The following is a 66989-nucleotide window of genomic DNA, read 5'->3' as shown; positions in this document are numbered from 1 at the left end:
CCATAACGTTATGGTCTCTCTGACATCTTTAATATTTTTCCTGCATGTAATAAACACTTATTTCTGAAAAGTAGACTACTCTCAGAAATGTAGATTTGTTTATTTTAATACAATTAATTTTTTATTTGTCCTGTATAAAATATATTAAAATTCACATAATATTTTGTGACCTAATTGTTCTATTTTCAAAGAAATGGGCATTATTGTAGTCTACCTTTTTCACAAATGGATGTTAAATCAGTGTACAAAATTTCAGAATTCTATCTCTAATGGTTGTGGAGTTATGAAATAATGTGTGAAAATGTTCAACTTTTGTAAAATTTAATTTAAAGTAAAAAGTGAATTTCTTAAAAATATTATTAGTAACCTTTTTATACTTTTATCAGATATTTAAGTTCTAACAAGTCTTGTTGTGTTACCTTGTAATTTTTGTCTAATTGTGAGTTCATTTCCTTATAAAATTTTAGGAAGTTAGAGCTTGCCTTTTATGATAATATTTGCGGTCGTTCACATACATATACCCTTAAAGGGACCAGCATGTGCGTCGAGCTACAGCCCTTTAAACTGACATCCAGCTGTCATTCTGACAGACTTTGATCTTCATTCTAACTAATTTTACTTTTCATTCAGTTCATATTTCGCGCTCTTTTGTAGGAGAAAAATGTGTGGTAGATCTCTGTAGGAAAGAAGAACATTGATTGTATATATCATGCACGCTGTACTTCGATACTAATTTTCTCGATTTTCCAATTTTCAACATTTTGTAAGATTCAAAATGCTCTAACCAATGCAGTTTTTCTCCAGTCTCAGTGACATATTACACACAAGTCCACAAAAGCATGTGAAGTAAACTGACACATGTGTTTTCTTCTGCTATTGAAAGTATTCAAATCACCATGTGTTGAAGATGTAAGTTTAAAAAAATCGACAAATTAATAACTAAAAGGGTAAATATTTTTTTCTCAAAGTGTAACTGGAAAAATATGAAAAACATGTGTCATATTTTATATACATCTGCCAGGAATAAATTGAATATAAATTTAAAGAAGAATTATGTAAACTTTGAAAATTGGGACAATTATAATTAAAAAAAAAAACAACAACAAAAATTAATTATAAGTAATTGGAATATCAAACTGAAAATTTGTGTATTGTATGTCCACATTGTAAGAAATATGTGGTAAAAGTTTCAGCTGAATTGATGTAAAAGTGTAGAAGTTAGAAATTTCACAGATCCATAGCCTTAAATCACTGTATGTTTTGTATTATCTGTAATGTTAAGTTCATTACATTTCAAAGGCATGTTTACACTACCAGATGTGTGCAGAACACAGATTTAATGAAACATTTCTGGATCTAATGAGATATTTTATGCTCTTTCTGGACGTAAAACGTGATTTCTTGCTTTGAAAGAGGAGTGAAGATTGAAATCTAGGTTGCAACAGACAGATGTATGAGTGAGAAAACCAGAATGAGTAGTTTACATAATTTAATGTTTTGTATTATTTTCTTTACAAAATGAGGACTCTTAGCCCTTTTAGTGCCAGCCATATTTGTATAGGATGCGCTAGATGCCATGCACAATTTGCTAAAATTGCAGACATTTCTTTATAAAATTGTACTCACACAGTTTTGGTGATAAAACTGTTGCTGAAGGATATATCCGTATGATAAAATTGGTACACATTTTTTATATTTTTCATTTCACTGTTATTCAAAAAGAAATCTTGTTTCAGATGCTAATATTTTTCAAAATTTAATTTTCAAATTTGTCATTTTTTCTACTTCACTCAAGTCTTGTAAATACTGTCCATACAGGACATACATTAAAGGGAATCTATTTGTGAAGAATTTTACAAATTTGTATAATGTTTCCTCAGTAATGTGGCAATTACGTAAATTTTACAAAAACATTACTCTGTCTCTTTAATGACACTTAGCACAGGAAAAAATCGTTATAAAATCTGTAGTTGATCGATAGTATTGTCCACACCTGTGGAGTAACGGTTAGCACGTCTAGCCGCGAAACCAGGTGGCCCGGGTTCGATTCCCGGTTGGGGCAAGTTACCTGGTTGAGGTTTTTTTCCGGCGTTTTCCCTCAACCCAATATGAGCAAATGCTGGGTAACTTTCGGTGTTGGACCCTGGACTCATTTCACCGGCATTATCACCATCTCATTCAGACGCTAAATAACCTAAGCTGTTGATAAAGCGTCGTAAAATAACCTACCAAAAAAAATCGATATTATTGAATATCAATTTCTAACAGAAGAAAAGATTTCCTTTCATAAGTTGGTATGACTTGTGCTGGCATCACATGATTGAAACAGAAATTATGAGTACATAAAATCTCGGCCAATAAATCAGTTGGTAATAAAGGATCTTCCAATAAGAATTTTTAACATATAACAGCTGCCGTGTTTATGAAGCTATAGCAGTCATATTTTTTCATTGCTTACAGTTGTTGTCAAATAATCGTGGAATGTTACACTATTTCACAATGCTTAGAAATCATTAAAATTTATTATTAAAAAAGTCATCCGTTTGCCAAGCTTTATGTGAAGTGTACGGTGTGTGTAAGATACCGGGCTATAATAAGGGATTATTTTTGGCCTCAGTTGGAAGATATGGATCTCAGAAACGTCTCGTTTCAGCAAGATGGTGCCACGTTTCATACTGCTCACGAAACAATCGACCTTTTGAGGGAGAAGTTTAGAGGTTTCATCATTTCGTCTGGTGGTGATGTTAACTGGCATGCGAGATCATATGATTTAATGCCGCTGGATTACTTCTTGTGGGGTTACGCTAAATAACGGGTTTATGCCAACAAGCCAGAAACAGTTAATGACCTAAGGAACAATATCAGGTGCGTTATTCATGAAATTTGTTCTCGTTTATGTTTGTTATTGAAAATTGAAAGACTCGTATATGCGCAATCCAACGAAGCCACGGCAGCCATTTAACTGACGTTATCTTTCATATATAATGGCATTAAGTGTGCTTCAAAATAATAGTAATTAAATAAATCTCTTTCGTTTATACACTTTATTTCATTTTAACAGTGTGACACACTTAACGGAAGACTCTTTATGTGCATAACATAGCAGGTCGATAGATCGGCATCATGGCATTGAGAGGGTTAAAGTCACGTGACTCTGTTGGAGAGAACATATTGTTTAAATAGATGAAATCCGAAATACTTACTACAGTAGAGAAAACTTGCTGACTAAGCTCTATTTGAAAGGAATAACTGGGGATACATAAAAGGTATAAAGGCCCATTCACAATGAAAATTAAACATAACAGTAACATAAACACAGAAGTTTGCGCCCAGGCTACCAAATGGGATCATTCACAATGATTCACATAAGCATTGACATAAACATTACCGTAAGACGTTAACATGAAAGTTTGCAAACTCCAAACTTTCATGCTTATGCTTACGTGATTTGCAAACAGAACACAATCATGGAGCGCTGAAGTATACGACAGAATATGAGGAAATGACGTCGTTGTTATGTTTCCATGGTTACCAAGTATGTTTGCGGTTATGTTTATATTCGTGAATGATGGTATGATTTCTTGATTTTACCGTAACGTTTACATTCTTAAGTTAATGCTTACGTTATGTTTAATTTTCATTGTGATTGAGCCTTAATATCAGGACTTGTGAAGGTGATGAATATTAAGGCTGTGAAATGAATGAATTTTGAGTTTATTGTTCTATGATGACTTTATGTGATATTGACAGACTGACTTGAGGATTTGAATAACGCACATGCCAAAGGCCTAAGCAATTAGTTAATACAGTCTTTTATCATGGTATCTACTGGATTGTAGTACATCTGGATATGTGAGAAGATAGGAGGGAGGAAAAGAAAGTGGAAGGGCGAAGAGAGGAGTGGAAGGAAGATAGATAGGTAGGGGAGAGTCATTTGCACTGTTCCATTACGCCCTATAAATGCCTCTCGAGTTCTGCTTCACAAGATACTCTTTCAGCTTGCTAGCTGTCGTCTTTTTAGTGTTTTTTTTACCTGTTCCAGAGATTTTTTTAGACATCATTTTGCAGGATTTGCGTAAAACATGTTTAAGTCTGTTTCTGTCACTGTATGTTGAGATCTGTGTTTCTATAGTCGCGACGCTGTTATTCCCGGCGTGACTCCTCCTCTTTGCTTACGTCTTAGGAAGTGAAGGCTCTATAAAGTCTAGGTAGGTAGTATCGTTCACCATTTTTGTTCTTTCGTTGCCGAGCTACCATACGAGGAATCTATTTGCCACACCGTTAAACATTATCATGTCGTAGCTCCTATGATAATAAATCAAACGCACTGTAATTGAGCAAATAATTGAGCAGCAAATAACGTCTTCGTGTGCTTTCTGCGAACGCCAACGAAAGAGCCAAAATGGCGGGCGATTATATTAAGCATTTATCGAGCCTTAAGAAATGAATAACGTTTTCATAAGCGAATCACAAGACGCACACATTTAAATGTAGCCGACCTGCAACGTGATTGGCTGCCGGAAATAAGAGGGATGGGACTATAGGAAATAATATTCAGGGAACTGAGCACCAATGCATTCAGACAAGCTGTTTAAACTGATTGATATGATTTTTCAGTGCAACCATCTATTCACTTTTCACCTGTATTCGTATCTGTTGCTGATTACGAAATGATTCTGCTTATCAGGTCCTTGTATCCGATTATCATTCAAGTTCTTATTAATTAAAAAAGAAATAGACTTTTTAAGAAATACAGTTGAGTGTAATGGAATATTGAGAGGGAGGGCACTATAACCCAGCAGTGTGATGTTTCATAATCTATTGCGCTAACCCTCAAGCTAAGCACATACCCAAACTGGCTGACTACACTAAGGACCCCGTCAGATGAGGCCACTTAACAAGCAGTGCCACTAGTGATGCGTTAGTGGTGCTGCAAATGCGTGTTAAGCTCGGCAGACGGTGCTTGTTTTCGGGATGGTTTCCAAGGTGGCTGTGCTGATGGCTAGCCTGTGTGTTCAATTGCTGGAAGTAATGTGCTCTGGTGGCTGCTTTGGTGGCTAGCTTGCTGGATTTCGAGGGTAGGTTCCTTGCTATTTTTCGTATTGGTTTGCAGGCTGGAACCAACGATGATAATATAGTACCACCACTGAAACCATGTCGCCATATTCGTTGTTTTCCAACTAAATTTGTTTTCTCTATATTCTCTAGTTTCTAAGAAACAGTAATTAAATATCGGACTTTAGCTGTTTTGCACTTACGGCTTAATTACCTTATTACGACATTGAATATTGTTAATATAGGACTTTAGTTGTTTTCCACTCACAGTTTTTTTTTTTATTCAATTTAATAAACCCTATTTCACCCTGAGGTATATTAGGGTTATAGTTGGCATCAAAATACATATTTTATAACCAATAAACAATAGTAAAGTGATAACATAAAATAGTGGTCACAGTTACAATAATTCGCATGAATTATGTAGAAGAATGCACATTAGTGAAAGAATGGCTCCTGTTAAAGATTAATGAGATGTTTGAGGAATAATCAATATAAAAGGTATACAAGAATGTGTAACCGTTTCAGAGTAAATCACGATCTTGAAAAGATAATCAATAGTAGATTAATAAAACAAAGTTTCACTTTCACTTTCAAATTAATACTTAATTCATGAACAATGAAACAGTTAAGAGTAATAAAGAGATATTACAAGCAATGATTTATGGTTACAAGTTACATGATTCAGGAACAATTACAATAATTAAAATACAACACAAGTAATGACTTACAACTAATGAATACCGAAATTCTTGAAGAGCCACTCTCAGTTTAGTCTCTTTTTGACCACGAGTGTTGGCAGCAGATGATTTTCCAATTTGAACTGTGAAAAGAACGAGCTCTGTGAGAACAACAACCATCACCGTAGCCAACATGACACCCAGCTTGCTAGCCAGCTAGGAAACATGCAAGAAAACAAGCACCGTCTGAATCGGACTTTAATGTCGCTTCATACAAGAGTTAGTGGTGCTGCAAACGCATGTTAGTGGCACAGCTTAATACACACAAAAATTTTTTGTAGACAATTTTTCAGTCTTTCAGTGAACATGGACATGGAACGAAATATACTTTTGGAAACTTTGCTCATACGGAGAAAAAAATAGACATCAGAATAGGAGGAGAGTCTGGATCCATCGATTGGTTTTGGAAAGATAGAATCGAGGACTATTTCACACTTTGATGATTTACATCAGGATGATAAAAAGTGTTTTTTTTTTCTTTTTCCGTATTTTCGCATGTTTAAGAAATTTCAAGAGCTTCTAGCAGAAATTACCAATGAAATTCGGAAAAAAGACACTGTGACGCAATAGGCTGTATACTATCATGGCGGTGTAAGGAATTTGTGGCCCAACAGTCGTCTGTTAGCAGCACCACTCACGTGTCACTAAAATAGTGGCCTGGATGTGGCCCCTGTCTGAAACCTACAATTTAATTCTTTGTATCGCGATGGGAAGCGCCACTTTTAGTGGCTGCCACCAGCGGTGAAGCCAACCACTCAGAGCGTCTACAGCGCCACTATGCTGTGGCTGTGTCTGAAGGCCTCCATTTAAATCCATTATTCACAAGTGGCAGGCAAGGGGCCGTAAGGTTTACTGCAGGCAACCTCTCTCGTCCCTAGGCCAGACCCCCTCCATGTGTCACCAGCTGACATTCAGGGGATGCTATGGGATGTTGACGAAATGGAGAAATATTGACGTAATGATGTAGATGCCAAATATGGGGGAACAAGAGAACCCTGAGAAAAACCCCAACTTTGATCTTATCTGCCACAAGTGTCACTATGGATTTTTCGATTAAAAAATTTCCAGGCCTAACTGGGACTCGAACTCGGACTGCCTGCGTGACAAACAGAAGATCTGACCACTCAGCCACCACAGGGGTGATAACTGATGAAGCTTTTGATACAGTGTCGTAAACAAATCTTTAATATGTGAATGTTGTTTTATGTTATGTTAGATGTAACACTGATGGATTATTTCTGTTAGCTTCTCAGCAGTTTATTTTAATTTCGAACTTAAGTGTAAAATTGTTTATGATATAGCTGTTGCCTCTTGTATAGCAGGTCATTTCTTGGTGACAGAATTTTTACCACTGTAGGTATGTGTCTATTTCTGGTTTCTATCATCATCGTCATTTGCAGATCAAGTATTAGACCCTAATGGATCTGTTACAGTCTCCTCCCAGCGCTAACTAGGACGTCGCAAATTCCTGTGACCTTGTGGAGCATAAAACAGGATCTGTTTAGGTATTCTGCTTGGAGGCATTTGTTCGACATGCGATTTTCAGTTTGTATGGTATTATTGAATGTACTTTACAATTGGGTCCGTCTCGAGGTCTTTCATGAAGTCAACATTCTTTCGATGTTCGAGAAGGGAACGACATGTGATTCTCCTCATGAACCTCATCTCCGCCACTGTCAGACATTTCTCATCCATCTTCCAGATGGTCCATGCCTCACTACCATATGTCTAGCAAGAGATCTAGTGAGGTGAGATGAAGAAGATTTGTTGGGATATCACAGGGGAAAAACTAGGAATCCCAAAGAAAACCCCTATGTTACCTGGAATGGGCTTGCCCAACACAAGTCACGAATCGGGGATACACTGGGGGGTCGAACCCAGGTCCTTGATTATGAGTCCAGCGCTCTAGCCACTAGATGACCATGGTGGTTATTTGAATTGTAAATTATAGTTTTTACTTTGTACTTCACTATTTTCTACAATAATAAACAACACAAAAATGTCGTAAAATATTTACAGATGTTGCATTACTGTAGGCCTATATAAAATTACAAATTAAATTATAGTAGTGTACGAAATACGTAATTTTGTGAATATATTTCTTCTTTGAATTTTATTTACTTCATTTATTTTTTCTTGTAGCAACACTCGTTTATTGTGACTATTTATTTAATCCTTTCAATGACTCTGTAACCAAATTCAACTGTATTTTCACAAAAATCTTGTAATAGTTTTTTACAGCATAATAGTCTTTGTCTTCATTACAATTCTAGGTAAAGGTGATGTTTTCATGTTCCTCTGGCCACCAAGTGATTTTATTCGTAGATGAAGAGTGACCATTTGCACAAATATTTTTAATATGGTGCGTGGAAAAGCAAAATAAAAACAGATTATTTCACTCACTTAACCTTCAAGCAATTGAAAATGCTATTCTCCCTACTTTATACAGAACTGACATCAGTGAAGAAAATTGTGAACCACTTTTTGGAGCTTTATTTATAATATTTCACGGACCTTTCTCTATTTCTAAGACCTGCAGAACTTTATGGATTCTTATGGTGTACTTTTTGTTTCCTCAGATAAAAATCATACATCTTACATTTCATAGAAAGCAAGCATTGAATAATGTGACGTGTGGAGAGTTCCGCCATTCTGCTGAAAATATGTGTATGTCACTGAACATGTTGAAAAATGGTATTGGTACCGGTATATCATAAGAAACCTTAAGATATTATTCATTGCGTCAAAAATTAACCAGCTTGTCTATTAAAGTGAAAAGAAAGGGTTGGTTACTGCCTATGAGTATGGTGGCCTGAACTTCAGCATATTTTACCTGTCTTTGTCTAAAAAACAAAATATTGCTCTGCCTGTGCACTTGGATATGCAGTCCAGACAAGCTGAGATAATCAAGGGTTACTTCATTGAAGGCATCTTCCACAGCTGGTTGTAATTGTTGCTTTGTGTTATAGCGGTGATTTCGCACTTTGTTCTTGACGAACACCCAGAGAGCATTATCAGGTGTTGTGCAGTCGGGACTTCGTGGAGGCCAGGCAAAAGGAGCTTGATTATTTGCAGATCCCCTTCCAATCCACCGGTTGGGAAAGGTCGTATTGAGGTGCAATTGCAATGCGAAGTGTGCTGGCGCTGTCCTGTTGAATGACCGCAGTGTCTTTGATACCAGCTTGTTGCAATTGTGGCACCAACCATTCACTAAGCATGTCCTGGTAGGCTGGCCCATTGACGGAATCTTGGAAGAAGAAAGGGCCGAAAATGTGTGTTGCTCTCAGCCATCCCACACCATGACATGGGTTGGATTTCTCTCCATTTTCTCATAAAAGAATGGATTTTCTTTACCCCAAGAGGCGATATTTCGTGAATGCATGCTCCAGTAGATAGCACGTCTTTCATGAAGCCAAACTGCTGTCATTAATCTTTGATGGCAAACGGACTCTGGTCAGCCATGTTTGTTTATAACTGCGCGGTTACCATGGTAGCATGGTACCAATGTAAACATGGTGGTACCAACATTCACAAAGTAAGTGAAATAATACATGGGATGTACTCCCACTGTGTAACCTTGTACAGGGACATCATTTTATTTTTACTTCAATTTTTATTGTACCTGAGTTTTTGAATGTACTTCACTCCCACCCCTTCTACTAATGAAGTTCAACCATCCTCCACACAGATCCAAGACCGCATATAAAGTCATAGTAGCCTTATGGTCATAGTAAACAGTACATTCCAAAAATATGTTCGCGTTTTCCAGTGACAAAAGAACTTTCAATATTGCATCATTTTCCATTTGCCTATGTCGCATCTCGGTTCCCCCCACCTGCTTCTATTCGCCTGTCTGTAAATGCTAGTGGCTGGGCTGTCTTAGCTCTTTTCTGAGAACATTAATTTCTGTTAGGAATTGGACGTCTACGTAATATTATACCCATACAATTGTTTAAAATAACTTAAATAAAAGAGCCTTGTTAAGTAATTAACTGTCGTGTGATTTCCTCCCTTTCTACGACGCTGCGACGTAACCACTTGGACAGATAGTAGATAGCATGTCTGAGTAATTTTATCTTTTCAGATCGGGCAGAAGTGAAGATTGAATTTACAGTACGTAAGGTTCTCTTTTATAGAGTAGGTACAGAATTATTTCAACATGAGTTACTGATACGAAATACGAACCTGGTAATTGGAATCGTACAGTAGTCTATAGTGCGATAATATGCACATTAGAACTGAAGCCTGTATCGAAATGAACGTCCACCATTTTCAAAAATGTGTTTAAATATCCATATTATGGTTATTTTTCAATATGACTTCATTCTCTATATTATACGCTAATGTGTTGTAGATAGTATAATATACATTGCATAATGAATACATCGCATGGAAAGCTCAGTTCGTGAGTAAAAACACTTATTGTTAATACTGTACTGTATTCTGATTAAACAAAAACCTAATGAAAATTATCAAACTCAAAATCGCGATATTTCCTAGTTTACGTAAATGGGTGAACTACTTTTCTTCCCTCCTATACCTAGTAAAGTGATTTATTTGTATATTACGCCAGTATCATCGAACTCCAGTCGTGGAAGGAGGTAGCAAACAGTGTTTCCGGTTTGTAATCGGTGATCCAAAGGTATAGCCAGGTTAATATTAGAAATGTTAGTAAAAATGAAATGATGTCCCTGTATAAGTTTAACTGATTAGTAGCATGTAGTATAAAGGAATTTAAAAGTTACACGACAAATATTTAATTATCACCAATTCCATTGACACTAAATAATCTAGTAGTTGGTTAAAATAAGTACATAAATTAAATAAACTTCTATTATAACGAAAGTAGTCATTGATTCACTGACTTTAAAAAAATATAAACATACATACAGCAAAACCTTTGTTTACCGAACCTGTCAACTGAAAACCGGCTTAACCGGAACGTGTAAGTCCTGTAACTGAATTTTCATAAAGAAACTAAAAAGTTACACAGTTTATTAAGTACAAAATGTACATGTGATGTATGGTATACTCGTATTATATTTATTTTTAATTTCAACAATTTATGGACAAAATATGAGCGCAAAGTAGAAGCAGTTCTGAAGACAAGTAGTTGTCAGTAAGCAGATCAGGATTGCGTGCGAGAGCAACATGTTCTATTCTTCACGCAAGCCGGCTAAACCCACTTCTAGCAGTAAGCAGGTGTGACATTGCTGCCAGAAAAAGATGCGAATAAAGAAACCAAAAGTAAATTTCGGACTTATTCTTAAAGAAATAGTGGAGAATCAGTGTTTTGATTTGGTAATACTGTACCTATCATATGCGATGTATTTTTTTTCAATGTGATTCTTTCAAGTGCATAACTTATGAGTCCATTTTTAACCTTTTAGCTAAAAAGAAAGGATAATATACATTTATTATTCGAAATTGTCTTATCCGAAGTGGGGTCAGTTCCCTTAATTTCTGTTGACAGAGATTTTACTGTAAAGTAAATACACTTCTGTGTGTAACTAAACTAGTCATTGGTTTACTGACTTAAAAAAATTACAAAATAAATACTTAAATTAAATATTACTCATACTTGTATATATAACAAAACTAGTGAGTTTTTCACTGACTTAAAAAAATACAAAATAAATACATAAATCAGATCACTCTATATTATAACAAAACTAGTCACTGAATCACAGATCTCTATTAGGTGTACAATAAACAACAACATACATTCTGAATCAATGAAACAAGAAGCTTTTGCGTCACTCAAATGTAATGACTTGCTTTAATATTCTAATTCCAGATACACTCTTTATATTGCTAACCTGTTTCCAATGTTTTGGTGAATGAAATCCGAGCTGTGTGTATTACTGTGTTACATGATATTTTATTTATTTATTTTTTTCAAATCTTAATTACTTCATCTGATAATCTATTTTTGGTTTTCTTTCTTTATAATCCAGGTTTTATTGCCATATGCTAGTGCTGGGTTTGTCATTTGTTTTGATTGTAATCATTGAGAGAGATTCTGAAATTGCTGCGATTACCAGTCATGTGGTTACATTCTTCAAAATTTGGAAGGCAGCCCAGTTTAGAACATTTCTTCATATCTGTGGTATGTTTGAACCAATCCACTTCAGTCATTGCTAGTTTCCATGCTGTTTAAATTGATGGTGAAGTTCAATCCACTTCAGTCATTGCTAGTTTCCATGCTGTTTAAATTGATGGTGAAGTTTTGATTTTCATATTCTTAATTGTGTGTTTAGATAGTATTCTTCAAAATTTGGAAGGCAGCCCATTTTAGAACATTTCTTCACATCTGTGGTATATTTGAATCAATTCACTTCAGTCATTGCTAGTTTCCATGCTGTTTAAATTGATGGTGAAGTTTTGATTTTCATATTCTTAATTGTGTGTTTAGATAGTATTCTTCAAAATTTGGAAGGCAGTCCATTTTAGAACATTTCTTCACATTTGTGGTATATTTGAATCAATTCACTTCAGTCATTGCTAGTTTCCATGCTGTTTAAATTGATGGTGAAGTTTTGATTTCCATATTCTTAATTGTGTGTTTAGACTATTATTCTTCAAAATTTGGAAGGCAGCCCATTTTAGAACATTTCTTCATATCTGTGGTATATTTGAATCAATCCACTTCAATCATTGCCAGTTTCCATGCTGTTTAAATTGATGGTGAAGTTTTGATTTCCATATTTTTAATTGTGTGTTTAGACTAATATTCTTCAAAATTTGGAAGGCAGCCCATTTTAGAACATTTCTTCATATCTGTGGTATATTTGAATCAATTCATTTCAGTCATTGCTAGTTTCCATGCTGTTTAAATTGGCAGTGAAGTTTTGATTTTCATAATCTTAATTGTGTGTTTAGACTAGTATTATTCTATTGAAACTGTGACCTAAAACTGTGATATAAAATCATTATAGATGATCACCATGTGATAGCACTAGATGCCAGGTTCTTCATAGACAGGCCATGGAGTTGGTTGGTTTTGTTAAACTTATCTTTCACAGTAGGGAGAATTTTCAGTATTGTCAAGAGTGTAGGACTGTAGGAAGATTTTAGAATTAGTCTTGAATTTACCTTTTCTTTTACATTTTTATGCCCCGCGCCGTGTAATTGTGGTCTAAGGCTCTCGCCTAGGACTCGCATTACGGAATGCGCGCTGGTTCGAGTCCTCATGGGGGGAGAAATTTTCTCATGAAATTTCAGCCAGTGTATGGGACTGGTGCCCACCCAGCATCGTGTTGCACTTTGGGAGCTACGATAGGTAGTGAAAATCCGGTTTTGCAAACCAGCTATAAAGGCTGGGAGGATCATCATGCTAACTACACGATACCTTCATTCTGGTTGGATGATCGTTCACCTCTGCTTCGGCATGTGGACGTGAAGCCAGCTGGTCGGTTTTGACCCTGCATAGGGCTGTAGCACCATGGATTTTACTTACATTTTTATAGAACAGCGCATTGTGTATATCCGTCCTTTTTTGTTTCTAATATGGGATCTGTGGATATTTGCTTTCAATAAAATTTAATTTTCTGTTGGGAAACTGTTTTGGTCCGATATCCATGTTTGTTGCAATGAGAATGGGATATAGGCCTACATAGAAGATAAAACAGTCATCTTTTCCTTTGTGGTGGTGTTAGAAACAGTAAGAATAATTGAGAGAGAGATTGTAAGCAGTTTCCTATTAACAGTTTCACTGTCTGAAATATGAATGTGCCAGGTGGAAGGGGACTAAATAGGGTCCTTTTGAGGAATGAATCAATGAATCAGTGGAGGGGAGGAGTAAAACATAGAAGTCTAATATCTAGAGCCCGGAACTTTAGGCACTAAAAGTAAAAAAAAATGACACTGAATGTAAATGAATAGATGTGGTGTCTGCGAGGAGGGTTTTGAACCTAGTTCACAGAGTCCGTTGTGTAATAATAGACAACAGAGTCACAACGACTGGGCAATGGATCTTGTAAACCATGCTAATTTGTAAGTTGTGGTTAAGCGAATTAAAAGAGGATTAAAGACCTTAAATGGTACCAAAGAAAAAGTACTGCATTGCATCTCAAAGGAGTGGAGGCATGGCTTTTATATTTACAAACTATAGCGAGTAACAATATGAATTTTTAGTGCCTAAAGTTCCGGGCTCTATTAATATCATTGTGAACGGTTTTTGAGGTATTTATATAAATAAAAGTGGGCAGATGGTAACAATACAACATGTATTAACTAACAATAAAAAGACACTTCGTAATTATATATGTAACCACACGAAAGATTCACTAACATATTGCATCGGAGAGGGACATTTGTGGCTATGCATTTCCTCCTTCCCGTTGTACTCTTGCGTCCGACTTGTTTCTACCATCACTGAATGCGCAGTTTTCACATCTGCTTGTTAGCGATCTTCAAAGAAATTACTGCCAAACCGTCAGTTTTACGAACAAACCAATAAGGGCACATTTGTTGGTATTTGCTCTACAAAATACCTCAACATCACCTCTCGAACATCTCCTGTTTTCTTGGAATACATATTCCAAAATCAGACTAAAAATACAACTTTTCTTAAAACCCATTCACAAAAGACCATATTAATATTATACATTTTTGTTTAACTCACTGCCCTAATTCATCTATCAAGAGTACCATATTTTGTCCCTTCCACTCTTTATATTTGTAAATTAAAACTTATATCTTGTTACTAGTTTAATTAATTTTTCTTTACATCATACTTAATCAGCTGCTGAAAGTGAAATTCGAACTACGAAAACAAAGACTAAAGATCAGTCTATTAAATCGTGTATAGATCAGTATTTGGTTTTGTGTAAATCACTTGGGTTTGTGGTTAGCATTGGTAGTAGCAGCAAAGTATCGGTGTAAGATACTTCATTCTTTTTGTGTATGTGTGTTACGTTAACACACACTGGTATATATTAAAACATTATTTTACTGGCAAATATATACATATGGTAGTGCAAACATACCTAAACTTTCTTATTATGATTTTAAAATTCTTTAATGTTTGTTTTATATGAGTCGCTTAATCATGTAGATATATGAAATTATTCAAAAGTCAGATCACTTTTGAAATAACTGAAACCTTTTTAAAAATAAGATTTTTGTAAAAGTAAAAACATTACTTTCGCAAAATAATTGGGTTTATTTATGTAAATTTGAGATGTGAATTTCATTTTATTCCTTGATCTTTAGTAACCTTCACTTAAAATGAAGTCCTGCGAAATGTTATCAATTTCCTGAGTGACTGTTTTAGTTTTTCAGTATTAGAATTCTGAAAAAGTGAAGCTTTCTTTTATATAACCTCATATCGAGAAAATTACAGAGTTTATGTAGGTTATTATTGAGGCCACGTATTCGGAAAATGCCTGCAGTTTCCAAAAGTGTTTCTCAGCAGTTGTTTCATTTCGTGAAAGAAATATGATCCCTTGACGATATGGAGCCATGCTGAAAGTTTCTTTTGCATCATCTAATAATACTTGTTGAATGACAGAATTTGAATTGTGTCAACCAAATGCTGTTGAAAAGCCTGCTAACTCTAAAAATGTGTTTCATCCGTCCAAAAGATTTGTTATGTTTCGAAATAATGTTGCCAAAGCAACCGTAACGAAACAAAAACAAGTTTTAAGATTGTAAAGCTCATTCTTTTATGAATGAAATGATTTTATTTTCATGTGTACTGGTACCTTATATTCTTAGCAAAGTTTAATTGATTTCAGAAGTGTCCTGACTTGAATAACATAACACGTACATCTTTTCTGAACTGAGTAAAACAGATTTATGTGATAGTTTTCATTGTTTAATATTATTTATCTTTAAATTATTCATTGAAATCACTTACAGCTGTCCATGTTAGCACATGACTTGGTGTGTCACTAGTTTTTGAGAAGTGTTTGTTGAGATTTGAATTCTCGTAATATTTATTGTGCAAAAATTTTAAGCTTGCATTTTATTTATTTTTAATGTAGGGATTTATTTTCATCACTCTTCTTCTTTTATTTATCTTTCCTCATCACAGACTTGCCATAACTGAAATAAATGAGGGAAATTCGACAGCTGTAGCAGAACATTGCTCTGAGATGTTCAGCCTATTATAACTGAGAACATGAATGCATTGGATATTAAGAAAATATACACTCTAAACTCTGTATTAAAATTAGCAGTTCTATAGAATCTTGTAAAATTAAATTGTTTTTCTAAAGTGGCCAACATCAATCCTGCCCTCTACTCCGCCCTAAATGTAGAATTTTGCAGTTTGAAAGTCAAATTCTGCATTTATTGAATCATCTGTACTTTGCGTGGCATTTTGTAAAATAGGCAACTAAAGAGAAACAAAGAAAAAGTCGAAATTCTGCTTTAGTGGTAGAGCTGAGACTAGATATTATGGCTCCAACCTGCGCGAAGTTTTAAATTGCCGGCCTGCCGTGTAGAGGAGTGGGGATTGTTTGGGTTACGGTTCTCAAGCTCAGAGCAGCAGGCATGTCCGTTTTATCTCTTTCTAAAAACATACGTCTTACCTTAGTATCACCACCTTCCTTTCCTACTCAAGAGTCCGAAAGTACCTAATGAAATTACGCCCGCTATTCCATCTTTATATGTTTATTCTCCGTCCGAATCAGACGACTGATCTGTGCTGGAATCGGATGTCCCTAAGTTTATGGAAATGTTCTCCAAAATACTGTCCATCACGTGCTCACTTTCAATGTAATTGTTCTCTACTTTCTTCACATAATCATACACTGATATCCATTTTTGGACGAAGCGATTGCAGAGTCGGCCTCTGCTTATGTGTAGCGTAGAAATTATAGAGGAGACTTCTTAGGACTTCCTCATTAAAACTGTCTACAGCTGCAACAATCTTCTTCTTCGGGTGTGATTTTTCCGGACTGGAGAAAGAATCCGCTGTTCCTGCTTAAATATTTTTCCCTTCTTTCTTGATTCTTGCCAAGGTTCGCTTTGAAATACCAGTGGCAGCCAGTACTCTTGCACACATGCTTTTCAATGGAATTGGTATTCCATTTACAACCTCTTCTGACATGAATTTCCATACATTGTATGCTATTTCATGTCCTTGATTATGAACTACTCTATGATTTCACACCTTAGACAATGCCATAATGTGGGTGCTCAGAAGGACAATGTTTTCAGTATTAGCAATAGCGGTAGTAGCAGAATGATCTGAACACACGGAATGCTAGTAACCAACTGACCCAACACCCCTCCAGTTGAGTGTGAGGGCGAGTCCAAGCAAACGAAGTAAAATGCGTCCCTCGCGCTGGTGCCATAACTTCTCGTCCGGGCTCTATCAGAGTTATAAAATAATTATATGAATTGTATAATGCTGCTGGTTGTCAGTGACAGTAAACTAAAAATGAAATGTTTTTAGATATTTTTATTGTTTCCAGTACTTCTACATTGGATATGTGTGGGTATACTTACTAACATATTGCCATGTGCTTCTTTCCCCAGGTCCATCATGTTTTTATACATTCTGTACAGTGAGTGCTGCTTTGTATTTTAAGAAATTTGCATATCGAAATCACTGAATGTTTTTTTTCTTATGACTTTGTTTCTAATTAAGGTTGTTAACATATGGATCGGTAAAATTGTATTTTAAAATCTGCAGTTGCTGATGGTTTCTGGTGCATTTCTTCTTGTTTTATTGAGAATAAATGAGTGGTAATCAATATGAGTTGGACTGGATGCATAATGAATGCATGATGTGTGATATATTTATTATTGTTGGTGCAAATTTGTTTAGAAGAAGACTTTTCAACTGTGGTCTCTTCAGAAAATGTATTTACCCAAATACAAACAAGATGGCCCTAAATATAAACCCACATTTTTTGTTGCTATGTGGAGTTATTCTTATTTTTTACTTTTGACAAAATAAAATAAAATGATTTGTGACTTACTTTTGTTATCAAGCTTACTATATTGTATCATTAGCTTACCATGATCATATCTTGATAGTTGTCACCATCACAAGTTTTATTATCCATAGTTGTGATCATTGTATTGTTCAGTTATAAATTTTTCTTTCATAATTGTGATCATTATCATGTTCACAATTGTTTTTTTTCGTTATTGTTGTTATGGTCTCGATAGTCATAATTTTTTAATAATCATGATCATCTTCATGGTCATTTTATTCTTTCTTACAGTTATCATTTTCATAGTCATATTGATTTTATTTTCCCACATAATTGTAATCATCATATTAATAGTCATTTTCATTTTATTCTACTTTTAATATTCTTTTCGTTGTGATTTCCATTTTACTCATCTACATAGGTAATGATCGTCTCCAGAGTCTTTCATTATATTCTTCTACATAGTCATGATCGTCTTCATAATCATGGCCATTTTATTTTTCGTCATAGTTGTAGTCATCTTATTCTTCATAGTCTTGATCATTTTTTCATAGTCATCTTCATTTTATTCTTCTTCATAGACGTAATCATATTCATCATGGTCTTGATCATATTTTCATAGTCATCTTCACTTTATGCTACATTGTCGTGATCATATATTCACTATAGTCTTGATCATGTTTTCATAGTCATCTTCATTTTATTCTACTACATAGTTGTGATCATTTTCATACCCATGGTAATTTTATTTTTCTTCACAGTCTTGATCATATTTTCATAGTCATCTTCATTTTATTCTACTACATAGTCGTGATCATTTTCATACCTATGGTCATTTTATTTTTCTTCATAGTCTTGATCATGTTTTCATAGTCATCTTCATTTTGTTCTATATAGTCGTGATCATCTTCACAGCCATAGTGATTTTATTTTTGTTCATAGTCTTGATCACGTTTTCATAGTCATCTTCATTTCATTCTTCTACATAGTCACGATAGTCTTCATAGTCTGGTCATATCATTATTCTTCATAGTTATCATGTTTTCATAGCCACCTTCATTTTATTTTTCTACATAGCTGTGATTATCTTCACATTAGTGATCATCTTCATAATCGTGGTTATAGCTTATTCCTCTTAGTCTTGATCATGTTTTCTTAGTCATCTTCATTTTATTCTTCTACATAGTCATGATTAGGGGGCAGATGTTGAGGAAAAGTCATCTTATTTTTCACATTAGGACGATGTCTATTAATATAGAAATTCTTTCTATGTTCATATCAACATAAAAAAGTAATTTCTTATACTGTATTTTTGGCATTTTTTTTACGTTTTTGAACTAATAGGTCATTTATGTATTTTTTTCGGCATTTTTTGGTCATTTTTAATACTTTGAAGAACTTTTAGATCTTTTGGAATGCATTTTACTTTCTTCTTTACTGATAGGTCTGTTAAATCATTTTCTAACGAAATAGGTCAGTAATTACCACTGAATAAGTGAATAACAGTGAAGTTTGAGTTTTATAGTTTGGAACAGACTCTAAATTCCATCCCTCATGCCACGAAAGCTTCACTTCACACAATGGAAGCAGCTTAGTTTAAGTGAGGACTTTGACCGCTACTGTTCTTTTGTCAGTACGAGGGTGTCTTTAGAATTTATGTTTGGAACGGAGGAAACTTTTACCATGTCCTGGACAGGACATTATGTCCTCAACATGGTGCAGAAGGAATGTCTACTGTAGTAGACAGTATTTTTAACATAAAGATTGCAAGAATGCAAGCTGCACCCACAATTTATTTTGTCATTCACACTCCTTCAGCTTATAGTCCTTGAGTGAATAATAATAATAATAATAATAATAATAATAATAATAATAATAATCTTCGTTGTCATATTCATAATATTCATCTTTGTTTTCACCATTATCTTCGTAGTTATGAACTTAGATGATATTCATGAATTTTTTGTCATCATTACAATAATCACAATTATCATCTCTGAAGTAAAATGTTGTTGCATGTCTTGGCTTTCCCACTTCTTATTCTTCAGTCGTTCAGTCTTTTCTTCTTTGCATCGGAAATGAGGTGGGAAAATAGTGGCGAGTTGGTGAGTGATGAAATTAAGTTTTTTTTTCAAGTCTTGAGTGCAAAGGAAGTCATGGTGTTTGTATGTGAAAGATAAAGTGATATCAGTGCGTTATGTAGATGACCGGATGATAATGGTGAGATTACTAGGGAAGAGAATAGACTTAGTGCTAGTGCAAATGTACATGCAACATAGTGAATTAGCAGATGAAGAAGTGGAAGAAAGCTATGACAAGATAGAAGAAATAGTTGAGAAGGAGAAGAAGGGAGCATGCGTAATCTTAATGGGCGACCGGAACGCAGTAGTAGGAGAAGGACAAGTTGGAAGAACAGTTGAAAAATATGGATTGGGAAAAATAAATGACAGAGAAGAATCTTTGGTGAATATCTGTAAAAGAAATTCAATGATTGTTGGAAATACATTATTCCAACAACATAAACGAACAAGATATGCACTACTGGTCAAACACAACTATGGATTTCTGGTTAAAACAGGGATTTCGTTTTGAATATTCTATCATATCATAATGCTATAGAGAGAAAATATTTATTTTGTTGGTCTATTTAGTTTTTTCAATGTGTTTGTACATTGAAATAAAGTATATACAAAAGGTTGGATAAAAAGTAATGGCAACTGTTCGATAATTCTGACATGGCTTTATTCACAGGGGTACAACATTTACGTACCTTCAATATAGTCGACCCCCTTATTTATTACCTTTTGCCAAATGTTTGGAAGGCGTCGTACACCATCAGCGCGTCCATGTTTGTTGATATTCCGTATTGACCGCCCTATAGTACGGATAAGTTCATCTCTGGTATTGTATCGGGTCCCTCGCAGTGGTTCTTTCATTTTGGCGAAGAGATCGTAATCGCATGGACTCATATCGGTGGATGTTCCAGAATCTCCCATTGCCAGCGGCGCCAGAGATCCTTGACAGCAGCAGCGGTGTGACTCCTTGCATTGTCATGAAGAATGATTGGGTTCTGTACCACCAAGTATCGTCGTTTTCTCTTGAGCACTGGACGAAGGTGGTGGTGCTTCACGCAGTCCCTGATAACATTCTTGTGCACTGCAACCTCGTGCCATTTCAATTTTGATGCAGGAACGTTGCTCTAGTTTTGTAAACATGGTCTTAGGGTGCTCCCACTGTCCTTATGAAAGTCAACGTTTTACACACTTCAGTAGATTGACAGAGTACTGTCGCCGCTGGCTGCACTAACTCATCTAACAGTCCTTGTTCATGTCTGCACAGCTGGCAGGTCTCGAACGCACCATCGTCATGCAACAGCAGTGTTGCCATAACTTTTTATCCAACCCTTGTAGTTGTTTTCATAACTGATTGAAAACTTTTGACCGGTAGTGTATATTTACATGCCCAAGGGACGAAAGCAGAGATCAGATTGATTATATACTTGTACAGGAAAGATTCCGAAATTGCTTAAAAATTCAAAGACTGGAGCGGATATTAACTCAGATCATGTTCTGCTGATATTCGTGTGAAGAAAATAAGAGGAAGACAGGTGTCGTAGAAATTTACATGGAAAAACTGAAGAACGAAGAGGAAAGAAGAAAATTTCAAGCAACTACGGCGACTCCACAATAGCATCCGAGCAACGGAAGTTAGGGAATGAGGCGCGCACAGTTCACACTTGGGCGACTACATGTATTGCTGCAGAAGGTGGGGTCTTTGAAAACGGCTTTAATACAGATTTTTCAGGTGAGTAATAAGGTGAATGTTCGTTAATGAATTTACAATACACTCAGTATCATTCTTGTAAATAATTCAAATGCTTAAACCTTACTAATTTTCACGTTTATGTTTAAAATTAAGGAGGGTCTAACTCCATAAAAAAATACATGTTTATATGAACCTTTTCATCACAGTGATGTCAGAAATCAGGTCCTAGAGTATGGAAAAATCTTCATGAATCACCCTGTATATAGCCTTCATTGATTTTGAAAAGGTGTTCGACAAAGTTAATCAAACCTCTTCACGTTGAATGAGCCTATATGTGTTGATGCAATTGTCGTTAGTGCTGTTTCGTGTGAGATACTGCTCACTATTTGACTCTAAAACAGAGTGCTCATGGTAGGCAGGAATCGTGCTTGCCCTGGGTGAGGTGTGCATGTATCGTGCAGGCAAGGAGTTCAGTGGCGGCCACTCAGTCGCTAATCTTGTAGGGCTCGTTAATAACCAGTTATTTCCCCTACGGTGGATTGGACGAGGAGGACCAGTAGCTTGACCAGCCCGATCTCCTGACTTCGCTCCAAATGACTTCTTGTGGAAAAGAGAGACATGTTCACGTTTTCCTAAAAAAAGTGTGTTATTATGACGGTGTCCGAGGAGACCACACCATGTGTTGAGGCTCCACACGTGCTGGTAATCCACTTCACGTAGCCAGTATGGATTAACCGGAGACCAGTAATGGGCATTGTAGAGATTTATCTGACCATTACTTTTGAAAGTTGTCTCATCAGTCCTCAGAATTCTGAGCTCGAAATCAGGATCCATGTTTAGAAACCAGTTGCAGAAATCAACACGATTCTGGAAGTCATGTCCCCCAAGTTCCTGATGGAGATGAATATGGTATGAATGAAATTTGTCGTCTTTCAGAATTCTAAACACTGTATTTTGGTGTAATCCTAAGTCACGAGCAAACCCTCTTGTGGGGGAGAATTAAAGACAGATGCACACTTAAATGCCATCGACTTGGGCCGGGATCGAACCCGCAATCTCGAGCATAGAAAGCCAGCGCTATACCAGCTATCGAGGCCATATATATATATATATATATATATATATATATATGCTCGAAAATGTTAATATATATATATATATATATATATATATATATATAAACGGTAATTTATCACGCGGTCACGTCAGCCTGGGTGGCGCAGTCGGTAAGTGCTGACCTATGCCCGAGGTTGCGGATTCGATCCCGGCTCAGGTCGATAGCATTTAAGTGTGCTTAAATACGACAGGCTCATGTCAATGGATTTACTGGCATGTAAAAGAATTCCTGTGGGACAAAATTCCGACACGCCGGCAACGCTGATATAACCTGGGCAGTTGCGAGCGTCGTTAAATAAAACATAATTTAATTTTAATTCATTCACGCGGAAAAGCGGAATATGACGAATTTAGTATCTACTGAGGTTTGTGAAACTTTTATTTAGCGTGAATGGATTACAGACGAGCTTTTCTCTATGGATATCAGTACTCTTGTATCAATGCGGCAGCTCTCTGACGTGTTTGTGTCTATCGAGGTCGGAATCAGAAGGGGGCGTGAGGTGTAATGTTACATTGCTGTTTGCATGCACGGCAGCTACGGTCGAATTCATTTCTGTCTTTCGCAGCGTAGCTATGGGGAAAATTTCCGTTCTGTTACGAATAGTGATAGTGACCTTTCTGGGTGAGTAGTAAGATTATTTTAACTATTTAAACATTTAGAGCGATAAAACTACAAAAGAAATATTGAGAGTTGAGGATAGAATATGTTTCTCTGCAGAAAAAGACATTCAGTATCACGTAAACAGAAAAAAGCGGTTTTCATTTTAGAACGCAATATGTATACAGACTAAGCTGATCGTGGATCGACCGACAGGATGATTCTGGAGGAATAGTAAATATTTCAAGTGGTGATAGTACGGATTATTCTAAGTACAAACATCACTGAAAAATCACGAGCTATCTTACTAGGAAATCAGAGACTTCTATCGAAATTTTAACAAATATGTTCTTCCAGCTGTAGTTGTAAATAACACTGAAACCCCGTTTAGTGCAACTGTGAAAATTCTGGATGTTCATATCGATGAACACTTAAGGGGTTAGGTACAGCTTACAGCAGACACATTTTTGGAAGTATTCAACATTTTTTTTCCCTCCATTACTGTATCTTGTACAATAATGAAAATTGGTATGTGTAAAACACTGTCCTTCTGCCATATGAAAAAAAAAAATATATTTTTACGATTAAAAAAATTACTTATATATATTTTTTTTTTCAAAATTCAAAATGGTGGCAGTTCACTGTGCAGTGATGAAGCTTTTCCCTCATAACTCATACACTTGGTAACTTTTTCATGTTCTCTCTCTTTTATTTTATTGCTGAAACTCATGTTTACAATATCATGCTCCTTCAAAAACATTCCTTAATAAATAATATTCATTTTTTATTTTGTATTAGAGGAACATACTGATATTTGACCACTTTTAAAATGAATTTATTTTTTATCATACAATCTATCAAAGGTGAAGGAGTGATCTTGCATCATATTGTAGATATGACATGTATAAATAAAATACACACAAAAAATTTCATCACAGAATGTTGGATAGTTTTTGAGTTATGTGAGGAACGCTTCATCACTGCACAGTGAACTGAATTTTGAAAAAAAAAAAAAGTAAATACAGTAGTTTTTTTAAATCGTAACATATTTTTTTCATATAGCAAAAGGACAGTGTTTTACACATACCAATTTTCATTATTGTATAAGATACAGTAATGGAGGAAAAAAGTTGAATATTTCCAAAATTTTACTGCTTTAAGCTGTACATAACCCTTAAACTAGACCATACAGACTAAACATGTATGTAAGAAAGTATTTTCTATACTACATTCACTTCGACGAATAACAAATTTTCTTCCTTTTAAATTAAAACAAATCTTAATCCAGGCACTTATCATGCCACAGTTCGACTGCAGCGACGTTCTGTTAAGTGATCTCAGTCATGATCTGACTCAAAAATTACAGCATGTCCATCATACCTGTGTTCGGTTTATTTGTAATATCCGTCTCTATGATCATATCTCACCGTCTTTCAATGAATTGTCTTGGCTCCGGCTGGCTGACAGACGCAGTTTGCATTGCCTTTTTCTTCTCTCTCAGATTTTGCATACATCAATTCCAGAATACCTTGCATCATTATTTCATAATTCATCCGCACATCATAATCTGTATACCCGGTCACAACACGGCACTCTATTGTCAGTCCCTCCCCACAGAACTTCTGCGTATTCTTCGTCTTTTACAGTAGACCTATTCGTTCTTGGAATTCGTTCCCTACAGATGTTAGGGGCTGCCCGACCTTAAACATTTTCAAGTCCAAAGTGAAACATCTTATTTTAGAACGTATCCCAGGATTAAAATTCGCAATTGTAATTAGTTTATAAATAATCATCAGGCTTCGGTCTAGGGACACAGAGTAACCAGTATGAGGTTTAGAGTACACGGGGTATAAATGACGTCATGACCCGTGTGGGGTTGCTACAACAGCACAGGTGGGTCCGTAATGTGCATTACCATTGTGTGTATTGCTGCTTGGCTGTGGTACGTGTAAGGGTACGTACAAGTTGGAGCGACGATAAACGATAAAAGAAGCAGAGATGCTATATCAGAGAGAATTGAAGCATGCATTGTCATTGAGGTGTGCATATTGGAGTAACGATAAAAGCGAAGATACGCGATAAAAGCGACGAAAAAGATAAGTTCCATTTTCTTCGCTCTTGTCGTTCATATAATCTCTGATTAGGATAATATTGATCTGTATAATGACCGGTGGTTATCAATATATCCGAACATTAATAGATTTATTATTATTTCGGCATATTAAATTAATTGTTGTAGATATTGGCAAATTGATCAGTTGTGTATTTATTCGTGATACATTATGTGATCACGATAACCAATCACAGCACAACGAATTTATACTACCTTTGGGATGAGAAACGGGTTCAATTTTGTACGTATTTAAGTTATATTAACCTTGAACCTAGCAGCTGATATTTCCTATATATCTTCTTTCATTAAGTGGATGTATAGAATATCTTCTACTGACTATTTCGTTTATATGACGTCATTCCATTTTCGACCAATGAAGTGTAATGAAATTTTGAATTCCAACCAATCACAGTCACACTTTGCGATAATTTTTGCAGCTAGATTTATCGCTATCAATTTATCGCATGGTCGTTCTTTTGTTTAGTCATTGTCGCCAATTGTTCCCTCGTAAATCGATGATCATGAATACATTAAGATGCAACTACACGGTTAAACTTTTCTTCCAGCTTTAAAGCAATGAATCAAGATTAATATATTTACGCAGTGAAGACGACGCTCAAAACGGCGCAACATGTAGACACAAAATCTTCATGCATCTTAATTTAACGTACGTTTTAAACTCAATTCTTTCAATATTCTTCCCAGATTGCATGCATACGCGATTGGAATATTGAACTGTGTAGATGCAGCTTTAGTTCCGTTACACACTACAGCGAGAATGCATTTGTCGAGCTATAAAAAATGTTTTCCTGTAGCACGTAGTAAAGGTCGAAATAAGGCACAGCTGACACTAGTCCTGCTCACACACAGGTAACCTATCCTATATTGTAGCCTATAAAATACATCTTCATCTTCTAATTCCATGTCCATTGTAGGCTATCTGAAAAGAATTACATTCCTTCATTCAGATTAGATAACTGCGTTTTCAACAATTGTTCATTTAATTAATGTATTAATCAGGTTACTGTAATTATATTATAAAATTTTAAATTAAATCATGATTTCAGCAGATAATGAAAATGTATTTATGTTATAATAATAAGTCAAAAGTGCAGTACATGTAATTAACATTGTTAAACCTGTATTTCGCTTTTCGCAATTGGCATTACTGAATAGTAACATCGAATTTCTTTATTGCAGTAATCGATATTCATCTATTTCAACTTCACAATGTCTGAATAGGTTAAGTATTCGTTAATATACAATTATTAACATTTTATGATCGAATTTTAGGGATATATTATTTACATTTTTATTTTATTCATGAAATAGTCCTAATAAATGTCACTCGAGGTCTGAGATCTGCAGATAAATCCACGAGCGAAGCTTCCCGCGTCCTCGTCGCTCCGATATGAACGCTTGATTCTTTGATAATACCAAAGCGTCGCTAGGTCATTTCTTTTATCGTTTATCGTTGCTCCAACGTGTACCTACCCTAGTCTTCGGCGTAGGGACACCTGATTGAAGGTTACAACTCACGTTAATACTTTAATGATAGACATTTATGTACTGTATATACTGTATTAGTCAAATCCACTCTCCTCACCTCCACGCTGGGGCACCCTGGGATCTTTTAAGATGTGAAAGAGGGAGTGCCTGTGCGCAAAGCAACGGGAAGCTATGGTGATATCACAGTCTACTATATACAGTCGCGAAGCTTGAGGTGTTTTTTTTTTGCAAATCTCGTGATAAAGCGCTCATAGCGGTTAGCAACTAGAAACAATAGACTGTCCATGGTCGACTTTGGACTGTGTCGTATTTATATCGAGTGCTAGCTCGTTGCGTATTTCACATTGATGCTTGTGAAATGTTCGTTACTGGTTATAATGAAAATGTTAATGGCTAAAATACAATAATTGGAGTAATAATATGGGACAAGGAGGAGACGTTTGTAGTGGTACAAACTGTAGCAACAGTAAGAGAAAGAGGCCAGAGTTATCCTTTTTCCGATTTCCGAAAGATTCAGAAAGGTTCCTGGGTTTCCACAAGAATGCTGTGCAGAAACAAAACTCTTAATTTTGAAGTTCTTTGTGACTGTTAGAATACATTATATCCTTAAATTTCACAATGAAATTTTTCAGTTTAACCGAAAGGACATTAGATACCGATTAAAGTTCTGTCACTTAGGCTGCTAAATTTCCAGAGAAATAAAGGTTAGGTCTACTTTTTTTTTTTCAGAGGATATATTTTTAATTGTAGCTATTAATTTTGTTATTATTTTTATGTGTTATTTTACTAAAGACGTAGAAAAATTAAGTTTGTTAAGTTAAGTTTTCAATTCTGGTAGGATTATTATTGCTTAGGCCTACTTTTTTCTTCAAATGATATGTTTCTAATTATAGCTGTTAATTTTGTTGTTATTTTTATTTGTCGCTTTACTAGAGACGTAGAAAAAGTCTGTTACAATAAAATTTATTGATCACGTTTTATTTCCAATTCTGGTGTGATTATTATTGCTTAACCTCATCCCACTTTGTTAACTACGTAAGCCTACACTACAAGTACCGGTACACGTAAGTTATTCCATTAATTCATATTTCCATTATTATTGTTGTAAAGAGAAATGCAAATTAATATTTATTGGTTTCATAGTTAATTATCGCTATAATCTTGAATGAGTGAAGCTATTATAGTAAATTTCAGTTCGTTTTGCACAAACAAAAATTATATTAACTTATTTCTTGCAGGTATCTTCGAGTTTATGGTGGAATCTAATATACTTCATTAAAATAATAAATTAACTTTATGCATTTAATATTTCAATAATGGAAGGAAGGTGTTAATTTTTCCCAAAGAACACGACAACGAAAGTGTAACATATTTTGTTGTCTGCTAGGAGAGAGATCTGCGATGATGAGGCGATAGTAGCGATCCTAGTGGTGGGCAACTACCCATGTTTGCATTTTTACTACATATTGAGCTTCGCGACTGTATATAGTAGACTGTGGTGATATGGTGTTAGCAGAAGACGAGATGATACTAAGGGGTATGCTAGTGGAGCTAAATGACAGCTGTGAGCAGTATGGAATGAAGATAAATGCAAACAAGAAGAAGACCATGGTTATCGGTAGAAAATTGGGGGTAAATTTACGAATTCTAAAGGGAGCAGTAGAGCAAGTGAACAGCTTCAAATACTTGGGGTCTACTATAAGCAGTATAATCGCCGCGCCTCATGCATAACATGTCGGCATCATACAATATCGTGCGGTGTGCTTTTAAAACATAATTTGCCGACCGATTGCAGCTCTGTAGGTTTCACTCTAAGCGTCACGTTGTCACGTCTACTTCCTCGATAATAATAAGCACGAATTCTCAAGTTTACCTTCTTCAGTTTTCTTCCTATGACCATGGTTTTCTTCTTGTTTGCATTTATCCTCATACCATACTGCTCACAGTTGTCATTTAGCTCCAGTAGCATATCCCTTAGTATCATCTCCTCTTCTGCTAATATCGTCGTAACAAATGAAAGGTTTTTCAGGTACAACAACAATCAAATTTTAACACATCGTTATTAGTTAGGCCTACCGGTACGTAATATGAACAAATGCAAACATAATTATTAAAACCATAGCTTCACACTTTGTAATTAAATTTTAACCAATTAACTTACACTACTAGTCCACATCTGTGGAGTAACGGTCAGCGCGTCTGGCCGCGAAACCAGGTGGCCCGGGCAAGTTACCTGGTTGAGGTTTTTTCCGAGGTTTTCCCTCAACCCAATATGATCAAATGCTGGGTAACTTTCGGTGCTGGACCCCGGATTCATTTCACCGGCATTATCACCTTCATCTCATTCAGACGCAAAATAACCTAAGATGTTGATACAGCGTCGTAAAATAACCTACTAAAAAAAGTTACACTAATTACAGCAAAAATGTCAAATTTAAAAGAATGAGAGTTAAGTCCTTTCACCTATCGATATGTAGGCCTAATTGTTCAAGTTTTATTTTTTTGTGCGAGATCGTGCGTATTTGCTTGTTTTCCGCACAGAACCAATACGCGGTAAGTGTGAAATACCACATTCACTATTCCCAACGTAACACACATAACAACTTCCCTCTTCTTACCGCTTAAGCGCGACATTCATTTTACTGCTTTAGGCTTTTAACATATTATTTTTAGAGACGTTTAACATAGTAATAATTATAAATTGGAAACTTACCACTGCAATTTCACCTAAATTGCAATGTTAATTATTGTTTTTAAATATTTGCAAAAATTAAGTAAAGTCTACTACTCCACGAAACTTACTGCATTTCTGATACAAGTAACATTAAGGAAGCCGTGAAAAATCAACAAGATTCCAGATGCCGGTGTTATTACTGCAATATGTTATATAAATAATATTGTTAAAATATTAAAATGAAAAATAAATCATTACATAACCTTACCGTTTGTTTTAAGTTCGCATTTATAGACTGGGGGGGGGAAGACAGACGTATATCACGGCCTGCTGGAGTATAGTAAACACAGAAAACATTTTATAGCAACAATGTTGAAGAAAGATATTTTGGTTTTCCGAAGTTGTCGTCATTAAACAGAAACCAACATAGAGATTTCATTGCAACTAATTAGAAATTCGTGTTTCAGGTATGTAATAAACGATCTTCGCACAAAATAATGTACGATACGCGAGCGGTATGTTTGTTTTCATGTTCTCGGAAATTAAAAAAGCTCAACTACGTTTCGCTTTTTCAACCTTTTCCTCGAACATGAAAACGTCAACATACCGCTCTTGTAACGTATATTACTATTACATGATGGAACTCTATTTTTCTTGAGTTAACTCGACATTGTATGCAATTTAAGTTGCATCGTAGACGAATACCTTTATTACTTTCATTCCGCGATCATAACGGTATCAATAATTTTCCACGGAAAGTTTTTCAGTTCGTTATCCTGCATATAGTGAGTGTGTGTATCCACTCTGTTGTTGTGTTTTGACCACAGCCGGCCTCACTCGAGCACAGGACGACCCGTGCCCCAACTCCACCTACATCTCCAACTTGTCTCGACTGAAGAGCTACGTGTACTGCTCGTACGACAGATGGATCCGTCCAGTTCGACAGAACAACGAAGCGGTCCCTGTTAAGTTGTGGTTCGTTCTGAAGAGGATTGACTTCGTGAGTTTCATTTTTTCCTCCAAGAAAATGTGACAGACTGTAGAGTTTTCAGCGCTATTATTTGCATAAATTTGGTAATTTTCACAAATTCTCGTTATTGTTTGATTACGCGCAAAAATACACTTTAATTACGGTTTACTAACATACATAATGCCCCTGATCATATATATAGGGTGATTCAGACTACCCGTAACAGTCATTTATTTCGGAGACTAGTGCATGAAAATTTTCGAGACAAAAATATTTATAACTAAACCACATGTGAACTTTCACTTGAGCTTGATTTCATCAATCAGCTCTAACAGGAAGTAGGGTCAGTGGCGTATCACTTTAAAATTTCAAATGGGAGTCGGGGTCAAATAGGGTACCATTTGATAGAGCTCTTCAAAACAAACAACTTTCATAGGAAACGTTTTTATTAATTCCTACTCTGCCAGTCACTTGACCACGCCGAAGTTTTAGGAGTCACTGACAGTGTTAGAAGAAGAGTACAGGTGTGTGCTGCTCAGAAGGGCAGATAGTTTGAAAATTTATGAAACATTAATAGAATTGTCAAGCCTTTCAGTAACTTCTGTCAACATTAATTGTCTTGTTTACATTTTCGTCGTGTAACATTTCTCAATACTGATGGCATTGTCTTTTTGTACGTTTTCTCATTGAAAGAGTAGGAATTAATAAAAACGTTTCCTATGAAAGTTGCTTGTTTTGAAGAGCTCTATCAAATGGTACCCTATTTGACCTGACTCCCATTTTAAATTTAAAGTGATACGCCACTGACCCTGCTTCCTGTTAAGGCTGATTGATGAAATCAAGCTCAAGTGAAAGTTCACATGTGGCTTAGTTATAAATATTTTTTTTCTCGAAAATTTTAATGCTCTAGTTTCCGAAATAAATGACGTACGGGTGGTCCGAATTACCCATTGCCATTTTGTAAGTTTTCTCATAGAAAGAGTGGGAATTAATAAAAACGTTTCGTATGAAAGTTGCTTGTTTTGAAGAGCCTTATCAAATGGTACCTTATTTGACCCCGACTCCCATTTGAAATTTTAAAGTGATACGCCACTGACCCTATTTCCTGTTAGAGCTGATTATAGGGTGATTCACGAGGATTTACCGCCACTTTTTCTCAATATTTTCAGAGTTACACCCTAGATCATATATACCCAGATTGCTCGGCCTTATAGGTTTTGACGGTAACAACTTTTGTCAGGTTTACTATGCTACCATCTAGTTGTTACATAAGGAGTCACGTCATAACTCTCTCTTTTTTTCTTCAGAAATGTATATTTATTTAAGTACCAGGTCGCAAAATGGACCCATGCCTTTTACAAGATGTTTGTGACATAGTACATTATTCAGTATAAAAAATACAATTTACATTCAAACGTTTTCACCAAGAGTGAAGTGTTTTACAAGAAATCACTCATTCATTAAACACGAGAAATTACTGAACTATTGAGCAATGGATTTGGATGTGTTCTTACAGATTTTATAAATTTGTTTCTGGCATTTTGAATATAATCACTAAATAACATTATATTTAGTGACTCATATAGTTGACAGTTACTGATATCATATTCTGCTCCCGTGATTGTCCTACATACTGATCTTTCTATTCCATCCAGTCTTTTAATATGACGTATATCAGTATTTGACCAAATTTCACAAGCATATAACATATATGAACGGATCAGACAAGTGTATAATAAAACTTTGAGATTAACTCCCATTTAAATTGCATTAGCGACTGTACTGCCATCTCGTGTTCGTTTACGTGGAACGAGTGGCGATCCTGGTGGTCATTCTCTTCAAAATGCTACCGATTTTAACATAGGGATGAGCTATCTGTTATATATATGACCTAGGGTTACACTAACTTGAAGTTGTTAGTAAAACACCTATAATTTCAATCAATATCGAGGATTCAACACGATGTCATTGAATTATTACAAATGCATAATCTAAAAGTAGGCTTAAATACTGTAACAATGAATGGAAGTTCAGTACAGCAAGATTTCAAATAAGAAAAGTAAGTGAAATGAAAACAAACCATCGGCGTGGCTCAGTCGGTTAAGGCGCTTGCCTGCCGGTCTGAAGTGGCGTTCGGGCGCGGGTTCGATCCCCGCTTGGGCTGATTACCTGGTTGGTTTTTTCCGAGGTTTTCCCCAACCGTAATGTGAATGCAAAGTAATCTATGGCGAATCCTCGGCCTCATCTCGCTATCACCAATCTCATCGACGCTAAATAACCTAGTAGTTGATACAGCGTCATTAAATAGCCAAATAAAAAAAATAAAACGAATGGACTTATGTAGGGTTGCCAACTTTTTTTTGGTTGAAATACGGGAGACTAAGAAATGGACAAAATTTTACATAGAAAATTCGTAAATTATTCCGTTCACTTACTAAAAAAAAGACTTTATTCTACACTTCGGCAGCTAGACTTAAATTAAGAGTATTTTGAGACAGACTTTGTTTCGCGTAATAGTTGACGTCGACTGCAGTTTGCAGCTCTCATTTCAATAGACGTGTCGTGCTTCTCTTTCGGACATACGAGTATGTTTAGTTATTGTTCGTGAGATAAAACATCCTCTTTGTATGAGCATTAATACTTGGTATGCTTAGAACAGAACTAGACACTTTTTCCAAATTTATAATAGGCCTATTAATATATATATATATATATATATATATATATATTTATTTATTTTGAACAGGTGAGCATTAAAAGCCATTTCTGGCAAGCATTCCCTTCTACAAAGACTGGAGATTTAAAACCGTCTCTTGAACAACAAAATTCACCGTATAAACAATCATCATTAACGGAAAATTCAGATATGTAGGAAAGTGGTTTTTATCTTATGCAAAAATAAGGGAGATAAATATTCGAAGAGAAGAAAAATACGGGAGCCGGGAGAATGTTAAAAATTAGGAGAAAATATGGGAAATCCCGGAAAATACGGGAGAGTTGGCAACCCTAGACGTATGTAATGCATTTTATGTGAATTATTGTGTTAAAAAAGGGGAAATAATACATTTTAAGTCTCTTTGTTTTAGGATGACAAGAAGGATATATTGAAAGTATTCAACATATTTGTCATGGTAAGTATATTTCATCTTACTACATTAATATTATTGGAGACGTTGTTGGTGCCAAAAAAACCCAAAGAACCCGCAGATGGAACGACATGTTATAGGATACATTGTTCTAGAAGTTGGACATGTCTTTCGTTGTTTTTCTCCACAAACGTAAATGTTAACTGTAGTTCGACAGCGATTTTTCTGGGAAAAAGTATCTTGCAACTGCTGCTTCTTCGTTTCGCTTGTGCGCACATTGTAAATACATCTAATGGTGATAACTTCAGGTGCCTCATTAAAAATATGGGTCACTCCTCTCAATTTGTAATTTACTAACTGATCTTAGAGGATCACAAACGCTGCATGAGTAACCGAATTGTTTACTGCAAAATATTTTTGAAAGTAATTGCTGATCTTTTCATAATGTTCTATACATAGCGTAGAAGTGCTGTTATATTGTTGGTGTAGAAGTTTCTTGTTCATTTGATAATTTTGAGTTCACATGGAATTTCGTCTACAGGTATGGACAGATGAGCACATGAAGTGGGACCCATCAAAATTCGGTGACATAAAAGATTTTCGCGTCAGTAGTTACAGCGTGTGGACACCTGACATCGGCGTTTATACCTCGTAAGTAAGAAGTGCAGATTTATTCTTTTGAGTACAGAGTGCTAAAAATGGAATCACATTACAGTATAGCCTACTTCGGTTAAAGAGTCATCGGAGGGACCAAAGATAATTACGTCGCAATAAATGAATGAGTGAATGAATGAATGAATGAATGAATGAATGAATCAATCAGTCAGTCAGTCAGTCAATCAATCAATCAATCAATCAATCAATCAATCAATCAATCAATCAATCAATCAATCAATCAATCAATCAATCAATCAATCAATCAATCAATCAATCAATCAATCAATCAATCAATCAATCAATCAACCAACCAATCAATCAATCAATCAATCTTCTTAATGTATCCAGCTGTTTGCTGACAACATAAAGTCCACTATAGTCCACAATTGTTTTTCACGGGAAATGAGGGGTATTTTGATCGGTGTTCATTACAGATGCCTGTTGCTAATAGCCAGAGTTGGGGTGTAGTCAATATATACTGCAGGCCTGTGTCTTCTGCAACTGGTACTGATGATTTTAATTTACTTCTTTTGTGGTTTATGGATGGGCAATATAGAAGAATGTGGTCCAGATCTTCATCATGATTATTACACCACAGACAAGTAGAATTATCAGAACTGTGAAATCGGTGTAGGTACAATTGAGTGACAATGTGACCTGTTATAAATAAATAAATAAATAAATAAATAAATAAATAAATAAATAAATAAATAAATAAATAAATAAATAAATAAATAATATAAATAAATAAATAAATAAACAAACAAACAAACAAACAAACAAATAAATAAATGAATGAATGAATGAATGAATGAATGAATGAATAAATAAATAAATAAATAAATAAATAAATAAATAAATAAATAAATAAATAAATAAATAAATAAATACCTCCTATCCTATCCTATCCTATCCTATCCTATCCTATCCTATCCTAAACTAAACTTTTGTTGCTTCATAAGAGTTTTTATCTAATGTTATTTTTCAGTGCCGACCAGACTGCATTCAACCCGTACCTACGGCCCTCTGTATGCAGGGTGTCCAACACAGGGGAAGTGTTATGCGCTCCTCCTGTCACGCATACGACCACCTGTGCAGCCGATCTGAGGCGCTGGCCTTACGACACGCACAAGTGTGGCCTGGTGTTGGGGTCCTGGAGCCACAGTGGCGAGGAGCTCAATCTCTCCCTGAGAGAGCCCAGTGTAAGCGAAATGTGCCATAAAATAATACTTACTTACTTACAAATGGCTTTTAAGGAACCCGAAGCTTTATTGCCGCCCTCACATAAGCCCGCCATCATCGGTCTCTATCCTGTGCAAGAGCGATAATAATAATAATAATAATAATAATAATAATAATAATAATAATAATAATAATAATTAGGGACCGGATTTTTCTTTCAGCCTAACCGTATATAAATAACAAATCTTTGCGAATCTTGTAATTTACTTACTTACTTACTTACAAATGGCTTTTAAGGAACCCGAAGGTTCATCGCCGACCTCACATAAGCCCGCCATCGGTCCCTATCCTGTGGAAGATTAATCCAGTCTCTATCATCATATCCCACCTCCCTCAAATCCATTTTAATATTATCCTCCCATCTACGTCTCGGCCTTCCTAAAGGTTTTTTTCCCTCCGGTCTCCCAACTAACACTCTATATGCATTTCTGGATTCGCCCATACGTGCTACGTGCCCTGCCCATCTCAAACGTCTGGATTTAATGTTCCTAATTATGTCAGGTGAAGAATACAATGCGTGCAGTTCTGCGTTGTGTAACTTTCTCCATTCTCCTGTAACTTCATCCCTCTTAGCCCCAAATATTTTCCTAAGCACCTTATTCTCAAACACCCTTAACCTATGTTCCTCTCTCAGAGTGAGAGTCCAAGTTTCACAACCATACAGAACAACCGGTAATAGTATAACTGTTTTATAAATTCTAACTTTCAGATTTTTTGACAGAAGACTAGATGATAAAAGCTTCTCAACCGAATAATAACACGCATTTCCCATATTTATTCTGCGTTTAATTTCCTCCCGAGTGTAATTTATATGTGTTACTGTTGCTCCAAGATATTTGAATTTTTCCACCTCTTCGAAGGATAAATCTCCAATTTTTATATTTCCATTTCGTACAATATTATGGTCACGAGACATAATCATATACTTTGTCTTTTCGGGATTTACTTCCAAACCGATCGCTTTACTTGCTTCGAGTAAAATTTCCGTGTTTTTCCTAATCGTTTCTGGATTTTCTCCTAACATATTCACGTCATCCGCATAGACAAGCAGCTGATGTAACCCGTTCAATTCCAAACCCTGCCTGTTATCCTGAACTTTCGTAATGGCATATTCTAGCGCGAAGTTAAAAAGTAAAGGTGATAGTGCATGTCCCTGCTTTAGCCCGCAGTGAATTGGAAAAGCATCAGATAGAAATTGACCTATACGGACTCTGCCTTTAATATACTAAAATTTGGTACCGGTACTACATATTTTTACATATTTACCCCACATTACATATTATGGCTTGGTATTACATAAATCGACATATTTAGGAGTTTTATTCATTTTTACTTCTCTAAAAGAAAAAAAAAAACTTTTGTTGGGGAAGTTTACAATTTGAAATACACAGAGTTAAAAAGCTTTTTTACCTACCCGAGAAAGAATGTATTTCGGAACGAAACATAACGTCCTTAATTACAGGAAGTAATAGGGGCACTCACTCCTACCGCCCACTGTAAATATGAGTGAACATAAAATGCAAACTTTCCCATACAACTACCTTATATTGTAAAAATCACTCAGAAAGCAGCGTTGCCTTCATGCGGTGGAGTGGGACGAGGACGACATGATTTGTCTCGAACTATAATTGTTCTGCACACGTCTTAACAAGCTGTTCCCATGCAATTGCAACCTTACCCACCCTCTTCGTAATCCTTTCGGAGAAAATTCATGTTAAGTTTGAATGAGCCGCAATAAAATAACCGACTTTTGGAAAGAATCTGGAGTAAAGGAACAAACTGGTAAGATATTGAAATAAATAGCTTTCCAGGTTATTGCTTGACCTCTTTACTTTAAATTTAGTAGACCTATATGGAAATGGGATTTTCCGAGCAATTAGAAAGTATGGTTCTCGGCTGGAATAATCCTACCCTTCTGAATGAGACAGGAATGTCACTTTTCAAACAACAGTTTGTAAATGCCTATAGTTTGAGGTTTTAGTAGGTACTTTGTTTCTTACAGGGAGCAGCTAAAATACATTATGTAATTAGGCCTGCATATTGCTTACCGCCGCTTTATGCGGAGTATTACCTACTCTATACCTGCCAGATATTGCTATTAAATATTTCCATGATTTTACATATTTTGTTACATATTAAGCTTATTTTTCTTACATAAATATGTACATATTTCACACCTTGATATTACATAAAAATCCGGTCCCTAATAATAATAATAATAATAATAATAATAATAATAATAATAATAATAATAATACTAATAATAATAATGATTCTGTCTACAACCGCTAAAACCTTTGCAAGATATGTTGGTCCTTTTGGAGATGACTGAAGTGCATTTGTGCCTGGGATGATGTACAGTAAAGGCTGGTTCACAATAATTATTACGAAAGCTGCTAAGTGAGAGAATTAAAAACAGAATTGCAGACCGTTATTTAAACAAGAGAAAATACTTACTGTAGTGAATCTTTATATATATTTGAATGTTTACTTAGGGTTAAAAAGGGAATAAATAACTATATTAGTAGACGAGATATAGGCTACATAATTATAATACCGGGTCCAGTTATCTTCTACTTCAACCGGCAGTTAGATTGAATAAATCGAAGTGTTGTCTTGATTCAAATATCTAAAATTGTTCAACAAACTATGTTATGAGGCTCATAGTGTTACCACAGTCTAGTATGTCACGAAGCTCAATACGTACTAAATATGCATCCATAGATAGTTGCTAAACACTAGGATCGCTAATATCGCCTCATTACAGACATAGTACCAGCACAGTCTATTGTTCCTAGCACCTTCACAACTCAAGCTTCGCGACTGCGTATACTAAACTGTGGTGTTACTTTATCTAGATTTAGAAACGTCTTACGGAAATGGCTTTTTATAATCATTTTTATTAATGAATACACAAAATAAAGTTAAAATACAGAATAAATTATCAGAAAAGTTCATAACTCATAATGCAATTAGACAGGGTGACTCCTTATCAACACTCTTATTTAATATTGGTCTAGAGCGAGTTATTAGAAAGATTGCCATTAATCCAGGGGGAACCATATTTAATAGAATGTTTCAATACTTTGCTTTTGCTGATGATGTAGCTGTATTTGCACGGAATGTGTCATCCTTAGATGATGTCCTCAAACAGATACATAATGAGACAAATGCTTCAAATTTAAATATTAACAGAACAAAGACAAAGTATATGAATAACATAACCACGAGAGACAATACTGTAAAAACTGTTGTCTTAAATGAGGTTACTTTTGAGAAAGTGTCAAGATTCCGATATCTCGGCTCGATAGTCACCGAGGATAACAACATATTAACTGAGGTCAAGGATAAAATAGCCATTGGTAATCGATGCCTCAGAGCATTAGATAAAATTATAAGAACCAGATATATCTAAAAAAAAATGAAGGTGAGGATTTATAAAACAATTATTAAACCTACGGTGACTTTTGGAAGCGAAACCTGGACTCTACCTGAACGAGCAATAACCATCTTAAATACGTGGGAAAGGAAAATTTTAAGAAAAATTTATGGCCCTATTTATGATAAGGGAGAGTGGAGAATTAGGACCAATTCTGAACTACAAAAACTATATAAAGATCCAAGTATTTTCACTGATATAAAAATTAGACGGCTGGAGTGGCTGGGCCACATTATCAGAATGGACAATAATAATATTCCTAAAAGATTACTAGATGCCACGCTAAGTGGTAAAAGAAGAGCAGGAAGACCTAAACTACGATGGTTGGATGATGTTCAGGATGTTCTAGTTAAAGCAGGAATTAAGAGATGGAGACGGAGAGCCCTAGAGAGGGAAGATTGGGCGGCAATTCTTAAGGAGGTCAAGGCTAAACTAAAAGGGCTGTATGACTACAGATGATGATGATGATGATGATAATCCTTTTTATAATGTGAGTGAATATTTTGAACAAGTAGGAACCCTTCACTTCTAATTTTAATTTCAATTTGATTTTTAATCTGTACTTGTGTTTTTGTATAGCATTTGTTTTATGTTTATGGCTGTAATTAAAATAAATTAAATTAAAATTAAACGAGAACGAGAACGGAAATATTGTTAAAATAAATGTATTCAAATGTGAGCATTCACAATAGTTAATTGTGAATGCTCATATTTAAATACATTTATTTTAACAATATTTCCGTCTCCATTTTGAATCTTGCGCACACCACTTTTAACACTTGAATATAATAAATTGATGATGTTAAATATGAAATATCTGTCCGGCTTCGTGTTAAATGTGGTGTACGCAAGATTCAAAATGGAGTACCAAGACCTTTCTACGAGTCAACTAGTACGCAAATACAGGTCAGAAGCCGGACAGATATTTCATATTTAACACGAGTAAGTCCACTAGTTCATCAATTTATAATATTTCCGTTCTCGTTCTCGTTGTCGTTTCCGTTCCCGGTTTATTGTGGATCAGCCTTAAGTAGGCGTGGTGGGAGGAAGCGGAGAGAAGTGGAGGGACATGCATCCAAATTAGTATTAGTTTCTTGCGTTCAAATTTTTCACCACTAAGGCCCGTAACACACTTGAAGAGTTTTCGCTAGCGAGAAATGTGTTGCGAGAAAGAGGCGGAGAGCCTTCCTCCACACACTTGGCGAGTTCTCGCTATCACAGATCATACCTCGCTATGATCATCTATGCACTGCCTTCATGCAGAAAGCATTTTTCTGATTATAGTAATCACTCGTTGGGGGAAATATTATAGGTTATGTATTTACGTATATCGTCGTACTTTACAAATTACATACGAACGCTATGTTGAATCTGAGTATTCAGATGATGAGGAAATGGAGTTACATGAACGCATTCTGTTAATGAAAAGAAAAAGTAGGCCTAAAGTTAAAGCCAGAAATATCTGAAAATTACATTGTATCTTACGAAAATAAGGGCGAGTTTTGGACACTGGTTTCGATTTGAATGATGATACGTTTAGGCGTTATTTCAGGTTGATTGGACCACAGTTTTTTGCCATTCCTGATATAATAGAGGATTCTTTGCTATGTTCTGAATAAATTTATGTAAACTGTTAAGACATAGATACATTATTTAAAATGTTCAATTAATACTATTAAATCTCATCAAAATAAAATATAGCCCTATTTATTTTCAGATACGCTGATATTTGTCTCCAGATTTCTTCTTTAAGTTTCGTGTTTTTATAGTTTTCATCCCGTGTATCATATAAATAGGCCTACGGGTGACATCGTACAAGTTCGATAAGTTTCTGACTGCAATTATCAGCCATCTTTCCTCATTTTCAAATAAAAACAATACAATTCATCGCCACCTGTGATATCTTTTTCTACATTCAATCGTCATAAAGAGTATGAATGTCAAACATCTTTGATAAATGTGTCAAGAAAATTCGCTGAGCTACCGATTCCAGCGAGAAACTCGCGCGAGGTGTTTGCCTCGAACGAGAATCTCTTCCAGTGTGTGGACGTCCATTTGAATCCATGTTATCAATTTTTTAGTTTTCTCGCAACACATTTCTCGCTGGCGAAAACTCTGCAAGTGTGTTACGGACCTAAAGCTTGTCTTTCTTGTGGCAGATTTATCTTGGTCAGTACAACATGAACCGAGAGTGGCATTTGGTTTCAATGAGGGCGTACAAGGAGGTTGAAACGTACGGCAGCAACAACACGTATCCGTCGGTCACCTACGAGTTCGTCCTGCAGAGGCATTCAGGAAGCTACGCTGCCATAGCTGTAATGCCAGCAGTTGGTGAGTATCGAACTTCAACTTCATGTGGTTAACTGTAGTCGCCGACTGGGGAATGTTTTGGATTAATAATATGATTGAATGAATCTCGGGTGGAATGATGTTGACACCATACTTGGGGAAACCAGCCAATAGGGATTACAAAGAATGGACACTGAGCGAATTTTTCTGTGTTTTGTTTCTCTGTGCGCCGGCGTTTAGTTCCACTTTCAAGCGCTAGAGGTTAGTGTAATCGAACACACGCTAAGATAATAATTGAGAACAGAAATAAAAGTCACAATATAAACGACATAAAACAGAAAATAAAGTTAACACAAAACAACATAAAATATATTGAGAACAAAACAACATGAAGTAATAATAAATATAATAATTTTGTGATATTATTAACACCTCGAAGACGATACATTTCTTTGATAATTGAGAAGAATGATTAAGTAGGCAACACGCCATATTATTTATTTAAAACTGAATGTGAGTCTTTCTTTGCTTTCTCCTATATTATTTGCTAACGCAGTGCTGATGTTGCTGACGCTGCTGACGTACTGGATGAAGGCGGACCACGCTGACCGGCTGATTCTCTCTCTCCTCAGCCTGTTTTCTCACTTCGTCTTCCTGCAGTACCTGGGCAACATGCTGCCGTCCAACGGCGACCAAGTTCCTCTTCTGAGTCAGTAAATCATTAATGTCATTTATTACTATTATGTTCTTTTACAAACTCTTAAGGAACATCTACAAGGTTCAACTTTCCTTTCAACTTCAAGGATAAAAGAATTAATAAAAAATAACACATTAAATTTGTAATGAATGAGTTACTATGACAGCAGTGATGTATTAAATATTATTCCACGGAAAATCGTTTCATAACATGAATTTTTTTGTACTCCAGCATTAAAAACACTCTTTATCGTGAGTGAAAATCGTGCATTATATTCCACATTGACCACCTCTGTGGTGTATGGGTCAGCATGCTGGTCTCTTTTTCGCAGAGAGCCCGGGTTCGATTCCCGGTCGAGTTGAATATCCTGCTTGAGGTTTTTCAGGATTTTCCCTCCATCGTAAGGCAAATGCCTTTTTTTTCCTTTCCATTATCGAATGACTTTGTCAATAAATATACTAAAAAGAGCAGGAGATAAACGGCAGCCTGATTATTTAATGTGTTTTCACTCATGAATCTTCCTTTGTAAATAGTTATAATGGCGTTAAATACAGACTTTGTATAACTTTTATCATGTGTTCTGGAAATCCTATCTTAATATTTTATAATTGAAATATAATCCAATTTTAATTTTTCCGTCGTTTACTTCAGCCCATCTGTAGATTTAAGTTTTTAATGTTAACCCGACAGTGACATTCTACCGAGACTCTATGCTACTGGCCACCACTGCCCTGATGGCTACCCTCGTTATGCGGGGGCTGGGAAGGAACTCACTGGCCGCTCCTGTCTGGGTGTCCGATCTGTCCAGCAGGGTGTTGCAGAACCGTTTCGGACAAGTTTTGGTCTTCCACAGCTTGGATCCAAAGGTGAGACAATACGAAAAAATGATATTCGTTTTGCAGATATAGACTGCTTTTGTTCAGCAAACCTCAAAACACTGGCGGCTGGTGCTAATGTGCCCACATGATATGGGCAATTTGTGGTGTTGTTCTAATAGGCTATAATTTGTTTCACTTTACGATTATACATTTTATCCAGTTACACCAGCGATGTCATCCCGTGCTGTTCTTCAATTTCGTTCCAACAAAAGCACGCGTTCGAACCTTACCCCTCCTGCTTCTCCTCTCTTATCTGCAGTCATTCATTGAACGCAACGCGTGTACAGTAAGATGGACGAACAGTTTCTAAAATATATTCACAGAGTCTATCTATCCTAGATAAGGTATACTATACTATACCATACATACATACATACATACATACATACATACATACATACATACATACATACATACATACTTACGTACATACATACTTACGTACATAAGTGTTTTGCCCATGGGCAGGTCTTTCACTGCAAACTCAGCATTCTCCAATCTTTCCTATTTTCTGCCTTCCCCTTAGTCCCTGCATATAATCCAAATATCTTAATGTCGTCTATCATCTCATATCTTCTGCCCCGAACTCTTCTCCCGTGCACCATTCCTTCCAGTGCATCCTTCAGTACACAGTTTCTTCTCATATATTATATGTAACAATCTTCCTATGAATTACAGCAGTCTACGAGTACAGCAAATAAGATACAGAGTGATCCAAAAGTATTAGGTCTATATCAGGCCTGCAGAACTGTAGCTCTTGAGAGCGACTGCTTTCCTCCCCTCTTTTACCCCACCCACCTTTTCTACCTGTGCGGTCACGGCGTTCTAGTTACGCTCGGCTGCATCAACATTCATTCTCGGAGCGGAAGTCGATCATACTCAATGGAAATGGAGTGAAGCTGACGTCATAGTTCCCCTACTTTGTGAGTTCTGCAGGCCTGGTCTGTATAATAGTACGGGCACAAGCCTTCTGCAGTTTCTCATTATGCTTTTGCCATAAATGACTAAATCCTCAAAAACCGACATAATACATCATGACATAGATACGAGTACGATGTAAGAGTAATGGAACGGAGAAAAATTCTCTCCGGCGCCGGGATTTGAACCCGGGTTTTCAGCTCTACGTGCTGATGCTTTATCCACTAAGCCAAACCGGATACCACCCCGGCGTCGGACAGAATCAAGTCAGATTAAGCTCCAACTCTTGGGTTCCCTCTAGTGGCCGCCCTCTGCACTATGTCATAGAGGTCTATGAACGTAGGACGGAAGTCCATACATGTGCTGAGGTGCACTCGTTATGAGTGACTAGTTGGCCGGGATCCGACGAAATAAGCGCCGTCTTAAATCACGAAGTGATTTACGCATATCATATATATTATTATTTTAATGTACCGAAGTACATATGATATTTCGATGCAAATATTCTGCGTCATCATACGATGTAAGAGTAATGGAACGGAGAAAAATTCTCTCCGGCGCCGGGATTTGAACCTGGGTTTTCAGCTCTACGTCATAGTTCCCCTACTGAAAACCCGGGTTCAAATCCCGGCGCCGGAGAGAATTTTTCTCCGTTCCATTACTCTTACATCGTATGCTGACGCAGAATATCTGCATGGAAATATCATATGTACTTCGGTACATTAAAATAATAATATATAGATACGAGTGTTAACCCCAAGCCCTACACTTCCAGGCATATCCTGTTGTAAGTAGAAAAGCGCATATGTCAATTAACGGCGTATTATGATTAATTAGCGAAACCTTGTATCTTTGTCCTGTAAAAATTTCAGCACGATATCTTCAGTAGTTCCTGAGATAATGGGTAATCAAATAAGCAAATTTAACATTAATCTCCTCTTGAATTGGTGACTGTTGCAGGCCGCCGCAGCCGTGTCAGAGGCGTCGGGAGGGGAGGGCGCCGGCTTAGTGGAGGGAGCAGCTGCAACGTCGGGGTGGAACACCTTCACGACGCTACTCAACCTCCTTCTCTTCATCCTTACATTGTTAACCTACTTCATACTCTTGGTGGGGTTCATCCCGTAGTACAGCAGGGGTGGGGTAAATTCGTCCCACTTTATGTTATTTTATGATTCACTGATAAGAATAAGTATTTTTATTACAATCAGTGACATTAAAAACATCAGACATAACAACGTACTGATTTATTTTACTTTTGTTCTACTAGTACTCTGGAATCGGATTCGGGAGGAATTCTGGGTAGAAAGTGTACCCAGCGAATAGGGATTATAAAGAATGGACACTGAGCGAATTTTCCTGTGTTTTGTTTCTTTGTGCGCCAGCGTATAGTTCCACTTTCACGCGCTAGAGGTTAGTGTAATCGAGCATACGCTAAGATAATAATTGAGTATAGAGTTGAGACACAAGATCCAAACATCGCCTACCTTATTGCATAATCCAGTAACGCTTTGCTTCAAATAAATTCAAGTTAACAGCTTTTCCTTATTTCTCAGTGATAAACTAGTTGTAATACTAATATTTTATATTTCAGATATCATACATTATATTATAAAATAATATAATACATTATAAAATTAAGTATCGAATTCGTTTAATATTTGTATATAATATAATATAGGTATAGTCCACACCTGTGGAGTAACGGTCAGCGCGTCTGGCTGCGAAACCAGATGGTTCGAATCCCGGTCGGGGCAATTTACCTGGTTGAGGTTTTTTCCGGGGTTTTCCCTCAACCCAATACGAGCAAATACTGGGTAACTTTCGGTGCTGGATCCCGGACTCATTTCACCGCCATTATCACCTTCATATCATTCAGACGCTAAATAACCTAGATGTTGATACAGCGTCGTAAAATAACCCAATAAAATAAAATAAAATATAGGTATATGGTTTTACTTCTCATAAGAGTTTTGTTTTTCCATTTTCAGTACTATCAAATCATTACATATTTTAATTGTTGTTGGGGTCAACGTCTCAAGTCTCATTATAAAGGAACTCTAGAGTCTAGACATTACAGTTAATGACGGATGTATTATTTTATGGATTCAATTTATTTTATTTGAGTACATAATATATTAATTATATGTGTTATATTTCCGCTGTGTCGACTGCTAGCTGGTGTGATGTCAGCGCCAACTCTAGAGAGAAAGCAGAATCTCACACTCTAGCTGGCTTGAAGGTCATTGAAATTAGTCGGCTACATCAAAGGTACCGACGCGAAGTGTCCATTCTTTATAATCTCTATTCGCTGGTGTACCTACTCGTGTTCGATAGGCGCTCCCACTCAAGCTACGGTTTGTTTATGCCGATAACAGACGAACATCACCGGCGATCATCATCGTGGTATCTATTATCTGTAATATTTTTATATCAATGATGCTGCTTTCTTTATAATTATGATCTGTGGTGCAGATCACTAGCTTCACAGAAGATGGCTGTGCTAGCTTCGATGATCATCGCTCGTGATTGCTCCTGAAACAAGTTCAGGACGATTTGTGTCGCGTACCGATCAATTAGAGTAGGTCATGTTCCCAGAACGTCACAAAAATGGCCGTGCTCAAGCATTCCTGAATATCAGCTGTTATGGATTATAACATCAAATATCATCATGATGATCGTCTAGTGGCCTGATACAGGTCTCCAACCGTCTTTTGTGAGATCTTCCAACGGATCTTTTCCCGCGTGGTATGTATAAATAAATCTGTCTAGTTAATTTGGAGTGTTCTATTCTTTTTACATATGTTGAAGTCAATATTCCCTGTGTTTTTGTAAATATTCATGTGTTCGTTTTAATTAATTTGCTAGTTAATCTTTCCCCTTATAATCCGAAAGACTACAGCCAACAGTTTTCCTTAAATAAATTCCATTTCTGAAACAATTAAACGTCGATATAACGTAGAATATAGCAGAAAGAAAGAAATACAGAATTAATGTAAGCACGTACTAAACGTATAGGTCTACTGAATCGCAATACTCTTCACGAGATGGGCTCCGATCACAAGAAATACAACCTCAGTAAAGAATTATGGGCAATGGTAAAGTTTAGCGGTCCCTGCATAGGTCGTTATTGCACGCATGCAAGTACAATGGGATTCAAAAGCACTGCCATAATAAAATAAGTCTGACGGTTTTATGTATGCAATTGACGGCGTAGTTTACGAAGCCGACACTAGAGTGGCGTAAAAAGCGCAATTATATTAATGTGTCTATGATTATATTTACACAATGAACGTATGTCACTTTAACCTCTTCTTTAAATGTCAGTCGACGGTTCGAACCCCGAAATGAAATTATTCTTTATTGTAGGTATATAAAAAGCGCAATTATATTAATTGTCTATGAATATATTTACACAATGAACGTCTGTCACTTTAACCTCTCTTTTAAATGTCAGTCGACGGTTCGAACCCCGAAATTAAATTATTCTTTATTATAGGTACATAAAAATCGCAATTATATTGTCTATGAATATATTTACACAATGAACGTCTGTCACTTTAACCTCTCTTTTAAATGTCAGTCGACGGTTCGAACCCCGAAATTAAATTATTCTTTATTATAGATATAATACAATTGCTCTAAAAATCTAAATAAAGTGTATACAGAATGAACTTCTCCCTTTAAATCTCAGTTTACAGTTTGAACCAAGTGACGGCTATATTTTCCGAGTTCGGGCACCGAAAATTAATTACTTTTATTGGGGGTATAATTCAATTGCTGTAAAAATCTAAAAACTTGTATACACAATAATGTAATAACACAGCTATTTTAAATTAATAAGCAAGCTGTTGTCAAAATTAATAAAGTAATAAATTGAATTAAATTTCGGGTCTCGAACTGAGAATATATAACCGCCCTCGGTAGAAACTGTAGACTGATGTCTAAAGTGAGAGAGTAATTTTGTATACTTTTTCTTTAGGCTTTTCCAGCAATTGTATTATATCTATAATAAAACAATAATTAATTTTCGGTGCTCGAACTCAAAGAAATACAGTCGTCACTGGGTTCAAACTGTGGACTGACGTTTAAAGTGAGAGGGTAATGTGCATACTTTTTTTTCAAGCAATTGTATTATACCTAGAATAAAGGATAATTAAATTTCGGGACTCGAACTGAGGAAATATAGCCGTCAGTGGGTTCCAACTGTGGACTGACATATAAAGTGAGAGGTTCATTTTCTATACATTTTTCCAGCGATTTCATTATACGTACATAGGGGTTCACAATCAGAGTGGACCAAGTTCATCTCGAATAGTTCTGAGATATTGAGTCTTCATTCACCTTCCATAGGAAATGCTGTCCTCTGTGGAGTAACAAATGAGTTATGGACTTTGTTTGTTATAGCAATGGATAAATCTAAGTTTTCTTCATCCGAGATTGTATTACTCCACAAACTGATCACGGGTGGACTTGGTCAGCTCTGGTTGTGAGCCCTTCAAATAATAATTAAATGTCGGGGATCGAACTAGGGAAATATAGCCCTGACTGGGTTCAAACTGAAGACGGATATTCGATGGAAGCGAATGTGACTCTGGTGTAGCCAAAAATAATAATTAAATGTCGGAGATCGAACTTGGCAAATATAGCCCTGACTGGGTTCAAACTGAAGACTGATATCAATGCCTTCTCGATCTAGACCAGGGGCCTGTTTCTCGAAACTCATGGACTACCGTAATAATATTAGTCTGCACAGTAGTAATATTAATTTATTAAATAAAATTTTTACAAGGTCTGTGTTTCTAGAAACTACAAGGGTAAAGTAGTAGTTACCAGTTCACAGACTAGTAATATTGTTCGATTTCACCAGTTCATAAGTGATTCTGTTTCTTAAAATGCTGATTTAGTTGATTATACTAATATTCAACAGGAATATTGCTACAAGACTAAAGATTGGATGATTTCTATATTATCAGTTACCAGTGACAACCTTTCTCAGATAATCAAAACAAAATATTGTAGTTATTTTTTTAATATGTGGTTTACTGGTTGCGATTCAAGTGATGAAGTTGTTGCGAGAAGAGCTAAAACTATATCCAGAAAGAACAATTATTCCATTATGGGAGCACTGTTTAAATATAATGAACAGATTAGGTAAAGTGCTGAAAAACTTGAAGAGTTGTTAAATATAGTGGGACCTGCCACAACAAGACCAACAAATAGAAGTCATGCATTATGAGGAAAGCTTCAAATACAAGTTGCTCTACAAATTGGAATGTTGATTATTTGGCATATTTTCCAATGCCATCAGGTCTTTCTGTCCTAGACCAGCAACACTTGCAGAATTTTTTCTTAATAATCTAATACCAATTCATCAACTGCAGTAATTTTTGCTGGCTTCCCTCCTCCACTGCCACTTCTTCTGACACTGTCAACTTTAGCCTACAAATTAAATATAAAGCTACACTAGTTTATGAATAGATCAAATGTAAAGCTGAAAAAAAAAATAGCGAATTTTTCATCAAGTCATATTAAGTGGCATTCATGTTGGCAGTAGACCCACTGGCTACATAATATGTTCATATTATGATACTAACTGTGAACTTGAATTTGTACTTGCCAAAGTTTCTTTCTTAACGTATGCATAATCTTTGTTCTGAGGTATCAGTTCCATAGCCTCAAACATTACAAACATTACAAACATTTTTGTTCATTGGTTTACTTTACCATTTTTGCTAATATGCTTTAAAAAGCACCGAATAAAATATCCTTTGATTCATTAATCATATTCACTATAGTTGATTTACTTTAAATTGATGGCATTTCAGCCGAAAAGAGAAATCAAAACCAAAACAGGAACAACTTAGCCTTATAACCTCAAATAACAATACAAATTACTCTTAAGGAACCCGCAGGTTCATTGCTGCCACACATAAGCCCGCCATTGGTCCCTATCCTGTGCAAGATTAATCCAGTTTCTATCATCATATCCTACCTCCCTCAAAAGCATTTTAATATTATCCTCCCATCTACATCTCGGCCTCCCCAAAAGTTGTTTCCCCTCCGGTCTCCCAACTAACATTCTATATGCATTTCTGGATTCGCCCATACGTGCTACATGCCCTGCCCATCTCAAACGTCTGGATTTAATGTCTCTAATTATGTGAGGTGAAGAATACAATGCGTGCAGTTCTGCGTTGTGTAACTTTCTCCATTCTCCTGTAACTTCATCCCTCTTAGCCCCAAATATTTTCCTAAGAACCTTATTCTCAAACACGCTTAACCTATGTTCCTTTGTCAAAGTGAGAGTTTATTTTAATTTAGTACATTTACCTTCTTTAATTGTAGGTAGAAAATTCACCACAGTCCCTTCTATGATATTAGTTTACGTCCTCTGGTAGCTAGTAGATAAATATAATTCAATACAACCCAGTATAGTAAGAAATAAATAAATAATAAAATTAAAATGTTTATTTAGTGTAAAGTGTGCATAAGTTCCATTTATTTGTTGCATAATATGTTGCAGGTATAATTATAAAACTGTGTTAATTTTAACCCTAGGATGCATGAGCTACTTTTCCTACACATTTACATGACATGGGTCCATTGGACCCGTATGCTATTTAATGAAGAATTACACATAAAAATGGAATAATATTAATCTATTATTTAATTTAATTTGAATTTAGGGGGTTTAATTGTGGAAAATAATATACAATTTTATAACTAAGTAACATGTGAATATACAAATATATAATTATATTCATTTATTTCTACAAGATAATAATGTAAGTTCTTTGGGCAAAGAAAATAATATAGTTTTATAACTAAGTAGCGAGTGAAAATAAGTTGTTCTTATTACAACACAAACACATAATAATAATAATAATAATAATAATAATAATAATAATAATAATAAATAATCCGTGGCACTACAGCCCACGAAGTGCCAAGACCGACTAGCCGGCTGCTGGACTCACGGCCACATGCCGAAGCAGAGGTGGATGGTCATCCAACCAGAATGGAGGTATCGTGTGGTTAGCACGATGAGCCCCCCAGTCGTTATAGCTGGTTTGCGTAACCGGATTTCATTACCTATCGTAGCTCCCCAAGTGCATCACGATGCTGGTTGGACACCGGTCCCATACACTGGCCGAAATTTCATGAGAATATGTCTTTCCCATGAGGAGTCGAATCAGCGCGCATTCCGTAACGCGAGTCCTAGGAAGGATGCTTTATGCCATGACCCCAAGACAACACAAACGCATATATTTATTTATATAAGATAAAAATGTAATGTTCGTGAACAGCATTATCATAGTACTTACCGGAATAGCGCTTTTGTTTTTCTTTGGGCAAAAACTAACTATTGTCATGTCCTTGTGAAATACAAATACACTTTTGTTCACTGGTCGATTTTGCATTTGATTTCATTTCTTTTCGAATGTCTCTCTTGTTTTTGCCTAATTGATCCCACAATTTTCACTTTCTTCTCCAACATATATTGCCCCAAAGATATATTTGTAAAATAATTGTCCATGGTGATATTTCGGGCTCTACCAAGTACACAGCGATTTAGAAACTTCACAATATTGAGAGCCAAATCCTTCTGTGGCGGTTCTCCGATAATTTCCCTGTAAATAGGCCTATACAATCCCGTGAACAGTATAACCAGTTGCTGCTTCACACATCCACATAATTTTGATCTCGTAGTTCGCTGGCTTCTTTGGCATATATTGTACAAAACTACAACGGCCTCTAAACAAAACCAGCTATTCGTATATTGTGACATTTGGTTGTGGGACCATTATTTTTCCTAACTGTTCCGTAAATATTTGCCACACATAAGAAATGAGAACAAGTTTATGTGTTTTTGTAATCTAACCTTTCGTGTTCTCTTATCATAGAGCCTTAAAAACCTTCTCATAGCTTCAAAATGATTCACAGACATTGTAGCTCTATAAAATGGATTGGAAAATTTACCAGGAAGAAATTCTCTTATTGGAACATCCCAAGATTTGTCTGCTCTAATATGCAACAAAATTCCAAGAAAAGCAACCATTTCATCTATTGATACTTCTTGCCATTTTATTTTCTTTAGTAGATAAAACCTTTTTGCTTCTAAGCTGATACATCTCACAGTTTCATCCAAAATATTCTGTGGGATAAATAAATTCCAGTCACCTCAGAGTAGCAGTTCCTATAGCCCTTGAAGAACTTGATACAAATCTTACGAAGTTGTGGACAGGAGATTTACTCTGAGCAGGGGTTTCTGTCCTCCATATCATCCCACTAGAAGCAATATATTCTCCTCTATGTGTTTTGATTGTCGACTGGTGTCAAACAAGCATCCAGGTTTCATCTTTATGCTCACACAATCATTATCCAGTTCTGCAGAAGAAACTTCATCTTCATCCGGAGTATTGTCATCCATTGCTGGAGATATATGTGTATTCCTAATCGTCGTCCGAAATTTTACTTTCCAGCTGTAGAAGTCTTGCCAACTCATGAAAATATGTTTAGTAGTTCATAGGATTCTGCTTAGATGGCAGATTACAATAATATTTACGATAATAAAACAATTTAAGCAACGGGTCTATTGGACCCATGTTATGTAAAAGTGTAGTATATATGAACACGAATAAAAAACATATATAAAATCAAAGAATAAAATACCAAAAGTGCTATAGGTGTATAAAGGAAGTAACAAGAGTAGCATACCTAGTGGGCAGAGTCACAATGTGAATTAGTTATTTAGATAATAATTATTAAATATGCCGCCGGGTCCAATGGACCCATGTTATGCATCCTAGGGTTAATGTGAAGAGAAATCTGCATGTTATCATAACCTGTTTGGTCCACACCTGCGGAGTAACGGTCAGCGCGTCTGACCGCGAAACCAGGTGGCCCGGGTTCGAATCCCGGTGGGGGCAAGTTACCTGGTTGAGGTTTTTTTCGGGGTTTTCCCTCAACCCAATACGAGCAAATGCTGGGTAACTTTCGGTGCTGGACCCCGGACTCATTTCACCGGCATTATCACCTTCATTTCATTCAGACGCTAAATAACCTAGATTTTGATACAGCATCGTAAAATAACCCAATAAAATAAAATAAAATAACCTGTTTGCATTAACATTTTAAGTTAGGCCTAACGTATATTATTTCCCTTCGTAGATAGTCGATAAATACAATTGAATACAACTCAGTATCATAATAAATAAGTTAATTAAAATACAATTGAAAGTGCGGAGTATCATACGTGACATTATGCTTAATTATGATGTATAATTGCTCATATAGAAATATGAGGTAAATACAGTAAACATAACCTATAATTCCTATATGGTATCATAACGTAGTTATGGAATGACGGGGCATTGAAGAACATCAAAATTAGACAGAAATGGTTATATTATATAACTGGTTCTTAATTTGAACTGAGTACATTAAGCATTCCTGATATTTTCCGGAAATGCTTTATCAGTGTCCATAACTAGTAGCCTATATGTGAAGATTTCTCAACACAAATGCTTTCTTTCGCTGTAAAAAAATATTCAGCAATATATTTATACATATATTAATACAGTGGTCTGTAATTTGAATAATTGTGCTATCACATTCACATTCGACATGACAACATAACCTTGTAAATCTGGTTGCTTTGAGGTCGCCTTATTGCAATACAGTTGTCGTTTAGTCAAGTGTCCGAAGACCAATAAAGCATCACTCATAAAGCAACTAAGCCAAGAAATAATGGGGGTAGGGTGGCCAGTTCCTGTTCCCTTCCTTGCATACGTCACTGACTACTAGCGCTGAGGTAGTTCTTGTGATTTCGGAAGTGAAAACCGTTCAATTTATTGTGGAAATGCATTTGATCCTATAAACAAGGCATAATAAAAGTCTAAATTAACCAACTAATTCGTATATGCAAAGAATATGTGCGCTAGTTTAGTCCTAGTAACATATTTAACTAATTAGACTTCAGATTGAAGTACTGTATGAAACGAATAAATGCAATTGATGTGTAGACAAATTGCCTTTGTAACGTTATGCTTAATTATAATTGCATAATTGCGAATGTAGAAATAAAGTAGTGATAGAGTAAACATAACCTATAAGTTTAAAACATCAAAATATACGTGCAATGCAACTGAAAATTATTGATTCATGCATAAATGAATGTGCAAGAATTTCGTAATGAAGCATGCTTCATTTCATTTAATTACAATATTAGGTACTGTAACAGTAATGAAAATATACGGTATAATTTTTGGTAATATACTATCATATCCCGTTTTTAGTTCTAATTGTGTATATTATCAAATATGTATTATTTTCAATACGAATGCGACTCTGCTGTACCCAAAAATAATAATTTCATGTCGGGGATCGAGCAAATATTGCCCTCACTGGGTTCAAACTGCAGACATATACCGCGAATGCGACTCTGGTGTAGCCTTCGTAAACTACGTCCATAATTCCATAAATGAAACCGTTAGCCTTCTGTTATTTCCGTCATCCTTTTGAGTCACGTAGTACTTCCTGTCCAAAGAGTGTAAATTCCATTGTTATTTTCATGCGTGCAAGAACGACCTATGCAGGGACCGCTAAACTTTACCATTGCCGAATTATGTAATAACAAGGTGAAATAATAATAATAATAATAATAATAATAATAATAATAATAATAATAATAATGTAATAATAATAATAATAATAATAATAATAATAATCAGATGCATTATAGGACCCACCCCGAGTATTCCATAGTATCGATTATATATTGTATATTTTCGATTATTATATCAAGTATGCCATCTTAACAAAACTAAATACATAGTACTATAAACAGGTATAATTTAATAAAACCAACATGATATTAGTCACCTTTGTTATACAATATATTAAATTTTATTCAAAATAAAGTTAAAGAAAGAAACCAAAGCTAAACTTTAAACACAGTAACATTAAACTTTCAAACAATACAACATTGGTATTATTACAACAATGAAATTAAGTTCATATTAATCATCTCTATAATATATTATAAAATACTAATTCTACTCCATTTATACTGCATTTTTGGTCCAGGAGAAATACTAGTCTTTCACAAAAACACATTTTTACTAGTATTTTCCCTGGACCAAAGAATTAAAAAGAAAATTGGTGTAAAATTAGCATTTTACCATGGACCTCACTGGGGATGTTTCGTTTCATCTTCTCCGTTATCCGAGTGATTTCACAAAGTGCTACGATACGGCGTTCCTATGTCTATCACTTAATACCTTGTAATTTCCAATGACATCTCTACAGGAGTTCATCTCGTTTACTTTTAAATTTCTTCAGTCTCATCCCAGGTTTACATGTTTCACTCCTAAGTAAACCACATTCACATAAAAAACATAAACATAGCCTACATGTCTTTATTCATGGATAAATCTACTAAAAAGTTTACAACTTATTTATAATTCCATAACTTCCATTTCGAGGCCTACATTTTAAATCAAGAGGGAGAATTTGATCCACTTCTTTTTTATATTTAACTATAGCATTCGAAATTGCCTCTATGATTATGATAAAACTAATTTACAACAATATTTATTGGTTGGCAACATAATGAAAACAATATATAGGCCTATCGATCATTTAATTGATCGAAACGCTACTTCCATTGACCTTTTTTTGTGGCTTTGCATATTTTTATATTTAGGGTGGGTCCTATAATGCATATGTTCCAATAATGATAGTAATAATAATAATAATAATAATAATAATAATAATAATAATAATAATAATAATAATAATAATAAACATTTCTCCTGTTGGCGTATCCCAATCTCGGAGATCGTGTACCTTAAGGAAAAGGACGAAGGATTTGTCATTGTTGGCAACCGGCTAGCTCGTTGGTCATTGGTGTCTTTCCAGCCTATTAACATGATGATGCAAGTTTTGTCTATAGGCTATTATTTTATGTAGTTTTCTACTGGAGTAATTTGAAGCTTGTGTAAACTTGCCAGATTTTTTTTATAATATAATAAAGTAAAACCAGAAGTATTTCTCAAGACTTTAATTAATATCAGCTGTGGTATGTCGACGTTCATATAGTTTCCTAATGATCAACGCTTCGTTTCCTTGAGTAGACCTACTGTTCGACCTATAATTTTATATTATTATATATTTGAACTTCGTTTGGTCTGAAAACTTGATTAATTGTACTGAGGACTGTATTAAAATTGTGAAATTTAAAGGTAATGAATGTCCTGTTATTCTAAATAATACAGCTTATATCCCAGTTGTTTGAAATAATTTACCCGTTTCAAAATTTTTTATGGACACTTGTTGACTTCGATCTCGAATTTTTTCCCTGGAATGTTATGACATTTGTTTCTTAAGTTGATGTCTAAAAATATTGAAATGCCTTGCTATGATATTAAGTAGATGTATTGAATACTGTATAACTCATCTTCATTGTTAGTTACCAATACATGATCAGTGCAACCAGTGAGACACATTTCATTTGGGATTATGGGATCCGACAAGAATGCATAGTGTTGCAACATAATATTTCGTTGCGAGACAAAATGCTGTATTTGGTGTGCGTCCCGCCTAAATGGATAGTATTGTCTTACTTATAGTTCCAAGTAATGAATTTTTATGTGCAATAATTCAAAGGAAAAATTTCGTCTTCTTTTCTTGTATAATGTATTATTTTATTGACATAAATTTTTGTTGAATGACAAGTTGTGCATAACATTATAATGAAAACGAGTTGTATAAACTTTTGAGAAATTTAATGAAAGAGTAATTGAACAACCTGACAATAATTTTACAATTGTTACCAAAATCTAAAACATAAAAATCAGCGTCCTCCTTTTCTTCAATCTACCTCCTCCATTTTTTCAATCAACCTCCACACCATCTTCATTCAGCCTCCTCTTTTCTTCAATCCGCCTCTTTTTTTTAATCAGCCTCCTCCTTTTCTTAATCCGCCTCATTTTTTTAATCTGCTTTCTTTTTTAATCAGCCTCTTGTTTTTAATTAGCCCCCTACTTTTCTCAATGCACCTCCTTTTTTAATCAGCCTCCTTTTTTTTAATCAGCCTCCTGTTTCTTATCAGCCTCCGACTTCTCTCAGTCCTCCTCCTTTTGTTAATAAGCCTCCTTTTTTTTAATCAGCCTCCTGTTTCTTATCAGCCTCCGCTTTCTCTCAGTCCGCCTCCTTTTGTTAATCAGCCTCCTTTTTTTTTTAATCAGCCTCCTGTTTCTTATCAGCATCCGCCTTCTCTCAGTCCGCCTCCTTTTGTTAATCAGCCTCCTTTTTTAATCAGCCTCCTTTTTTAATCAGCCTCCTGTTTCTTATCAGCCTCCGCCTTCTCTCAGTCCGCCTCCTTTTGTTAATCAGCATCCTTTTTTAATCGGCCTCCTGTTTTTAATCAGCCTGCCTTTTTTATCAGCGTCCTTTTTAATCAGCGTCCTTTTTTAATCAACCTCCTCCATTTTTTAATCAGCCTTCTGTTCTTAATCAGCCTGCCTTTTTTATCAGCCTCCATTTTATAATCAGCCTCCTTTTTTTTAATCAGGCTCCTTTTCTTAATCAGCCTCCTGTTTCTTATCAGCCTCCTCCTTTTCTCAATCCGCCTCCTTTTGTTAATCAGCCTCCTATTTTTAATCAGCCTGCCTTTTTTATCAGCCTCCTTTTTTAATCAGCGCCTTTTTTAATCAGCCTCCTGTTTTTAATCAGCCTGCCTTTTTTTATCAGCCTCCTTTTTTAATCAGCGCCTTTTTTAATCAGCCTCCTGTTTTTAATCAGCCTCCTACTTCTCTCAATCCGCCCATTTTTTTAATTAGCCTCCTTTTCTTTTTAATCAGCCATCTTTTTTAATCAGCCTCCTCCTTTTATTAATCAGCCTCCTCCTTTTTTAATCACCCTCCTGTTTTTAATCAGCCTCATACTTCTCTCAATCCGCCTCTTTTTTAATCATCGTCATCTTTTTAATCAGCCTGTTTTTTTATTAAGCCTCCTTTTTAAATCAGCCTCCTCCTTTTCTCAATTCGCCTCCTTTTGTTAATTAGCATCCTTTTTTAATCAGCCTCGAGTTTTTAATCATCCTCCTCCTTTTTTTTTAATCAGCCTGCCTTTTTTATCAGCCTCCTTTTTTAATCAGCGTCCTTTTTTAAATCAGCCTTCTTTTTTTAATCAGCTTTCTTTTCTTAATCAGCCTCCTCCATTTTAAATCAGCTTTGCTGTTTTTAATCGGCCTCCTACTTCTCTCAATCCGCCCATTTTTTTAATTAGTTTTCTTTTTTTTAATCAGCCTCCTTCTTTTTTTAATCAGCCTAGTCATTTTTAATCAGCTTCCTGTTTTTAATCAGCCTCCTACTTCTCTCAATCAGCCCATTTGTTTTAATTAGCCTCCTTTTCTTTTTAATCAGCCACCTTTTTTTAATCAGCCTCCTCCTCTTTTAATCAGCCTCCTGTTTTTAATCAGCTTTATACTTCACTCAATCCGCCTCTTTTTTAATCAGCCTCCTCTTTTTAATCAGCCTGTTTTTCTTATTAAGCCTCCTTTTTAATCAGCCTCCTCCTTTTTTAATCAGCCTCCTCCTTTTTTTAATCAGTCTCCTCTTTTTTTAATCAGCCTACTGTTCTTAATCAGCCTCCTAATTTTCTCAATCCGCCTCCGTTTTATAATCAGCATACTTGTTTATTAATCTGCCTCCTCCATTTTTTTAATCGGCCTCCTCTTTTTAATCAGCCTGCTTTTCTTTTTAAGCCTCCTTTTTAATCAGCCTCCTCCTTTTTTTTAATCAGCCTCCTTTTTTTTAATCACCTGCCTCCTTTTATTTAAGTAAGCCTCCTCCATTTTTCAATCAGTCTCCTTCTTTTCTTAATCTACCTCCTTTTTTTTTTAATCAGAGCCTTTTTTTAATCAGCCTCCTTTTTTCTAATCAGCCTCCTTTTTTTTTTTTTTAATCAGCCGCCTTCTTTTATTTAAGTAAGCCTCCTCCATTTTTCAATCAGTCGCCTTCTTTTCTCAATCTGCCTCCTTTTTTTAATCAGAGCCTTTTTTTTGATCAGCCTCCTTTTTTTTTAATCACCTGCCTACTTTTATTTAAGTAAACCCTTCCCCATTTTTCAATCAGTCTCCTTCTTTACTCAATCTACCTCCTATTCCTTAACCAGAGCCTTTTTTTTTTTAATCAGTCGCCTCCTTTTACTTAAGTAAGCCTCCTCCATTTTTCAATCAGTCTCCTTCTTTTCTCAATCTGCCTCATTTTTTTAATCAGAGCCATTTTTTAATCACTTGCCTCATTTTATTTAAGTAAGCCTCCTCCATTTTTCAACCAGTCTCCTCCTTTTCTCAATCTACCTCCTTTCCTTTAATGAGAGCCTTTTTTTTTAATCAGCCGCCTCCTTTTATTTAAGTAAGCCTCCTCCATTTTTCAATCAGTCGCCTTCTTTTCTCAATCTGCCTCCTTTTTTTAATCAGAGCCTTTTTTTTGATCAGCCTCCTGTTTTTTTAATCACCTGCCTACTTTTATTTAAGTAAGCCCTTCCCCATTTTTCAATCAGTCTCCTTCTTTTCTCAATCTACCTCCTATTCCTTAACCAAAGCCTTTTTTTTTTAATCACCCGCCTCATTTTATTTAAATAAGCCTCCTCCATTTTTCAACCAGTCTCCTTCTTTTCTCAATCTGCCTCCTTTTTTTAATCAGAGCCATTTTTTAATCACTTGCCTCCTTTTATTTAAGTAAGCTTCCTCCATTTTTCAATCAGTCTCCTTCTTTTCTCAATCTGCCTCCTTTTTTTAATCAGAGCCCTTTTTTTTAAGCACCTGCTTCATTTTATTTAAGTAAGCTTCGTCCATTTTTCAATCAGTCTCCTTCTTTTCTCAATCTGCCTCCTTTTTTTAATCAGAGCCCTTTTTTTTAATCACCTGCTTCATTTTATTTAAGTAAGCCTCCTCCATTTTTCAATCAGTCTCCTTCTTTTCTCAATCTGCCTCCTTTTTTTAATCAGAGCCCTTTTTTTTAATCACCTGCTTCATTTTATTTAAGTAAGCCTCGTCCATTTTTCAATCAGTCTCCTTCTTTTCTCAATCTGCCTCCTTTTTTTAATCAGAGCCCTTTTTTTTAATCACCTGCTTCATTTTATTTAAGTAAGCCTCCTCCATTTTTCAATCAGTCTCCTTCTTTTCTCAATCTGCCTCCTTTTTTTAATCAGAGCCCTTTTTTTTAATCACCTGCTTCATTTTATTTAAGTAAGCCTCCTCCATTTTTCAATCAGTCTCCTTCTTTTCTCAATCTACCTCCTTTTCCTTAATCAGAGCCTTTTTTTTAATAACCTGCCTCCTTTTATTTAAGTAAGCCTCCTCCATTTTTTAACCAGCCTCCTCCTTTTTTAAAACTGCCTCCTCCTTTTCTTCGACGCGCCTCTTCTTCTTCTTCTTTTTTTTTCAATGCGCCATCTTTTTCTTTACTTTCCTGCATGTTTTTATTTTCCTGTAACAGTGAAATACTAACATGTGAATCCAACCTCCTCTTATATACCCAGGTAAATGCAGAACATATTGGTTCGTAATATGTGCTTGTCGTTTGTCAAATTTTGGGAAACTGTAGTTAGAAGAACTGTTTTATGTTTCTACCATATGCACATAAATTCGTTGGCAGTCAGTCCTTTTTATCAACAAGCGATACTCAGTTACATTGAATTTTTTATGTGATATAAGTTATTCGAAAATTAACAAAATTGCAAGCGCAAAACCTTTTATCATCGAGCATGGAGTAACTATTTGTTAAGTAATATCATCTTGTCAGTGGTAACCTCCTTTGCATTTGTTCTAAGGAATTATACATTCGTTACAAAATTCGCATTATTTGCCTAACCTAATTTTTAAGCCTCTGATTTCTGCATAGAATGACTGTAAACTATATCATTTTTATGTGTGCCAAATAAATATTAGATGATGGTAAAAGAGAAATAATTTGCAATTGAAAGCATATAATTTAAAAAACCGACGTCTAAATTTAGATTTTAATAACTGTTTTCAGTGTAATTGTAATTTAGGCAACTCTGGCACTATGCCATTAAATTGAAATTAAAATTCCCTTATTACAAAAATTGTGTTCCTTGATTTTTTTCGTATCTACATCATTTTAACTATAAGTGCATGTAAATTTCGCATTGCATTCCTATAAGTAGAATAAGAATTTAAAACTAGGCTTGTGTGTGGAAACTGTAAATTTACTGGGATAAACTTCAATACAAAAAAATAAATTAAATCATATTAGCATTGTTAGTGACTTAAGATTACAAAAATTCTTAAGAAATTGAAAAAAAAAATATATATATGTTCAGTGTGGTTAAAATGAATTTTGTAGTGAAGGTTAATTCAGTTTACGGTATGAAAAGTAACTGATTTCAGAGGAAATGGAGAGAGAGTATGCCCTACGATATAATTTACAAAGTCTTCTCTAAAATGTCTTTCCTCCCACCCATGGCAAGAGCGGAAAACCTTTTTTCTACACTACACAATACAGTTCTGAAGATAGATATATTTGTACATGATATAGTATGACCCCTTGCTTTACACCGTATGACAGTAACGCAGACTTTTATTCCAACGAGTGTTCTTGCATTTACCTAGCAGAATACTTTTTTCTGGCATCTGGTGAGATTATTTTTAAACCTAGTTTCTATGGTAAACGATATAAGCAGATCCAGAGATCTTTATTCCACTAGAAACTCAACGTTATTTAAAATGTAACATAGCCCCTTATTCAGCCGCATACTTCAAGTATTGGCTGTTGTTCTACACTTTATGCTCGACCATGCCGAAATGTAGTAATTATACACCTGGTAGCAGCCCTTTGATGGACCTTATTAAAGTACACCCATTCATTAAAGTTCAGTTCTTCAATCAATCAGAAAACGCCATTCTAGCATTATGAAAGCGCAAGTATCGATTATTCTCGGATATGCAATCGAAAGACAACTAGCGAAACGTCACGGAGGCTGGAAATCCAATACTGTCGCAGAAGATTATGTTCTGTTGCTATAATAATTAGCGTTAATTGTAAGTAATATTCAAATAAATTCAATTTGTCATCTCGTTTTTCAATGTCTAAATCAATTTCAATGTTATATCAAGATTAATGTTCATTTTACTCTCTATCAAGGTCAATGACATTTGTTCCTCAGAAAAAATCAATACTTTGCGTCTGCGTACATCTCATAATTTACGAGATTTCACAAGGTCAGTCGCATATGAATAACATGAATACTTATGAATAATTTCAAGTTAGAAATATGGTCGAGCATAAAAAGTCGTATGAAACTTGCCTATAATGGTAATTAAGACGCTCGTATGAAAATTATGAAACTCGCTTGCACTCGTTTCATAAACATACTCGCGTCTTAATTACTACCATTATAGGCTCGTTGCATAATGTACTATTGTTTTCATTCAACGAACATGGAGGCGATTAAATTTGGAGCAACTCCTTGTCTAGCCCATGCTTTTGATTTTTCCCACATACTGACTAGAGATCCAAATTTTGTTTAGCGCCTGAAGTCTGTGAATAATAAATTAAATAAACGAGCATAATTTAATGGTAATAATGAGAAAGTTTAAAAACACACAAACGCGACAGTACAAATTACTGCGCAGAAATATTGAATGTGGTTCGGTGTAATATTACAGTGCGCGAATTAACAGGTGCGTGCTTTGTAGTCTGGTTACTGACTCGTAATGTTATATGAAGAACTGAGTCTATAAAGGCTGGTCCACAATAAACGGGGAACGGAAATGAGAATGAGAACGAGAACGGAAATATTGTAAAAATAAATGTAGCCTATTTAAATGTGAGCATTTACAATTAACGAGATGCTTGCCGGAGCCCGGGGACGGGAACGTGAAAATTGATTGTGAATACTCACATTTAAATGCATTTATGCTCGACCATGCCGAAATGTAGTAATTATACACCTGGTAGCGGTCCTTTAATGCATGTCATTAAAGTACATCTATTCATTAAAGTTCAGGTTTTCGATTATTCTCGGATATGCAATCGAAAGACAACTAGCAAAACGTCACGCAGGCTGGAAATCCAATACTGTCGCAGAAGGTTAGGTTCTGTTACTATAATAATTAGCGTTAATTGTAAATAATATTCAAATAAATTCAATTTGTCATCTCGTTTTTCAATGTCGAATTCAATTTCAAGGTTATATCAAGTTTGACGTTTATCTTACTTTGTAGATTATATCAAGGTCGTCGACATTCGTTGCCCGGAAAAAATCAATACTTTCGCGTCTGCGCACATCTCACAATTTACGAGATTGCACAAGGTCAGTTCGCTCTCCAGTTACATAAGAATAACATGAATACTTATGAATAATTTCAAGTTAGAAATATGGTCGAGCATAAAAAGTCGTATGAAACTTGCCTATAATGGTAATTAAGGCGCTCGTATGAAAATTATGAAACTCGCTTGCGCTCGTTTCATAAACATCCTCGCGTCTTAATTACTATCATTATAGGCTCGTTGCATAATGTACTATTATTGTAGCAATATATCCGTTGTCGTTCTCGTTTTTGTTTCTGTTCCCGGTTTATTGTGAACTAGTCTTAATAATTGAAACTTTTAATGGATGCAACAGGATGTATTCAAAATAACGCCCCCCCCTCCAAGTAGTTAATAATAAGTTTGGTCATTTGGGCGATTTTATTACTTATTGAAGGCGAACTGCTACACGTCATTATATTAATATGTGACTTCTTTTCTTTATTAATGAATTTGCAGTACTAGCTTAACTGGGACTAATTTTTTGTGTAGACTACTACGTCATCGCTAAACAATTGTTGCGTTATATTTACTAATGGTGGTTATTTGACTGTCATTTACCCATATGAAGCCAATTGTATACGCTATACATAAATTTGGTGACATAATCGTTGCCTCGGGTGCGCCACATGAGGCTGGTCTACGCTAAACCCACGATGAAATGAGATGATAATGTTGATTTGTTGGGACGCCACAGGGGAACCGGAGCTCCAGGAGAAATTCCTGTGTTAAGGCTGATCCACAACAAACTGGGAACGAAAACGACAACGAGAACTAGAACGGAAATATTGTTAAAATAAATATATTTAAATGTGAGCATTCACAGTGAACTGTTGTGAATGATAACATTTAAATATCGGTAACTTTATTTTAACATTATTTCCGTTCTCGTTCTGTTGTAGTTTCTGTTCCCGGCTTATTGTGAATCAGCTTTTGCCTGGACTATGGGCTTGGCCATTGTTTGTTATAAATTCGAGTATGTCGGGGTTAGAAGTTACGTTAATATAAATTTGGGTCTTGTTTTATGTTGCGACTTTTTGTTTACATCAGGTTTTTCTTGGATGGTTTATAACAGGCCTGCACAAGGTTTGCGCTCTTCGAGCCGGCTCACAGCTCATGAGCGGAATGCAGGTTATTAGTTGCGCTCTGTTTAAGAGTGGACTGGAAGAAGTGGTGATCTCGTAGAAAATATACACAAAAGGAAGTACTATTACGAGGTTCATGAAATGAATTCCCGTTCATTGTTTGCAAAACTATCTTGGACTTATTAATTAATACAGAAATATTTATTTTACAGAAATAATAGAAATTTTATACCTACTTAAATGTACAATATCATTTTCTTGTATTTTTATTTATCAGTACATGAAAACGAGGTTTTGTGCTGTTGGCAGCTGAAAGGAACAGTAGCCTACTGATCGTAATGAAACATGTTACAGATGTTAGATGCCTGCCTTCATTAAAGTTGATTATAGAAAACAGTTGCTCACAAATATAAATGTTGAGCCAAACATATCAATCATTTTCACAGCCAGCCTGTGCAGTCGTGGATATTATTGCTAATGTTTAGTCTTGTAAAACTTAACCAGGCTAATAGTATTATTCAAACGATCTTTAGCCCTTAGGCCACATTGAAGATCAATAAGTACGAGCTGTAAATCGTTAAATGTTATGCTTTATTTAACGACTGCCGAGGTTATATGAGCACATTTAAATGGAATCGACCTGGCCCGGAATCGAACCCGCAACCTCGGGCATAGAAGGCCAGCTCTATACCAACTGCGCCAACCAGGCCCACCTGTAACTTGGATGACATTGTTTTAATTGGTGTTGAAGGAATTTATTGTGATAACTTTAAACTTCTTTCCAATTAAGACAAGACTTTTAGTAGGTTATTTTACGACGCTTTATCAACAGCTTATGTTATTTAGCGTCTGAATGAGAAGGTGATAATGCCGGTGAAATGAGGTCGGGGTCCAACACCGAATGTTACTCAGCGTTTGCTCATACTGGGTTGAGGGAAAACCTCTGAAAAACCTTAACCAGGTAACATGTCCCGACCGGGAATCGAACCCTGACCACCTGGTTTCGCGGCTAGACGCGCTAATCGTTACTCCACAGGTGTGGACCTTAAGACAAGATCTTGGAACCTAGAATTAAATTAATTTTGAATTTCAATTAATATTTGCACATAATTGTTTAACATGGCTTCATCACGACCAGTTTCTATTGTTCGAAAGTAAGCCATATTACCTTCCCGAAACTGACTTACGAAAAGTGTAAGTTTACGACTGAAATTCCGTAATTTATTCAACATATCAACACAGAGCTGGCCTTTTCCTTGAAGAGAGATATTTAAATTGTTGAAGATTAATATCTTTAGTATCTTTATGTCTGGACTTGTAATGACGCATTATGTTACGTTTTTTTCTACCTTTCAAAATGTTGTGGCAGATGAAGCACTGAGTATTTACTCCAGCAGTTATGAAAAAATAAGCATTTTCCCATGCAACATTGAAAGACTTTGCGTGATCACCACTTTTCCGTCTTTCAGATTCCTTCATACTGTACTGTAGCAGTAGGTAAGCAACGTGAAACAGTTACTGAGAATACGCACTACACTCCACTAGATAGCTGAGTGGTCGTTTCCCTCTCCTCTACCTATAGCAAGTCTATGTCATTCTGACGTATATTCCTCTCCGATTCGGCGAGCGGTAAACACAGATCTCCCGCTCCGAAGGAGCGCGCGCGCTCGTTGAGCGCTGTTTGCGCAGGTATGGTTTATAATTTCACTATAAATTATAGTACAGTGACACCGATGGAATATGAACTCAGGCGCTTTAACCGTTTTCACTTAACGTACATTCTTAGACAAAAAAAAAATTACCGGACTCTTGAAGCGTAAATTTGTCTGAGTTCCGTTCGGCTGTGCGCCTGATACACAAGACTAAAATCAGAGTAACAAGGACGAAACCAGCGAGATCCAAGAACATACTCTTATATCAGCAAACAACGTTTTGAACTGTATATGTGTCATAGCTCCGTGGTAAAACTCTTGACTTCACACGCAGAAAACCCGGGTTCGTATCCGCCTTCGGATAAGTATATATATTTGTTTCGTTTTATTTTTTCTCTAGCTAGAAACAAATGATACATTTATTAACGTGCACAAGAGTTCGGATTAGCTGAAAAATTAAACAAAAACATTCAGTAATATCGGAGACTTCTTCTTAATTACCCTTGAATTAAAATAGATGCTCAGTTCTTGGATCTTCTCCCTTCTCCATAAGGGGAGTATTGATCAATTACTATAATTTGTATTAGTAGTAGTAGTAGTAGTAGTAGTAGTATTAATAATAATAATAATAATAATAATAATAATAATAATCATAATGTTAATAGTATTGCAAAAACGAGATGAATAATGTTAAAGACAAAACCAATGTGTTCCAGATATTGGCTACACCCGTAAATAGTGCCGTTACATATCTACTTTCTAATAGCTCCATGGTAAAAGTCTAGCTTCTTGTGTAGGCGATTCAAGGTCGTGTACCCCGTAGAATTCAGGCGGTTATAGATGCGGAGGGATTACATACCCGGTATTGAATTTTTTTGTCTATTTTGATTTTTGTTTATTGGTCTCCGAGATGTATTTCTTTATTTTGTTTAATACAAAGAAAAGGATGATGTTTGTTTATTCCTATCCGAGAATGATTTTTTTTTTCTTAAGGTTTATTTTTGTTTATTTCTATCCGAGAAGATTTCGTTTAGTCTCTTTAGATACAAGGGAAAGGATTGCTATTATGTATCTAACTTGCCCTTTGTAAATATTAACTCTGTTAAATATTTCACAATACAGTATACAAGAAGTAAAAAATGAGAATGAAAAAACAAAGTGTAGATTGTGATTCGAACTCGAAACCTTTCGCATACAAGATCACACTGCTACCGACTACGCTATGCGAGAGAGACGATGACTCTTTAAGAAGCATGTTATATAATCAAC

At 35.6% G+C, this 66989-nt stretch overlaps 1 protein-coding gene across 1 annotated transcript; it reads left to right on the top strand.

Moving 5' to 3' along the window:
• Positions 1-23037: 23037 nt before the first annotated feature.
• Positions 23038-44875, top strand: LOC138696867 (neuronal acetylcholine receptor subunit alpha-10-like). Its single transcript, XM_069822320.1, has 9 exons — positions 23038-23192; positions 30292-30464; positions 33521-33565; positions 34062-34171; positions 35166-35379; positions 41018-41189; positions 41704-41856; positions 42535-42710; positions 44601-44875. The coding sequence occupies exons 1-9, from the start codon at positions 23144-23146 to the stop codon at positions 44763-44765; spliced, it is 1257 nt and encodes a 418-aa protein (XP_069678421.1). The 5' UTR covers positions 23038-23143; the 3' UTR covers positions 44766-44875.
• The last annotated feature ends 22114 nt before the right edge of the window (positions 44876-66989 follow it).

This window comes from Periplaneta americana, chromosome 3 (genome assembly GCF_040183065.1).
Source record: "Periplaneta americana isolate PAMFEO1 chromosome 3, P.americana_PAMFEO1_priV1, whole genome shotgun sequence".
Classification (NCBI taxonomy): domain Eukaryota; kingdom Metazoa; phylum Arthropoda; class Insecta; order Blattodea; family Blattidae; genus Periplaneta; species Periplaneta americana.
This window is presented reverse-complemented; position numbering and strand designations above follow the sequence as displayed.

What these genes read in the sequence shown, in the direction of transcription:
- LOC138696867 (XM_069822320.1), top strand. Translation starts at nt 23,144, where the DNA reads ATGGGGAAAATTTCCGTTCTGTTACGAATAGTGATAGTGACCTTTCTG. An exon ending in AGTGATAGTGACCTTTCTGG is followed by an intron (nt 23,193 to 30,291) that starts GTGAGTAGTAAG and finishes TTTTGACCACAG; the next exon opens with CCGGCCTCACTCGAGCACAG. An exon ending in GACATCGGCGTTTATACCTC is followed by an intron (nt 34,172 to 35,165) that starts GTAAGTAAGAAG and finishes GTTATTTTTCAG; the next exon opens with TGCCGACCAGACTGCATTCA.